Raw genomic sequence first — 56,066 nt, forward strand, 5'->3', positions numbered from 1 at the left:
AATATTGTAAAACAAAAACTAGAAAAGAGAGGCAAGGTTAAACTTTCTGATCTTTATGTTTACAAGGGATTTTATGCAAGATGGATCAGGTCTACTTAGCAGAACATATACCACATCTCAGCCATAGTCCCTTGCACAAAGTTGCGCAAACAATTTGACAAAGGGCTGTCATTAGAAGTGTTTCCCTGCCCAATTAGCTATACCATATAGCTAAGAAACTTACCAATAATGGCTTGTGATCCATCTCTTATTATACAGCCTATACGAAGAGTAAAGCAGCAAATAATTAGCAGGTATGTTCACAAGCCAAGTGAAGTATCATATGCAGTATGAACAAAATTAACTGCTCAGCCACAACATCACAGAAAAGGGACATTGTTTGATATGATTTATTTCTGGTTGAAGGGGACAGAAGAAACGAAAAACTAATACAAATAAATACTATATGCTTTATATAGTTATACCTAAAGAATATCAGCTACCATTTGAGTCCTCTACTTTGCAAGCATTTTATCTTTAACATTGTTAAGATTTATTTATATCATGATTTTACAGAGTGAAAGTATGGCTCAGAGATTAAAAACTGTGTACAAGTTAAAAGAGCTGTTACTTGGCAGAAGTGGTAACCAAACCTGAGGCCAAAGCTTATACATTTCCCATGTTAACTATCTATCTCCAAATGCACTCTGTGGTTGGTAAGCTCTCTGAATTGTCTGAGATATACAGCTGAACCTTGAAGAACGCTGGGATTAGGGGTACCCACCCTCCACGTAGTTGAAATTCTCATATCCACTGTTCCATACTGGCAGATTCAGCCAGCCCTGGATAGCGTACGACTACAGTATGGGTTTACTGAAAAAAATTCATGTATAAGTGGGTGTGCACAGTTAAACCTCATATTGCTCAAGGGTAACTGTATAGTTTTAAGTGAAAAAGTTATGTGGGAACTTGTAAATATGATTTGGGCCATTCCAAACATTTCCATGAAAAACTAAAATTAATCTGTTTTTCTTCGGGTTTGGAATCCGAGTCACCTCTGCATCCCAAGGCTATTTCCACAGCAGCTGACACACACTCACTGTATGTTTGCTGAAGGAGTGATATGAACCTGTGAGTCACAGTAATTAAAATGCAAAATCAGGTGTCAGAAAAGAAGTAATGCTAGTTAAGTGCAGCGTCTATGCTCATTTAAATTAGGCAGCAACCTAGACAGGTAAGTAATGCATATTGTCAGATGGACTGAGCCTTCTTTACAGGATGGGAAAAAAAAGAGACATTTAATTACTCCCCAATAACTTCTTGCTAGAAAAAGCTTTAGTTGAAAAAAATATTTGCAATCATTTCATATTCTATTTATGAAAAATTCTCTGTCCCATACAGCTATACAATAAACAAAGTTAATGTCTGGTATCTAACAGTGGACAATTTTTTGCTCTATCAATTATGTAAACCATCATTAGAAATTTATTATAGATGGACACTAAACTATTAAACAGTCAAAATGACCTGGATTCATTAACTATTCATAAGAAAAAGGGGGAAATGTCACTGGGTTCATTAATATCCTGAAAAGGATTTTTTACTGCTTCCCAAAACTTATTTTTCTCTCTGCAGTATCCTTTGCTTTGGTCCCAATGAAGACACCGAGTCTGTAACTGGATACCAAGTAAGGGAAATTATCCCTAGAAAGTCAAGGCAACTGTGAGAGCTAATTTTTTTTGTGCATACAAATAAACAAAAATAAAACATATGCATATTAGAAGCATCACATATTTAATGTCAAAGAATTTGAATTCAAGTACAAAAATTAAACAACACATGATTTCAACATTAAAAAACTTAACACTTATTGCTCAAACTATACAGTGAATATCAAAAACAAATGAAGCGTAACTATAAAAACCTCAAATACATTAACAGCAAAATTACAATTTATTCTATAACAAATAATTAACAAAAATATTTATAGTTATTTTCAAGGACCACAATGGTAGATTGCTTTTTCTTCAGTATTGCATAAAATTTGCATCTTAATCTTTTTGCCCTTCATTCCTTTCTACATAATAGTTAGATGCTTCTGGTTATATGATTGTTCTAAACTCTAATACAGATAGTGATCCTTGGTAATCAAATCTAGTGTAACCACTGTCTGCAAGTGCTTTAATATTTGTGAAATGCTATTTAGCAAAGTTATCATGCAAAAATTCAACATAAACTTCTGGGTTCTATTACCCACTCAGGAATCAGAAGTATTCAAAATCCCAGAATTTTAAGAATAGCCATTTGTTACACCTTTATCAAGAAAAATCACTGAGTAACTTTTTAAACATAGCATTTGTACAAGTTTTACAACTGTAGGTTTTTCTGAATTGTGACTGATGTTTACTATGTTGAAATAAATATGTAATTATCATTTTAAAACCAAATGTGCAAACCCGATTCTAAAATGAAACAGTATTTTAATTTGCATGCTTTACAAAGAAACTTTCATACTCCTGTTTACAATATTTTTCTTCAGAAGAATGAGGCCTGATTGGAGATATATAGTCGCTGTCCAACATGGCTGCCATTAGCAAGTGACACTGGTGGTGACAAGGGATAGCTCGGATAAGAACAAGGCCTTGAAGTATAAGGAAGCACGCTGGGAGTCCCAGAAGAGAGGGTAGCACTAACGGGGGAAAGACTATTTACTGAGCTGCGACGGAAATTGTAGTCTGTAAATAAATACATGAACAATTATGCTGCACATCTTTATGCTTACAAATTTAATTCAAATAGACAAAGCATTAAAACTATAATCACAGTTCAACATAATGTTCTAACATTCAAAATCCTGATAATACTGTATTGCTGGCAGAGGCTGTTTCAGCATTCACTGTGTTGCAAATCGTGGTATTCTCATCGGTCAGCATGACATTTCTCTCACTGACACAGTGCTTCAGAGATCTTATTAAAATGCATTCTTAGGTATCTATTTCTTAGATATCTATTAATTGTTTTGTGTCTTTTTATGATCACTGAGAAAGAGAGCCTCTGATTTCCATCCACAACGAAGCTCTTTTCAGATTTGGTACTGACACTAAGGGGTCATCCATGAAGAAAAGATAAAAAACAGTGAATTCATATTTGCTTCTTTTTTGAAACTGCATTAGGTATAAAACCAGCAGAAAAATTCACCCCTGGATTGAAAAAAACTGTCTAATATTTCATTATTTAAATACTAACATAAACATTTATACAATTCAACAAACCAATTTAACATTAGAATCCTATTGGTACCTTAAAACAGTAAAGTAAGTCAGTTTTATAAAATAAACTTCAAGAAACCATTATCAATTTATAGTATAGGAAACCCAAAATTAAACCAAATTTTTAAAAACAATATTTTAAATATTACTGTTCCACAATAAACATTCATCTTCTGTACCAATAATTTCTTGCTTCATTAATTATGTTTATGGATGTGTGTGAGTATTAAAGGCCAAATTTGTAAATCCTGCACTTTCCAAAAACTCACTATGTTCTTTAGTGTAGAGTAAGCCAAGGGTGTGAAAATGACTATAAAATGATTATTTATATAACTTATGGTGTTTCTAGGAGTGGAAGAAATTAAGTCATCTAATGTACAGGTAAAATTTTTTCTGTATTTCCCTGGTACTATAAATGAGGCCTAAAACGTGAGCGTTAACTTAGTGTTGTCATGGACTTAATATTAAGCCAACAGGAATGAGATCAACTGCAGGAGAATAAGCTCAAGCAACATCAGAAAGGACCTAGTTAAGAAAAAAATGGAAAAATTAAAAATCAGTTAAATATAGGTTTAATTTCTAGCATTGTAAAACCAATTAAAATAATTTTTAACCTTTTTATTTGTATTAATGGTACGATAAGATTAATTAAAAGCAGCTTTTTTCCAAGAAGACATAAATACATTTAAGGCATCCAGTTCAAAATATTTTCAGTATTTTGAAATGGGTAAGGAATTACTTTGATACCATTTGCCTTTCTAATATCCAAAGTAGGATAAATCAAGGATTCTCTCCTTCTAAAGATTATCGCACAAATACAGTCGATTCTTTATCAGCCATATATACATGATACAACCAGCTCTTCAGATTTTAACAGTGTGCTCATAGACAACATTATTTAGAAGAGCAGATCTTTAAATAGTTACTTCTGGAGGTGGGGAAACGTAGCTTTCAGAGAAGTCACTTTTACTTTAGGTTTCTATCCCCTCAAGAGGTAACGCAGCTTATTCATGAAACATGGATAAGAGAGACCTTTGAGGAAGATTTCACAAAGAAGATAGACAACTGACTACCGGCAGAGTGCTTATTAGGTCTGAAAATTTGTATTTCTGATATTCTCCTCCTGTAAACCTTCAGTTTAAAAATACACTAAAGGAAACCTAATCAACTCCCCCTCCCCCCCAAAAAAAAGTAAATTAAAAGAAAAAAATTAAAAAGAGCCTTAAAAAAGACAAAAATATTTAAGAAATAAAAATAAAAATACATTAATGGACTGCTGTATTCTCACATTTTTAAGGAGAGTAAACAAAAATATAAAATTAAAAGTTCTCTTTGATGACTTTATCCATAGAGGATAATAAATTAAGAGAAAAAAATCCCCCCCCCACAATACTACAAAGATTAGGAAACAAACGGCTTCTGATGTTTTTAAGCATTTCAACATAATTTTTTCAACAATCTAAGAATCTAAATATTTCAGAAAAATATCTGGGTGATTTGAAAATAGGAATACATATCAAACTTAGTAACTAGTGAGATAAACCTTGATGAATCATGTTTTCCTCTAACATACAATAGATGTATCACTGACAATAAAACTCAGAAAGCATCACTGATTTCTGTGAAACAACAAATCAATAAATGAATTAAAATTCTTAGCATATACTTACTAGCCCACCCCTGGTTTTTCTTCCCAATGAACATCCTTAGCTCTTCAAACCCACCGTTTCAGCCTTAGACTGGGCTCTGTACTCCCCTTTCCCCTTCTTAAGGGAACAATACAGAGCCAGTTTCAGAATTTAATTTTTACACTGGGAATTATTCAACTGCCTAACACTTCTTAAATTGAGGAACAATTTACATACCATAAAATGCATACATCCTACGTGCTCATTTCAATGAGTTTTGATAACTATATAAACCTATGTAACCAACACCCAAAACAAGATAAAAAACATATCCATCAATCTAGACGTTCCCATTATTCTTTTCCAGTCAAGAGCCCTTCTGTTGGAGGCAACCACTTTCTGATTTCTATCATGATAAGCATAGTTTATAGACCATTCTTAGACTTCATATAAAATGTACTTCTTAAAAGTATTTTTATGTCTATCTTCTTCCTCTCAACATAATTTCCAAGATTCATTCATGTTGTGTTTATCAGTCGTTTGTTCCTTTTTATTGTTGAATAGTATTCCACTGTATGAATACACCATAATTCCTTTATCTATTTACCTGTTGATAAAGATCTGGGATGTTTCTAAATTTTAAATATTATGAATAAAGCTGTTGTACACATTCTTATACAAGTCTTTTTGTGGGTTATCTATTTTCATTTGTTTGAGGTAAACAGTAGAGTAGAATTGCTGGGTCATAGGGTAGGGATATATACTACCAAACAGTGCTCTAATGTGACCATTTTTACACTCACATCAATAAAATATATGAGAGTTCCAGTTGCTCCACACCCTCACCAACATTTGATATTGTCAGTGTTTTTAATCACTGCTATTCCAGTGATATGAAACAGTATCTCATTTTGGTTTTAATTTGGATTTCCCTTATGATCGATAATGTGTTGAGTGATCATTTGAACATCTTTAGTGAAGTATCTGTTCAAGCCCTTTGACCATTCTTATTGGTTTTGTCTTTTTATTGTTGATATCAATAAAGCTTTTGGCTAATCAAATTTTCCAAATCAAAATATTAAACGAAGAAGAGTTGAGTCCTCAGAAGTCCCTAATTCAAACCATCTTTTTCACTGAAGAATGATATAGACAAAAAAATGGCTGACTAAGTGTTCCATACCACCATGGTTAAATTAGGCCTCTCAATTCCTAGGAAAGTATTACTGCCACTTGATCAAGCATTTTACTTTGGCAATCTTCTCAAAACTGAGTTGAGAGAAACTATCTCAAAAGGCTGCTGTAAGCAGGGGGATGGAAATAAAGTAGATGGTGCTTTAGGCTACCTGGCTTTTGTTTGCACCTACCCACCCCCACACTTCTCATTTCAACCACCCAGCTCTGCATTCCTTTGCTTTTATATGCTAAACTTTTATGTAGTACTTCATTTGATGAAAAGACTCTTTTGCAAAAAAGGTATTACTTGCTCCATTATAATGCTTTAATATAATTATTAGCAACAGCATTTTGATCAAATCCTCTAAAATTTCACATTTATATTTTGAATGAAAACAAATATTTTCATAGACTAACACTGATCTATGTAAAGACTAGTAAACAGGCTTAACCTTCAGTGCCAACTCCAATCAGGTAGTAAAGGCTAAAAGGACTCCGGATTCCAAAGAATCCTGAAGCTGTGTCTGGAAGGGGCAGGAAAGTGAGTGGTAACTGTGGCACCACATCTGACAGGAGAACAGCGCAGAGGCCTGCAGCACATTCACAGCCGCTCGCCAGTCCCGCTTCTAGCGATTATAATGCAGGCTACTCCCTTCCTCTGTCCGACACAAGAGACAAATACCACCACAATGTTCCTTAAGGAAATCTAAGCAATGGATGCATGCTGATTTATCTCTTTATTTGTCTTATTTTTTGTTTCTAATTCTCTTACACATATTGACCAAATATCACAGATTCTCTAGCTGCTTTTCTGTTTCACATAAAGAAGGAGAAAACCCTTAATAGAGACTTCAAAGTGAATTCAATGAAAGCGTCTTCTCATATTAATTTTGGCTCTTTTTCTTTTAGCTTGTTTCTGACCACATACTCCTTGAATAAATTTTCTATAAAAGAGTAAATTCCTCATAATTGGATTTTTTCCCCTTGTTAGCTCCACCCTCTAGAGTTCCACCTTTACATCCACCCCTTCTTTTTTGATGCACCTTTTTAAAATGTACAATTCAGTGATTTTTAGTATATTCACAAAGATGTGCAACCAACACCACTATCCAGAACATTTTCATCACCCTCAGCACAAACTCTGTATCTACCAGCAGTCACTCCCCATTCCCTCTCCTCCAGCCCCAGCAGCCACTAATTTCTGTTTCTGCAGATTTGCCTATTTTGGATTTTTCATATAAATGGAATCATACAATTTACGTGGTCTTTTTAAACTGGCTTCTCAGCATAACGTTTTCAAGGTTCATCCATATAGCATATATCAGAACTTCATTCTTTTTATACCCATTGTATGAAGAGGCTACATTTTGTTTATCCATTCATCTGTTAGGAATGATGCTGCTAAGGAATAATGTGCACCAGATTTTGTGTGGACATGTGACTTTAATTCTCTTGAGTACGTACCTACGAATGGAATTGCTGGGTCATATGGTAAACTCTAGGTTTCACTTCTTGAGGTACTGCCAACTGTTTCCAAGGCAGCTACATACCATTTAAGCACTCCCAACACCAATGTATGAGGGCGAAGCATCTGATATTGATTGATGAAATACCTTTCCTATACCTTTAATACATATTTTAAACATTTCTTTAAATTTCTGTAAGATCTTTATGAACATTTTTGAAAAAAATTCATTTCACACTTTATTATTTCCATTTCTAACATTCAAACAGCCATACTGTAATAACTCAGTAACTTACTGAACCACTGAATTTCATCTGGAAAACAAACATTTTTTAACGGCATTTATTATATACACCCAGAACATAAAATATGGCTGGATTTAACACAGAGAAAAAAATCATCTATATTAGAATATAAATAATATTCATCATTTATTATTTTGTACTTTCTGTCCTAGTATAGAAAATCAAAAGCTAACTATAAAGGAGAGGAAAGAATTTTCAGAACTGCTAATTATTAAGCATCTTATAACCTAGGAAATATTTTTAAATCAGTAACTAAAAATTTTTAAGTGATGCTTTAGTCAGAATACACTAGTGTTATCAAATTCACTGGCATTTTTACTCATTTACTCATTTACTGGGAAAGGGTACTATGATAATTAAATTTTGAAAAATTATTTTTATTTTCTACTTACTTTTCCTATCAGGTGACTGACAGGAAAGGGCAAACAGTAGAATTGAAGTAACCAATTTTTTTTTTTTTAAGACTAGGCCCACAGAATAGCGTAGGTCAGTATTTCTGTTTTAAGATGATTTATAGGAGGCTTTGAGTATACTAGTCTTAGTAACAGATAACTGGATAAGAAAGAAAGTTTCTGTCTATAATTGCTTCCTTATAAAGTTCTAGTTAGTTCTCTATTTTTACTAGAGCAATTATATTTTTTTAGATTCAATTTTGGAGAAAATCATCTGGTTTTGTTTTTAAGTAAATTATTTTTAATTTAAAATGTATTTTCCAATATAATTTTAAAAGAGCAATAAATCCTTACTGTGAAACTTTGGTACTTTATAACAACTATCACAAACATACACTGTCAGATATCTGTGCTTTTATTTTTAAGAAATCACAGCTGTTTGATTCTAAAGTATTTAAAGATTATAATTTAAATTTTCAAAAACAAGGGTTTGAAACTCTAGCAAATGCAAACTAACGTCACTATAGTGACAGCAATCAGTTCAGTGGTTGCCTGGGAAAGAGGGTAGGAGAAGGAATGGGTTATAGTAGAGGTGACGGAAATGTTTATTTTCTTGAACATGGGTGTCATTTCACAGATGTATAAAGCAGAACTGACCAAAGGGTACACTTCAAATATGTGCATTTGACTGTATTTCAATTATACCTCAAAAAAATTATAAAGAAATCCCAAGTGTTTCTTTGGGTTACCTTAAGTGTTTTCCAAACTATATATCACACAATTCAAGTACCTCAAAACAAATCCCTCAGCCAAAAAAATCTTGGGAAAATTTTAGGAAAGATGGGTTTGGGCTTAACAGCTAGGCAGACTACTATTACAATTGTTCAATATGCTAACATGATTTTCCAAGGGGAGTATACAGTACATGGGTCTTCCCACACTTGACCACAGAAACAATTATTTCACTGAAGAACTCTGCAAATCATTTTCGGAAGAACTTTTAATAGGGATAATATATAATGGGAAAACATGAAAAACAAATCAGAAAAATTCTTAAAATGTTAAGCACAGCAATTACAAACTCAAATGCCTTCAGAGACCAAGATGTAACAACCAAAAAAAGAACTCAGAAAGGACCGAACGTAAAACAACAGGTGTCTAACTATTTGTACCGAAACGAAGCCTACTTGCTTTCCTTTCAAAAAACTCGAGACCAAACAAGCCATATCTAGAGCTTCCAGTCTGCTACCTCTGTACTAAGAGATTCATATGTCAGATTCCTTTTAATGCTAGTTTCTATACCGTTTGGAAAGAGAGTAATAAAAGACTAGCCTATGAAAGGGAAAATTATGATCTGAGCTGTAGTAAACTAGGCTTCAGTACAGATCAAAAACCGTAGCTCAACAGAAAAACTATCTGAGCAAAAGTGATGAGAACATAAAAGCCTCAGGAAAGATAGCAGCTCTCTTCAAAGTTTCATTTCCATCAGTAAATTAGTCCTCATAATTCAAAATTTGAACTATAAAAACTTGTAGGAAAGGTAGTTTGGACCATAGCATCACATATTTGAATTTTTATGCTAAGATTTAAGATCTAAACAGTTTTAAGTTTCAAGCATAATAAATGTATTTCTTTGTATCTGAAGTGTAAGTTATATTAATAACAGCTAATCTTTACTGAGCACTTACTAAGTGTCAAAAATAACTTTACAAGATGGGTACTATTTAATCCTTACAATAGCCTTACAAGATAAGTGCTATTATTTTTCTTTTTAACAAGGATTAAATTGGGGCACAGAAAGATGAATTAACTTCCTCAGGAACATGTGGATTGCTACCCAAGGAACTACATTTTTTGCCTCTACACATAAAAAGGAATTTGGATAGTAATAATCTTCATTAAAAATATAAACTACCTTTTAACTTCCTCCTAAAACTATCCTTCCTTCTCAGTACCATGCTGGAAAAACTAAACAGTGAATCCTAATAAACAGAACTTTTATTCTAAATTGTATCAATAATAATTTTGGTTCAGTAAGTTTGAAAAAAATTAGGGTTCAATTTTCAAGTAAGTTTGAGAAATTCTGGGTAATCTACTTATAATACACTCATTCCAACTACATCTACCGTAAAATACTGTTTGCCATCTTCGTGGCTCACAATGTACATGTTAAAAGTTTTGAGAAGAACTGAAATATGAAAACCAGTTTAACTTTTTAAAACTGCTTAATGAGTCTATAATTAAAAAGCCATAATAATCAAAAATGTTCACAAGGTTTCACTGGACAATTTAAAATGTTTCTTCTTAAAACCATAAGAAGAATACTTTATAACTGGCTTTTGAAAACTAAACATATCACTTAATATTCCTGAGACTTTTTCTTACCTGCTTATTTTCTCCAAATTCTTCTACATAGGTCCAGGCTGAAGAGACTGTGTTCCCTGTCTGTAAGTAGTGAAGACAGAAAAGAATTTGAGTCTGCAGACTAATGTTATCCCTGTCTTGGAAGTGTATGGAATCCTTGATGACTTTAGTTACAAAGTTTTTGATCAGTAAATATGAAAATAAACTTAGAGGAAAAGAAACAAGTGATAAATAGTTATTTCCAAAGTTCTGCAAAGATGAACAAAGAGAACTGTATTTTTGTTGTTGGAATGAAAATCATGAGTTAATACATTAACAGAAATACATATACCTTTCTATACAAAATAAGTCCTCATGAGTTGTTTTTCTAAGAAGTACTATTCTACTAATAACATAAGAAAAGGATTTTAAAAACAAATGAGATTGCCCAGTTTTTGATAAGCAGTCAAAATATGTAAGTGAATTTGAAAAAAAACCAATACCCTTGCTTTGTCTTAAAAATAAATTAATGGCCAAAATAATACTAAACTTAAAAAAACATTTTGCTTATTAAGAGCTAAACTTTGTCTACTCAAAGCCTAACTTAACCATATATAGGACAACACAACTTTGGACATCCATCCTTTTCACTGGCTCTCTCTTCACGTGCCTTACAGCTTTCTGGTAGGTATGTACACCTAAATTCATGCTAAGAAACTGCATGCAAGTATGAACAAATGAAAAATGTTTTATAAGTCCCATAAAACTGTAGACTTTTGAACAGCCACCTTAAAGATTATAACTCAGCAGAAAAAAATAGTCACATTACTTTCTGATTTTCACATCATGAAATAGGTAACACTAATCAACCCTCCCCATGAGAACCAGAGTATGCAGACAGTTATTAAAGCAGAGCTGCCTATCTGAAAGGGCTGGGAATGGCCAAGACAGACAACTGCGGGGCTATGATCTTAGACAAGAAGGAAACCCACAGAGATGTGCATATCTTTGGAATTGTGTTTACCTTAGAAGGATTGGCCAGTTCCAAAGAGGGATCTGAGAGGCAAGGGAAGACGGCAAGAGAGAGACGCATTTCTGAGGACCGGTGGACAAAGACTGGAGCTGAGGAGCTACTGATGAGACATGTCTGGAACCCCGAACAAAACTAATCCAGAAGTGGACCAACTTTAATGATGGCTACAGCAAAATTCAAACCTTCTCACTCCCTGCCTGAATTAAGGCCATCTGGGACTGCCAATCCTTTGATTCCCCTTCTGAAGCAAAAATAAAACGTCTCTGAATAAACACGCTGCTGCACGTTAGCTTTTAAATTATCTCCACGTTTTTCATATCCAGTGTCTGATATTCAGTCAAAACTAACCAGTCATACAAAGTGATAAAACAATATGCCCTAAAACCACCAGAAACAAAAATCAACAGTAACACATCTATAGGAAATGTAATGTTTTCACAACTGGGTATTAAACTAATTATGATAATATGCTCAAGGAAGTGAAAAATACGACTAAAATTTTGGAGGAAAAGTGGAAATCATAAAAAAGAGTCAAATGAAATTTTAGGACTGAGAAATGAATCCAAATGAATGTCTTTATCATGTGAGACACAGATGAAAAAAATTCAAGAACCGAAAGACAGGCCTGAAGAAAATATGCAGATCAAATATACAAAAGAATGGAGAAGTACAGAAAGAACGTAATAGATACGTAGGACACAGTAAAAAGATCTTAACATATGTGTGATTGGAGAACCATATAGAAAGGAAAGAGAAAACAGGATAAAAGCAATATATGAAAACAGAATAGTTTAGAACTTTCTAAAACAAGTGATATACATTGATCCACAGATTTTAGAAGTGATGAAAGTCCCAATTAAGTTAAACTAAGAAACTACACATAAATCTATCTAGTAACACTTCTGAAAATCACAAATAAAAAGAAAACATTAAAAGTAGCCAGAGAGGGCAGAGTTTACAACAGAATTGGAGTGATAAGCAAATTACAGCTGACTTCTCAACAGGAACAACAAAGACAGAGGACATAAATGGAACTAATAATCTCAAAGAATTAAAGGAAAATAACTACTAATCGAGTAAATACCCTTTCAAAAGGCAAATGAATTAAAGACAGACTCAGGCAAACAAAACTGAGGTAATCTGCCATAAGCATATTCATACCAAAGAAAGCACAAATGAATGTTCTTTGACAGAATAAAGAAATAATCATAGTGGAAGTTGAGTGATACAGGAGAAAATAAAGAGCAGAGGAAATAATATGTAAATGATAATTGAATACAAATATATATTAACTAAATACTACTATAATTAGGTATGTAGGGAGTTAAAACATAGGTTTAAGACATATGGAAATATCAAGACACTATACAAATTGGAAGAGAAAATTTTAAAAATTAAAGTGTACTAAAGTCCTTGTATTGTCTGGAATGGAATAAAAGCACTAATTAATATTAGACTTTAGTAAGTTAAGAATACACTTTGGAGTCTCCAGGTAATCACTAAAAGTATAATAAAGATTCTAGGACTAATACAGCTAAACGAAAAAAAAAAAAAAAGGCAAAGAAAGAATCCATCAAAAGAAGGCAAGAAAGGAGAAATGGGAAACAGAACAGGGACAAGGAATAGAACGCAAATGGCAAGATAAGATACTTAATTCTAAGCACATCAGTAAGTACATTCAATGCAAGCTGACCATTCAAAACACAGACTTTCAGCAAAAACAAGCAATGGCAAAAACAACAAAACCTAACTATATATTGTGCTCATCTTAAGGCTAAGATACAGGAAAAGGAAAAGTTAAAAAATGAAAAAAAAATATATATGCAACTCTAACCAGAAGAAAGCTTAAAAGTCTATGCTAATATCAGAAATAGTATTCTTTAAGGCAGGAATGCATCACAGAAATAAAATGACATAGTATAATGATAAAAGATACACTTCACCAGAAAATTTGACAATTCTAGATGTCTATGCACCTAATACATAACCTCCAAATATATCAAGCAAAATCTGACAGACTCAAAAGGAGGAAAAGATAAATCTGTAGTCATAATGTATGATTTTCATTACCCTCTCCTAGTAACAGAATAAGCAGACCAAAAATCATGAAAGCTAAAGAAATTTAAAGATGATTACTGACCTGCCCTAATATATGAATTGAACTGTGTGCCCCAAAAAGATATGCTGAAGTCCTAATACCTCAAAATGTGACTTTATTTGGAAACAGGGTAATTGCAAAAGTAATTAGCTAAGAAGAGGTCAGACTGGAGTAGGGTGGACCCTTATCTTGATACAACTGACATCCTTACAGGAACAGGGAAACAGAGAGCGGAGAGTAACATGTGAAGACACAGAGGCAGACAGGGAGAAGAAGACCATATCCACCAGAGGCAGAGCTGGGAGTAATGCATCTGCAAGCCAGCAAGCTAAAGGACTGCTGGCAAACAAGAAAAGCTAACGGAAGCAAGGAAATTCCCCCCTACCAGCTTCAGAGGGGGCGTGGCCCCACAACACCTTAATGTCTGACTGCCTGCCTCCAGAACTGTGGGAGAATAACAGATGTAACACCAGATGTAAAAATCCTAAAGAAAATATCAAAATTCAAATTTAGCACTACATAAAAAGGATAATGTACCATGACCAAACCGGGTTTATTTCACATGCAAGACTGATGTCACATTCAAACATCACACAATGCAATTCACCACATTAAAATAGTAAGACAAAAATGATATAATTATCTAAATAGATACAGAAAAGCATCTAATAAAATTTATCACCCATTAAAAAAAAAACTCTTAGCAAACTAGGAATAGAAGGGACTATCCTTAATGTGATAAAGGACTTCTATAATAAAAAACCACAGCAAACATCATACCTTAATGGAGAAATGCTGAATGTTTACAAGGATATGTTCTATCACCATTTGTATTCAATGCCGGACTAGTGGTCCTAGCCAGTAAAATAGGCAAGAAAAAAAAGAAAAGTGTAGGAATAGAAAGGAAGAAAAAGCTATTTGCACTTGACGTGACTGTGTATGTAGAGAATTTAAAACAAAGCGGAGTCAAACCATTAGATCAAATAAACAGTTTTATTTCATATGTAAAATTAAATTATATTCATATAAACAGGAACTACTAGAAATCGAAATTAAAAGGCATCTTTTATAGTGGCATTGAAAAACATTAAATAGCTAGAAATCTAACAAAAGATGTAGGAAATATTTACACAGTAAACTACTGAATGTTTAAAGAAATTAAAGAAAGCCTAAATAAATGGAGAAATCTATAATTTTCATGCATCAGAAGGCCCAATACTATAAAAATGTCATTTCTTCACAAATTGATCCACAGATTCAATTCAATTCCAATCAAATTTGTAGTAGGATTTTTGGTATAAATTTACAATGTGATTGTAAAATTCATAGAGAAACAGGAGGGCTGAGAAGAGTCATGATAATTGCGAAGAAGAAAAAAAGATAAGGAAGATATTCTCTACCAAACACAGCTATGTTTGTGTGCACGTGTGTATACACGCATATATACCTACAATTTTCACACCTCACTAAATTTGAAAGATTAAAAAAATTTCTAAAAGATAATTAGGAGAATATTTCATCACTTCAAGGTAAGCAAAGATTTCTTAAGCAGGGCACAAACAGTACTACCTTTAAAAGATGGATAAATTGAATCATACTAAAATTAAGAGCTTCTGTTCTTTTCCAAGTGAATCGTGAAGAGATCAGAAAGGTAAGCCACCAAGTGGAAGAAGGTATTTGTAAAATATATATCCAACAAAGGGCTACAATCTTAAGTAATAAGAAAAAAAAACAGGCAACTCCATGCAATAAAGGGACAAGAGATTTAAAACAACAGAGACTTCATCAAGAGGATATCTTAATTTCCTATAATCCTATTAAAAGATGCTCAATATCATTACTAAACAGTGATATAGTTATATCTCAATGAGACAGCAATATATACTAACCAGAATATTCAAAATTTAAAAGACTGGTAATACCCACATGTTGGCAGGGAAGTGGAACAACTGAAACCCATGTACTGCTAGGAAAGTGTAAATTGGTATAATCATTCTGGCATGATCCACTAAAGTTTGAAAAACATGACCCATCACTTCTACATCTATGTACTCAACAAAAATGCATGCAAATGAACACCCCAAAAAAACACCATGTACAAGAATCTTCGCAGTATCGTTATTCGAACAGCCCAAACTGAAAGCACCTCGAACTTCTGACAATAGAAATAGCAAATAAATTAAACATCTCATTGGAATACTTATACCAATGAGAGTGAATGAACAGAACGGCTACATGCAGCAACATGGGCCAGTCTCATAAACATAATGTCAAAATAAGCCAGACAAAAGTATACAAAATGCTGTACAAATTTCAAAAACGGAAGTCAGAAGGCTAGCTTCCTTTGGGGATAGAGGGTAATATCTGAGTAGGGTACAAAGGAGCCTTTTAGGGTATTGATATTTTATGTCTTCACCTGGTAGTTACATGGATGTGATCACTCTGTGGTAATTTACAAAGCTTTCACAAATGAATTGTGCCCTTTACTGTCTGCATGTAATGTAGTAAGTTCACAAAAAAAAAAAAAAAAAGGAATCTGAACAGCTATCGTACTGATACACATAAATGAGCAGTTTATCATTTATAATTATAAAAAATAAACCCACTTAAAATAATAAAGTTACTGCCAAGATAGAATAACATAAAAAGAAAAATGATTCTGGGTAACTGAAAAAAAACTATAGTGGTGATTTTCAGTAGAAACGCTAATTGGAATTACTATTAAATATGCAGCAAGTCTTCCCTCCTAAATGCCTTCACATACTACCATCTGGACCTGGAGTTTTAGAATTAGTTTTTTGTTAATTTTTAATTAGAATGAAATCAAATTCAACAGGAAAAAAATTCTGGAATTTAAATGACTGATCTACAACAACTACATTTCTGTTAATATATGGAAGAGATGGTGATGATCCTCAAAACAAAAGTAAAACCTATCAGCAGAATCTCAATTTAATGACAAACACAAGGTTACTAACCAGCGCTTTTAATCCAATTTAATTTACCATTTATTAGTTTCATTCCTTTAAAAAAGCACTGATTGTTAAAATATATTCCAATAAATTATTTCAAATGGGATTATTCAGTAATAAAGGCACCAAAGGAGACCAGGGAAAAGAAAAGGTATATTGGAAATTCAAGAATAAAGTCAAGAATAGGATACAGTAAACTTCAAAGATCCGAGACAGGATCTTGTTTTCTGAAAACTGAAATCATTCGATGCTCTAGTTTAGCCTTCTGCTATGTAGGAATAAGAGTCAGAAGATAAACTAGGTATAACTCCCACTAATTAGGAGCCTGGTTTTCAATATTGTAGACCTGTGACTTGTTCTATGAAGGTGTAAAGAAGTTTTAAAAGTCATTTAAAACTAAATGTTATAAGTATATTCTGTATCTTTGAAGAATTTACTGGTTTTAATTTGAAGATTTCCGTATAGATTTTAAAGTAAGTGGTATGGAAGATGAAAAACTGTTTTTCAGATTCTCAATGCGTCATACTGCTATTTCTTCTTTTGAAAACAGAAAATAACTAAATGCACAGGATTCCAGCATATTCCAAATAAGACAGCTGAATTTTCAGCATCCTGAATTTCAAGGTTTTTCCTGCCTTTAGGAAACAAAACTGAAAGGAAGAACAGCATCTTCTCAGTCTACACCTGTGCAGAAGAATGAAGAAATGTAATGCTGATATAAACTAAATTTAGAAATAACATACAATAAGCTATCGCCAATTATTCTCCATTTGTGAAGTCTTAACAAAGGTTATATATGGCACTAAATGTAACTGTGGCTTATGTAATGAACTTAAGAAGCTATCATAATGGCCAATAAAATAATATTGTACATAATATGATTCATTATATTCTATACTACGTATTGTTGATAGAGATAAAAACATGAAAGTTTTCTCAGACAGTTTAAAAGCAACTACTACAACCATAATTTCCTATTCTTCCACTACCCAAATTTCATCCTTATATATAAACACACACACACAATACGTATCTACATACTCAATATAACATAACCCATATGACTCAGTCTTTCTTTCAGTCAGACTTTCGAGACTTTCACATTTTAAAACTCATTTTATTAGCATTTAAAAAGTGATCTACTGATCATTTCTACATCCATGAAACATAAATACGTATCATCCTGTTAACCACTATTCATCATTTACTTGTTCTGTGTCTGTACCTACCAACGCCGTATCTCAGGTATTTCTTTTTCAGTCCTTTCTTCTTTCTGTTCAAAGTACAGCCAAACTTTCTTTCCTTAGAATTTTCCCTTTTAACCTTCCAGCATGCAGATCACTTTCAATTATTGGAAAAGCACTACATGCTCAGTATTAAAGGAGCAGACAGTACTGATCTGTATAATGCAGGACATAATAATTAAAAATATATCTATATGTACAAAGTTCCTTGGCTTTATAATCCTGATGGATCAAAACTTTATAACAGCAAATAAACAGTAATATAAAAATTACTAAACTGTTGGGTAATATAAAAAACAAGTCATTCTCAGTTACAATGTCCAAGAAAAGCTTAACGTAAGAGGTTAAGCAGATAAAAGTAGAATAATATTCCAGGCAGAGTAAGCAGCACTAGGAAAAGCTTGGGAATACCAACAAGCATGGCAAGTTCAGATAATCAAAGCAAGAGGTACTGTCTATGGTTAGGTCAAATGGGGCCAAGCAACAGGGCATTGGGAACAGTAGAATGTGGAGTTCGGAAGACTTGACTACATCACAACAGCAAGCCAGTGTAGGTTCCTGAGCAAGTAAGTAACAATGCAAAAGCATAGTTAGACATAATCGGAGTGATAAATTCTATAACTGAATTATGTACTGAGATGTCTGGAGTATAGTCAGAAAGCAAAATGAGAGTACCAAGCAACAAGTGACCATGAAACAGACATAAACAAACTGCCAGTTTGAAATTCTGCCTAGCATATGATGGAGGGAAAAAAAAACAAAAACCCACATATCTGACACCTTGGCACATATGCCACCAGCTGGTAATGCTTACCCAAGAGTCAACTTAAAAATCGCAAAGCTTCCTTGTAAACAAGGTATGTTTGCAAGATCTCTGTAACTCAGAACTTCACTTAGGATTCAGTCAGATGTCCTGGATCCACACTACACTGGAGGGGTCTGGTAAGTGGGCTTGCAGGACTAAGGAACATAAAACTGTCTCTGAAAAGGAGGTAAAGTATGAAACAAAAGCCTATCTCACTATATATTAAGTTTTAGAAGAATAACTTGCAAATAATATCCCACAAATTCACAGTCTGTTACCAAATGTTTAACATTAGAAAAGGTCAGTTTTTTACTGGAATCATGTGATATTACAGCAGTTAAGAACACAGCCTCTTAGCTAACTGGAGAATTCTAGGCAAATTATTCAAGCTACTCAATTTATTTAAAAAAATAAAGTGTATCTAAAAAGAAAAAGAAAAAAGAGGACACTAATGAACTCATCTACAAAACAGAAAGAGACCCGCAGACATAGTAAACAATCTTAAGGTTACTGGGGGAGAGGGAGTGGGAAGGGATAAATTTGGGAGTTTGAGATTTACAAATGTTAACCACTATATATAAAAATAGATTAAAAAAACAAATTTTTTCTGTATAGCACAGGGAACTGTATTTAGTATCTTGTAATAACTTTAACGAAAAAGAATATAAAAATGAATATATGTATGTATATATATGACTGGGACATTATTCTGTACACCAGAAATTGACACACTGTAACTGACTATACTTCAGTTAAAAAAAAAGTGTAGATGTTAAAATAATGCCTACCTCAAAGAATTGACAGAGTAATGTAGTACCATGTAAAGGCATTTAGCATAGTACCTAACATATAGTAAGTGCTCAAAGAATATTAACTATTATTATTACTAATAATACTCATTATTTTAAGTGATTGGAAACTCTGGTGTCTTGGGTTTGTTTTCTGAACAAGTATTATTCTTCAATATGTACATGGCATATTTCAATATACAAAATTAAGCCATTTAATAAAATTACCCTATGAGGTAAGTACTGTTAATATTTCCATTTTACAGATGAGGAAATTGAAGTACAGACAGGTTAAACAACTCTTCCAATAAGTAACGAAGCTGGGATATGAATTCACGAAATCTAGCTCAGAATGCTATGTTCTTTCATTCTATGTTGCCTATATGCTATACTAAATTTAAAGTACTGAATTTCCTTTTACTGAAATTCTCTCTAAAATGCCATGTACTTTTTCCTGACCCTTTCATCTCAGATCAGGTCAGGTCATCCAATTATACTTTCTCCTAACACCCCATACTTTAGAGTGTTTATCAGAATTGTAACTGAACAATTTCCCCCCTCAGTGGAATGAACATTCTATGAAGGCAGCAACTGTGTCTCACTCACTACAGTGATCCTCAGGACTCTAGACAAAGCACAGTGTTCAGTAAGTATTTGTTTCATGAACACACACACATTAATAAGGATTAACAATCAGCCAGCTGCCAGCCAATAAACTGAAAATGAAAACAGAAAAGCCTAAAATAGGAGTGAATAATAAACAACTATTCGTATGAGAAGAATAAGGATTCTAAAAATAAGCTTTCTTAAATCAAAGCTTGCAAAAGGACAAATTTTTCAGAAGGCATCAAAATAGTAAGGCTAATATACTCCAAGTGGTGTTAAGGAAGATAATTCTGATCCACAATAATCTAGTAAAGAATCTTGCCATCTTCCATACATTTACTTAACAATATAAACAGATTTAACAGGCACAAACTACTAGGTATAAAATAACTAAGTTAAAAGAATGTAATGTACAGCACAAGGAATACATCAATATTTTATAACAATTTAGTATGGAGAATAAGCTATAAAAATATCAAATTACTATGTTGTGTACTTGAAACTAGTAAAATACTGTAAGGCAATTATACCTGAATAAAAATTTTAAAAAACAGGTTTAAAATACATGCTAAAAAATTAAAGGTTTTTTTTTTCCTTTCATAACTGAGGGATACAAAGCTTTCAGGAGTTTAAACGCTCACATGTTTCTGGGTTATACCAAACCATAATCTCCCTGTCTGAAACTTTCCTCTATTAGACTTAATTCCAACCCCTGGAGCTTCATATTGAAGTCTCCCTTCCATACGCCAGCTCTTCAAACATTCGAAGACAGCAATCATATTCCCCTTGTAAATATTATATTAATATTTACAGACTAAACAGACCCAAATACTTCAGCTGTTCATTGTCCTTGTCACACAGTTTCCAAGTTCTCCCCAGTTGTCCAGGTTTAATTAAATACTGGTTCCCAAAACCAAACATTCCAGATATAGTCTGAGCAAAATAAAATTATTTGGTCTGGATACTACATAACTTTCTAATTTTTGTCTTGAATTACAGTTAACCCTTAAACAAAACAGAGGTCGGAGCGCTGAGCCTCTACACAGTAGAAAACCCACACATAACTTACAGTTGGCCCTCCACATCCACAGATGCACCCAACCTGGGATCCTGTGGTACTGCAGCATTTACTAAGAAAAACACCTGTGTACAAGTAGACCTGCACAATTCAAACCTGTGTTGTTCCAGGGTCAACTGTGTGGTAATTTGACAATCTCTGGAATAGAATGACTCTTATTCTGGTTTTGACAAAATAATTAGGTTTTTACTCCTGGCTGGTCGGCTTTCATTCTTTGCCATCTTATTTATTTAATTATAAAACCATGATATACAAAGAGAAGAATGTATAACATAATTTTAAAAATAAAAACATACACTCACCACCCAGGTTTAGAATAGAAAATTATCAATACCTTAGAAGTCTCTCTTGCATCCTTTCAATTTCTCCTTCTAGCCCTTAAAGTAATCATGATCCTAATTTTAAAGTGTTGATCATTCTCTTGCTTTTCTTTATAGTTTTACCATATATTCATTCATCCCTAAACAATATATTTAGTTTTGCTTGGCTTTATTTTCCTACTCATAATTTCCCATTGCTTCAATTCCTTCCATTTAAAATTTGAATTCTTTTGTATTTTAATTATTTTTAAATAGGCCACCTCGTATCTTTCATGGGATGAAGGATGAAAGTGGATAACCCATCCATCACCAGTAAAACGATACAGACACGATAAAGGGAAGGTTAATGTTCTACTTAGGTCAGCCTGCTCCATCAATATGAGACAATGCCATCTCTCCCCATTAAGAAACTGAGCTGAGGGGAAGTCGAACATCTTTCTACCTTTCTCCTAAGTTGGGTTTTATAATAGGGCTTTAGAATGTATGTAAGTTCCCTGAATTAATGAAGTACATATTTAAAGAACATTCAAGGATAAATACATATGACGACTGTGTTTGGATTAGTTTCAATTTATTCATACCTCCTATCTAAATATAAATATTTGTGAGTTGATTATAGAAAATTTTCTTGTCATGTGAAAACTTTCAAAATAGAACATCAGATTGAAAGAACTGAAAATAAAAATCATTATTGCCTAAAACTTCACATAAAATCTTAAAGCAATGAAATAATTCCCTTATTTACCAATTTAAATTAAAGCACGCCTGACATCAATCTCCTCACCAAGGCCTTAGAGGTGTCGTGAAGAAAGCCTCTTAATCCCCCTCCCCAAGTCAGGTTCACTAAGTTGGCAGCTCCCTGCCCACAGCATAAACCACAATAAATAAAAGTAAATAAATAAAGGTGCAGAGATTTTTCGAAGTCCGAATAAGTGAGGTTTAAAAAAACACTGATGCAAAAATGAGAAAAAGGTGATTGCAAAAAGAGAAGAGATCACAGAGAGCCCAAATGCATTTCAACACAAGAACTTAAAAACCTTACGTCAGCAAATCACAGGAAAAAAAATTAAGAAATAAAGGAAAACAAACACAGCTATCTCATCATATTTATCAATCCCCCTCAGAAGCTTAGGGAGTGCTTTCATAGGGCAAGTAATCCTATTTTTGCTCAGTATCTCCCCTTTCCCTCTAGTTCTTGTGAGAGAAGAAGTAACTTCCCAGCGCTCTGGTATCATTACATCCATGCTCGACATATCTAAACTTCACATCTAGGAATCCCTCAAGGGATTCTTGACCACTCAAGGAAACTTGATTTGTGATTTCTCAAGGAAACATATGGCGACACCTAATTCACACAAATGAGACATTTAAATTAATAAACATTTCTCTGCTTGAATTATTTGGTTCTTGGTAAATACTATAACTTTATAGTGCAGAATAACAATCTTAAACCTGCTTTCCAAAGACTCATAATGGCTCACTTAGAACCTTACAAATTCTGTGCCCCAAATTACAACACAGCTATTCCCCACTTTTCCAAAGTTTACTTTATGCCACTTCACTTTTCTAAAGGACCTATATTACTACCTGTTTCTAAGTAAAAGAAATCCGAATAGGATTTTCCCTTCTACAAAAAAAGGCAAAAAGCAAAAACAGTGTTCAGCATTTGTTTTGCAGTAATTTCATTACAGAGGCACTATGCAGCTCAAACATCCAGACTGGCGCCACCAAGCTCCTTCCCCAAGAAATACACTCATGGCTTAGCATCAAATCATCACAGCTTTGAACTGTGTCTCTGAGCATCTGTGCTCTACCTTGCTCTATTGTATCTGTTAGCAAGATGTGTCCTAAGGTAATTGCTTCTTTGCTTTATGCCATTTTGGCTTACTAAAGGTTTCACAGGAACGCTCCACTTTGGATAGTGGAGGAAACTTGCACTTTCATAAATTTATAACTACATATTTGGTCACCTTTGGACCTAAAATCAACATAGTAGTGGAAGAAAAAAAACCATACACACATATGTCAGATATGCTGCTAATCTGTTTACCCTCTACCTGGCCAGTAAACAAGCAGACTGGAACACGTATGCTGAAATAAAGGTAACAAGAAAAAAATTAATTTTATGAGCTCATAGTCTTAACAACCCATCTACAAAACAGCATTAAAAAAAAAAAAGAAGAGTAAAAAATCAAGTATCTCTAATAACAGCATCCTTAGAAAATATAACAAAGGAAATCAAAATCTGCAAAAAAAAAAGGGAAGTTAAGTGAACATAGCTAGCTATTATATAAAAGAAGCTGGAGTTGTACATCCTAGTTTACAATTTTTATTTATTCAATTTTGTTTATTCTTGATTAATTTGTGTATAAGAATCAAGCTATACTGTTTAAACACAAAAGAAATGAGGGGTTTCAGACCAAATTATCAGACACTACAATTACAACAGACTGATGTTCTCAATGATTGCATTCCTATATGCTTTTTAACCTAAAGTTATAAACACAATTACAGTAGAAATCATTATCAGTGTAGTATATAAGATTATATTTACTAAAATCAATGCAGGAAGGTATACAGTTAGCCAAATAAATAATTTTCTTAAAATATGAATTATTATATATATAAAAATCCACAGAGAGGCCATTTTTATAACTCAAATATCACTTGCTATAAGTAATGGTCCACATGTCACTAATATATCTTTAACCAAATATTACAAATTTAAGAAGCAAGAAAATCCAAGTTGTTGTCAACATTTTGGTGATTTAGAGCTTCTAATCTATTGGGGAAATTAGAGTTCTTTATTTTGTTTTCTTTTGTTTCGAATCTCCAGAGGGAAGTGTACTCTTCTTAGAGGTAACGCACTACCAGGTCTTCGATAGGGGATGTATTACTCTAGGATAGAGGCTGAATTGCTCTAGATAGATGCCAGATTTGAAATTAACTAATAAGAGTAGATAATATATTTAATCTTAACCAAAAGATCTGGAAGCAACTGACACTGAACAATCTTAAAGTGGTTAAAAGCACAGATGATCACTTGAATGAATCCATCACAGTAAAACCATTTTTCTAAAACATCTGTCTCCATTCACTAGTCCATTCATTATATAGCATAAGCAACTACTGTCTACTAAATATTAAATAGGGAGCAGAAATAAAGGCATGACAGGCTTAAGACTAAGTACAAGTTCTTATACAGATTTCCCTGACTCTAAACCCCCCAAAGTAAGTAAGCCTTAGAGGAGAGGAAAATCAATATAACATTGAAATTCCTTTTAAAGCCACATTAAAATATGTATTTAGGTGACACCATGTGGCAAAATTATGAATTGCTGCTGATATCTAAGAATGCAACACATATGCAAATTTACTGTGGTCTTTGATACAAGAGGAAAGAATGTATAAACATGATTTTTTAAAATATTAAATAAAAATGACATTAAATTTATAAATTAAAAAGCAATAGCTACTATTAAAACCAGTATACTAGAACAAGTATTTTAGGAATGTATTAACCAAAGATACCAAGAAATTATAGAATAAAGGGTCAAGCATGACTAAATAAATGTATAAAGTAAATGAAATCAGATGATAACTAATTAGTTAATAACTTGTCTATCGAACAAATACTGGTCACATGGTATGTTTTAATACACATTATTTTCCTAGATTCTCTGTTACAAAAAGAAAACTAATTTCCAAACTGTTAAGTAATTAGCTTGTTTTTTTAATAAAATCTTGGTTTTGATTATAATCAATGACAAATTCAGGGAAGGAAATAAAAAAGCAATTATCTGTCATGATGAAAATGAAATAGGTAACTGACCCTCTCATTTTTCTTATCCAGTTGTTCTGCTGTGAAGCAGATATAAGGCTTTGAATTGTATAAAGGAAGGAAGGTTAAATTGAGAAAAGAATTAATTCCTGCAAAAGCAGCTCTTGATTTTAAACTATTTGAATTCAAATATCTATCTTGGTACATGTGAAAAAAAAAACTATTATTTTGGTGCTTCATAGATTTTTTTTATTTTAATCAAAACCGTAAATTTGGGGGATAACAGTGCCCCTGGAGCTCACCCAGCAAAACCCTGATATTTTAGAGATGAATGCATTGAGGTCCACAGAGACTAAATGATCCATTTGCTATTCTGAGGTTATAGTTTGTGGGCAGCTGAGACTACAGGTTCTTTTACTTTTACTTGATTACTCATTACTCTATTAAGCTGCTTCTCTCACTGTAGTAATAATAATATTACCCACAATATTATCCACAATAATTACAGTCCATTAATACAAATATTAGTAAGATTAAGAATTATGAGTAATACCAGATGATGATCTTTCAGAAAAGTAACGGAAATACATTTTCATGAACAACTGTGCCCTCTCAGAGGTTCAAAGACACAGAGTTGAGTTAATGGAATTTTCATCCTACTGGATGGTCATATGAAAACAAATTAATGTATAAATGGTTCATGCTTGTCCTACTCAACTAGATGAATTAAAGCAAATTCAGCAAATTATTTTTGTTTTTTAAAATGTTTGAAAAAATATGAAAGTTAGAAAATTAGAAAGAAAAGCATAACTTTCTAAAAATATTTTTCTTCTAATTATGTATAATTTAAAACTTTAATTATAATGTAATCATTATATTGTATTTAGTTTAAGTGTCTCAAAACTATTCCTTAAATTAGAAAAAAATTAGAGAAAGTTTCTGTTTCAAAGCAATTTATTGGCAATTTTTTAAAAGCAACATTTTATTTTTGCATTTCTGCCCATCAATCTGGAAATAATGCTAGCTCATAAGAAAAAAGCACCAATTATTTTTCAGATTTAAACTTCTCAGAACAGTATACCTTCATTCTGCTATGCCTGATTCATAACTTTCAACCAAGTTACAAGGGGTAACAGAAAACAAAACTTAGTTCCCTAATATTTAAATATTAAAGGGATAGCAAATATAATGGCTATCATGCTTAGAATACAAGTATACTTAGTATTTTAGCACAAAATGACCAGAAAAACATTAAAGATTCTGATGAGGTATGTCATTACAAAGTCAAATATAAGAAGCAACACACAAATTAGCTACAAAATGAATATTGAAATAAAGAAAGTACAGACGATATTAAAAAGATGAATATTCGCACATAAAATGGTTCACAAAAATCAGAATGGGTTCACCTAGAAAAAAAGTACTTGCTCAGAGGCCAAGCAAGCACAGTCAGCAAGTTGTATTAAAAACATACATATATTTGCAAAGTTTTAAAAAAGCAGGACTGATGAAATTTCAATTAACTAAAGTCCACATCTTTTACATTTCTAATCCTGAAAATCTGACTGAAATCACCAAAGCGAACACTATCCAGAACTGTCTGCCATTAGGCCACCATCATGCTGTTCTTCTAATAGGTATTTGCTCATGTTGTGCCCCTCTCTGCCCATAATCTCGCCTCAAGGTTCACAACTCAGATGAAGTGGGAGGGTGCACTTCTGTACTCTCAAAAGAAGCTATGCACAGAGTTTGTGGGTCTGCCTTCTTCAGTAGACTGAGACTCCTTAAGAGCCAAAACAATGTTTTATTTATCTTTAGCTTCGGATTGCTTAGGAAAGGACAATGAACATAATGAGAGGCATTCAAATAAGATTTGTTCTTTAATTAAATTTCATCAGTTATGGCTAAACAACAGCAAAAAAGTCAGATGAAATCAATTCAGTGGCACAAGCTGGTTTGTGACAGAGAATCTTTCCCCCTGTTTAAAAAGTTTTAGGTGGTCATTAAACTAAAAACTACCACTTGCATCAGTATTAAAAAACACAGAAATGAGAAAAGAAATGCCTTGCCTATAATTGTTTGTTAATAAATTATTTAACAAGGTGAATTATCAACACGCACTGAGGCTACCTCCCTCCTCCCAGTAAGTATTCTCCTGGACTTTCCTTTATCTCCTTGATTTGCTCACTCCACTCTTAGACAGAGAAGAATCTCCCAGTGGAAAGAGTGGCAATACTGGAAGGCCCCGATTCAAAACAGAGGCAAAGTTTTAGGGAAGGTAGGATTATTCACACCGACAGTCTGATCCATTATTAAACAGATACAAAATTATGAAATAGAAAAGGCTTATATTAAAAAATGTGATATTGAATGACCCAAGATGTTTCCATACATCAAATATTTAGTATAGTACGTCTCCTAGCCCCTACGTCTACATTCTACCCATCAAACCCAGAGATCCCACTGATTACAGGTTCCTAATATAGCAAGGCGATACACAATTTCTTATCCTGTTGGCTAGGTGATGAGTTTCCAGTGAGGTTAGGGAGGTTGTTTTCTGATATTATGAAGGTCTATATTTAAAGTTAAAAAAAAAAATGAGGGTTCAATTTTTGGCATTAACCCCAGCAATCAGCTTTTCTTAAAATATTTTGCTTAAAGCAGAGCTCACTATAAATGGACCAAAAAAAAAAAACCCTAAATATTTTAAATTTGATTTCAAGGTGCTGTACACTACTACACACCAAGTACACTTAGGATTCTGGTAAGAGCCCTAAATGGTGACCAGAGGTACTCTGATTTTTAGTACTTATATAATATAGATGCCCGCTAGCCCTTGAAAAAAATTCTATTTTCCTCAACACCAATGATACTCATTTAACTAAATAAAGTCTAATTTTTTCCCTCAAACTTGAAAAATGGGCATAGTAATGCCAAAACAATGTGAATAGTAAAGACACATTCTTAAAGAGCTCTGAAATAAAAAGGTAAATGACTATTTCTATTACATGTAATAGTCAAAGATCATCAAGGTAAGACTTAATAGTAATGCTCGAAATAGCATCAAAACTGAGAGGGTAACAGAAGAGTGTCAAAGCAAATTTAAAAAAAAAAAACTCACTATACCCAAAGAAAACATCTTAGAGTAGTAGTTAAATTCACTATCTAGAAAACCAGATGCAAACTCTTCAAGAAAATAGAGCCAAAAGACGATTTAATACTTTATGAATACCATATGAGGACCTCAAGGAACCAGTAACAACCTCTCAAGATCTCAGAAAAATCCAATGCTTGAAACATGCAGGATATCAATGACACAGCACCTCTTCCCCTCTAAGAACACACCACTACCACCAACTCATCTCAACCCGGAGCCACCCAAAGAAACCCTGCAACCTTTATCTAAAAGGAACTGTACCTAAAAAGGCATCAGCTCTTTGAAGCCCAGAGGATCCAAAATTAACAGAAGGAGAAAGTAAGCCAAAACACTGCCGCAGGTTTTGGTCTACTCTTAACCTGCCGTGTGGCAATATGTAACCTCCTGGCTGTCTACAGTTCCTGCTCCTATTTTCATGATTTCTGAACATTGTATTTTTGTTTTCTTATCACAGAGTCCCAGACCCCTGATCTCTGATTTTCTCACTGCCCTAAATTTTTTCTCTTCCTCCTCAGTTGCCTCCTAACTCAAACTTCACTCATATTTCTAGTCAATCACAATAAGGATTTTTGTGTTACCGTCTGCAGACAAGGTCTTAGGCCTTGTGTTTACCACCCCTAGTCATTGAAATTTTTGGCTTATATTTAGATCTTAGCTCTTGTCTCTGATGGTGAATTAAAACTGAAAAAATATATAAAACACAAATTGTTCAATTTTTTATTATTAGCAGTTCTGATGTAATGTTGATAAAATCTGAAATAGATGACTAAAGCAAACTGCCTGTGCCCCCTTAGAATTTCCTTTATTGAAGCTAACTGTATCCCTAATGAATATAATGAAGTTAGGAATAAAGGAACGGCTTTTCTTTCAGAACTATAGGTGAGCAGGAGTTAACTATGGTCCTAAAAACATCTTAATAATGGAATTAGAAGTAGATGAGTAAACCATGTCTAAACAGAAAATGTGACATAAAATAAACTAAAAAGACTGTTTTAAGAATCTTGAAAATTTAAGTTAGATTTGTAAGGGAATGAGTAGACAGAAATAAAATGTTTCAGCATCACCAAGTTAGATCACACACAAGTATCTTGCTCAGCAACTGAATACATAATATTCTACTCCAAAAGAGTAATTTGATCCCTTCTTCTCTAAGAACCCTAATGTGTATCATTTGCTATCCACCTAATTTTATCTTTAACTTAGACTGCCTTTATTAAAAGAAAATGGAAGGCTTCTATTTTGTTTATTAATGGAAATCATACCTAAGAATTTACTAACTTAGATGATTGTAAAATTCCCAAATATTTCCAAACTAATAACTGAGGACACTGCTGAAAAGCTTCTTGCAGAAAGCCCTACCTTCAGCCCTAAAATTCTGATGCCAGGTCCAAATCAGAATCTCCTTAAGATATGGATAATACCAAGGGAGTGGCCATGATGGGGAAGAAGTCTATACAATGTATAAAAACTACTCTCCCTTTAGCAATGTTTTTCCTTTTTGATTACCTTTTCTTAACAACTGAGGATATCAATTTTAAGTAGATATAAGTGTCAGTAGTAAGATCCTGAAACTATACAACAAATCAATTTTAAGCTACAAGTTTGACAATTATAATCAGGAAACAATTATAATCCTTCTTAGGAGAATTTTCCTTTCTATTGTTATTTTCAAGAGGGCATTATTCTTCTAATATTATTTTGGGCACAAAGTAATAACCAATTGAAATCTACAGCTGCATTAAAAAAGTGAGATAAACTGGTGTGGGGCAGGAGTGGGAAGGGGTAAGGGGAGAGGCCAACATAACAGTAAAACAATAGGCAGCAGGAAAATGTCAAAGAGACATTCTCTTCCTTCACAATGCCAAATACTTAGTTAGCATGTGGCCCAAAGCTTTCTTAATTAGCCCTCAAAATGCTTTAGAGAAACCTTTTTTAAAGCATGACATTAACAAGAATGCTCATAAACATCTCTTAATGATGCTTTTTGTCTTTCATGAGCAGTAATGACAAATTTCCAGATTGGTGAGCATAAGGCTATGTCTACACATGACCCATCTGAAATGCCTCTGATTTCACCAAATCCCTATCCCTGCCTTCAAAAATATATTATTGTGTAGACTTCACCAAATATGCAGGAACACTTTATAAACTGGTTTAAGAAAAAAAAATCCCGTAACTTATATAGAAATTATTATTGCAAATGAGGATCAGGCATTATGAAAACAATAAATTGATGAAACAGGATTGTGAATTCTAAAGTCAACCAAATCCAAATGTTTCCCCCTACACCAAGTAAATAATGTTTAAAAAGCTAGATACAGGAAGATTACACAGAAGAACAGTCTCAACAAAATTTTCCACAAATTCCTAAAATTGAGGTAAAATTCATGTTAAATACTCACCACTAATGTTGAGTTCAAAAGAAATAAATGTATAAATAATCTACAGTACTTCCTAATTTCATATTCTACAATATTATTTAAAGTATTTTTAAACTTACCCAAATGAAGTAATGTAAACTGGGCCGCCAGTTCCTTTGCATCTTCTAACGTAGTGCAGAGTTTGTCTGGCATGAAGTAGCTCTGGGATCCATTTGCAATAGCAGGAATGACAATTTTATACACCAAGAGTACTTTCCCATCTTGACTTGTTGTTGAATATAAATAATATTCTGGTGGTGCCCAATTATTTTTGTTGCAGTAATAATCCAAATGCATTACTGCAGAATTGAAATGATTAGATTTTAAAGAATACATACTAATTGGAGTAAGCTTTGTTCCAGGATAAAATGGGTAAGCGCATCTTTCAATTTCAGTGGGGCTTGGGCTATGCTGGCCATTGAGACGAGCTGGAAGAGTTAGTGGCTTGCCTAGAGTTTTTGGGTAGCTCTCTTCTTTGTTAGCAAACACAATCAGGTTTTCAGAATTGGGGCTAATCTGACCATTAAGATGCTGTCTCCAAGTGTTTTCTTTATTTACTGGTTTTGCCAGTGTTACCTCAATACTTGCTCCATCAATGCATTTTCCATTCATAACAGACATAGCAGACACAGCATCATCTCGGTTGAAAAAGTGAACAAAAGCATAATCTCTAAGTTTCTTTACTCGTTCAACTGCACCAGGTTTGAATTTATTGAATTCGGCTTTAATTGTTTCCTCTGTAGTTGAGATCATTAAATTTCGTACATAGAGAACCTTAACTCTCTGCATGGTTTCCTCATCAACCTCCTTCTCTGGGTCAGCCCAGTCCACCTGAATAGTATGGCCCCAGAGCTGGAAGGTGCCTGTAAAGAAGAAGAAATTAATCTGAAGACAATTAAAACAAAGTCAAAATTAACTAAAACTGTTTCTCCAAAAAGGCATAGGCTCAAATACATATCAACTATATTTGTGGTTAAGCATTCACTCTCCTACTTACACAAAAATTTTTACTAAGGTGAACCCAGCCAGAATTTTAAGAGTCAAGAGGAAGACCTTTATTAGAAAAATCAGGTACTGTCCTTTGGACTGTTACCAAACAACAATTAACAGCTCAGTAAAAGTGTATACATTCAGTAAAGTAAACGAGTAAAGTATTATAAATAATGACTCATTTTATAGAAACTACTTCATGTCTTTTAGAATCATTTGATTTATTTTACTTCCTTAATCTTTATTCCTCTTTAAGGGTACTACATATTTTCATAATACTGATCTATGAGGTACTGGGTACTGTCATTTTTCCACATGTATAGTAAGGTGAACATGGAAACATAACCTTTAAAGGATATGTTTACCTGGAATTAGCTTTCTCCTAGCCATAGCAGCAGCTCTGTGAGATTCATATTCAACAAATGCAAAACCCCGATTTTTGGTCTTATCAGTTGCACTTGGATAAACGATGACATCTACAACTCCTTCTGTAACTTTCTTCATTTCATCCAAAATTTCTTCCTTCTTCTTTTCCTTTGGAATAGCTCCAATGAATAATCTGCAGTTATCCAAGCTTACACACACACCAATAAACTTCCCTGGTCGAATCTCATAATTATTAAGAATTCTGATGGCTAACTGGGCTTCTTCTTTCGTAGTATACATCACAAAAGCATAACCTCGATTTTCACCACTAAATTCCATCATAAGTCGAAATTCATATATCTTCCCAGCTCTTTCAAATACAGGAACTAACTCATCTTCATACATATCACGAGGTATTTTTCCTACAAAAACTTCACAGCCTCTAGGTGGAGGCGGACCTTCCCAACCTGAAGACAAAAAACAGACAAATTCTAATAAGATATTTATGTTCACTATTCAATCATCCATTCCCCTAATTTAATGTGAGCCTTCTATGTGCCACGCAATATTATAAGTGTCGAGGATACAACAGTGAACAAAATAGAATCCCTTTCCCTCATGAAGCTTATCTTCAACAGAGAAAGGAGACAATGAATAATGGGCACTATGAAGAAACATAAGGCCACAGAAGGGTTGATATTTTTGGTAATCAGGTAAATCTTCTCTAAGCACGTGAGGTTTAAGCAGAAGCCTGAATGAAGTAAGGGAAATGAGCCTTGAGAATATATCGGAAATAAAAAGAAAAAGCAAGTGTTTTGTGTATTAGAACAACACAGACATGTTGGTGTCTACGGGAAATGCACACTTGAGGGAGGAGTGAAATGACAGGCAATGTGGCCATGGATGTAGCCAGAGGTCAAGACTGTGTATTAAGTCTTATAGAAAGTTAATTGGAAGATTTTGAGCGAAGAAATTGCACTGGCTTTTGGTAGAAAGGCAAAACATTATAACCTGTTTGCATCTAGTAAAAACACCACTCCTCTACTCACTGCTCTTTCAAATTCTTCCCCAAATGACCTCCCCTTTAATAGCCAGAGTGCCCTTTCCCCACTGGCCCCATCCTGACTTCTTTCTCAACTGCTTCTTAAACTAAGAGCAGAGCTGGAAATATGTAAAGGAAAGACATGGCTATACCTCCTTTCCCTCATAACAGTAAAAATGATTGCTACGGTCTGAAAGTGGTTACAAGGAAAGAGCTATTTTTGGGGATACTTGTGGAAATATATATACCTAATGTAAATGGCCACATTAAAGATTCAATTTTTTTGAACATAAACAAATCCACACCTGGAGGAGGACCACCAAATTTCCTCTGCCCATTTTCTTGAACCATGTTGTAACCAGTCTTTTCCATCAAAGCAAGTAATGCCGCTTCATTCTGAGTACCAGTTCGGACTTTACTGCATCCATTTGTTCCATCTATGTTTTCTTCATTCATGGTTGCAGTTCCTAAAGCAAAGTTTAAAAGCTGTGTTCATGACATGGAGCACCAGAATCCATGAAGCAGTTCTGTGAGTTGCAGAAAACCAAGCATAGCTGTGGCTGCGGCATTTGGTGATCACTGCAGCCCTGCCCCCAAAGTTCTCTACAGTGGAAGCTGGAAACCTCTTTTAATATCTCTGATGAATTAAGCAGTACCTTTAGAAGGCCTAAGCTACAAGAATGGTGGGGGGGAGGCAAAAGGGAAAAGGGAAAAGGAACAATAAAAATAAAAGTGGGAAAACAGAAGTTAGTGTAAGGGAGAGAAGAAAAACAGCAAGCAGCAGGAGTAACAAAGTGTTCAGAAACGACAAACTGCCATCGCCAAAATCAGGTGAACTTGAAAGTCCCTCCTAGCTTTAAAATACCTGAACTTTTCTGAGTGACGATGAATACAGCTACAAACACATCTGTAGCATACACACCGCACCATCTTTTAGTCTTAAAGGTCCTCCCAAGCTATCCTACTGCATCCAGTGATGTAATTCTGAAGAAAACAAGGCAGGAGAAAGTGGCTCACGCCCCCATAGAGTTTCCACCTGCCATCTGCCTCATTTCCTTAAATTCAGCAGTCCAGTGTTCTTTAATAAGCTATGAGTCATTTACTAAGCTGAATCATCACTCAAACTGCCTACTAAGTTTGCCTAACAAGCACTGAGAATGAGATTTTCAATAGGCATCTCAAATTCAACATATCCAAAACTGAATGTCATTTTATCTTTCAAATCCGTTCCTTCCTGTTTTATCTTATCTCCGTTAGCTCATCCAATCAATAAATGGCACCACAGCATACATACTCCCTCTCCTTCAAACTGTCACATCCAGAAACTTGGGACTTAACCCTGAGTCCCTCCTTTGACTCACAGCTAACCAGTCACAAAGACCTGCTTATTTGCCCTTCTAAATATTTCTTGAAATCAATTTTTTCCTGTCTATCCCCACAGCCTGTTCTCAGATAATTATTTCTTACTTGAATTAGTACAATCACTCCTCATTACTCAGCATCCACAGGGGACTGGTCCCAGGACTCCCGTGCATGCGCAAGTCTCATATAAAATAGCACAGTATTAGCATATAACCTATGCACATCTCCCCATGTACTTTAAATCATCTGCAGATCACATATAATACCTAATACAATGTAAATGCTGTGTAAATAGCAGTAAATACAATGCAAATGCTACATAGTTTCCAGCATGTGGCAAATTCAAGTTTTGGGAACTTCCTGAAAATTTTTTTTCCCAAATGTTTTCAATCCAAGATTGGTTGAATCTGCAGATACAGAATGGCGGATCAGAGGATCAACTATACTAGGATACTAACCACTGTTCAGGTTTTAGCCTTGTGCCCGTCAAACAAAATCTCCACAATATTGTCAAGGGGATATAAAATATGTATCTGACTATATTAAGCTTCTCCTACAAATAAAAACTAATGGGAAAAGTGAGTAAATTTATTTTTTTATCTTAGAATCAAGAAGGCCCTTCTAAAAAAATTTTTTAAAGCCTCAAAGAAAAATATTACTCATTTTTACTATATATGTATTAGCTATTTTGGAAGGCAAAAAATACCACAAAACTAAGACAAAATTATAAGCAAGGAAAATAGATCTGCAACACACATAGTAAAAGGCTAATTTCCTTAAAATAAAAAGAACAGCATGGTGTCATAATTAAGAGCGAACTCAGGTACCCAAACAACTGCTTAAATGTGAACCCTGGTTCCTCCCCCTTACTAGCTGGGACTGTGGGCAAGTTTGGCCTCAGTTTATCTCTAAAAAGTGGGTACAGTTTCCACCTCACAGGGTTATTATCAGGATTAAGTATAAAAGGCTCAAAGTAGTATTTTTCATATAAGCACTATAAATGTATTTACCATCTAGTTAACATAGTAAAAATATATAATTAATACTAACATAATAAAATAATACTGTTGTATAACCAATTGATTAATAGAACAATAAGAAAGACAAACTGTTGACCAGGGACTGCAAACTCAAATTCATTTATTCAATGAATGTTTAATAAGCACCAACTGTGTGCCAGGCATTATTCCTTATGTTTGAGATACATCAGTAAGCAAAAGACCAAAATTCCTCCCTTGCATAGCTTACTCCAGTGGAGGAAATAAACGATAATAAAAGTAATACGTAAATAATATGTTAAAATATGTAGGAGGAAAAAGAGCCGAGATGGAGCACATGGGTGGGGAAGAGGTTTGCAGAAAACAGGGTACAATTTTAAACAGATAACCAGCATAGGGCTCACTGAGAAGGTAACATATGAGCAAAGAACTAAGGAACCTAGCCATCGCAGTTACCTGGGAAGAGCACTGCACACGAATGGGAAGATGAGGATGGAGGCCCAAAGACAGAAGGGTGCACGGCACAGGTAAGGTACAGAAGGGAACCAGTACGGCGAAGCTGGGAGGAGGACAGGAGATGAAGTCAGCGAGGTAACAAGCTGCCACTCTGCACAGACCTGCTAAGTTAGGTGACCAAGGGCTTACACTTTTATTCTGAGTAAAATGAGGCTGTAGATTTTGACTACAAGAGTAATACAATCTTTCATTTTAAAAGGATCATCTGGGTACTGCATTGCAATGTCAGTAGAAGAGCAAAGGCAGAGACAGGGAGACCAATTAAAAGATTACGACTAAAATTCAGGTGAGAAATGAAGGTGGCGTGGACCAGAAAGCCTGAGGTGGAGCAGAAAAGCAGCAGTCTCTGAAATAAGAATATTTTGAAGGTATACCCAAGAGAATTTTCTGACAGATTGGATAGGAGATAAACAGAGAAGTCAAGGATAACCCGAAAGTTTTGCCCTGAGCAATGAGAAGCAGGGAGGTGAGGAAGGCTGAGATAGGACAGATTTTTTAGAGCTAAGAGCAGAGTTCAATTTTGGACGCGCTAAGTTTGAAAATCCACTAAATGACCAACTCAAATGCCTACAAGGTCATGGCAAGAAATGTTAAGTGTGTGAAAAGAAAAGGTCCAGTACAAGACTCTGAGAAGTGCTATGCACTGTGTGTACGTAGAAAGCCATTGGAAAAGGGCAGTGGTGGCTCAGTTCTAGCACACTGTCACCATAAGGAAACCCAGTCTGCCCAGTTATGCTAAACTTTCCAATTTTTCAAGAGAAGCCAGAAGTCTGCAGATTTTTATGTGAAATCTCTCAATTTTTAAAACTTGAGAGTCAAGGAGCCATATTTACATATCAAAGCTACATAAATGTTATTTCCATTTACACGTGCAAGTACTCACAGGCATAAAAACGGCATGATTAATGTAACCTGGTGGAAAATTATGTTCAAACTTAATCCAGGGTATATTTCATCCAAATCCCAATTCCAAAACTTAGTGAGTCAAAGTCTCAATTTAGTTTGGTTCTCTACACATTCAGTGAATGTTTTTTAAGTCCGAGTCACTTAACTGGATTTTGAATCATGCTGATGACCCTAAGGGGTAGAGAACTACCACCATGGGTGGGGGGTGTCAGGGGCAGAGTACACCTCAGTGTAACTTTCTACTAAGCAGAGGGAACTGCACAAAGTTGGCAAGGGCTGAACAGAAGGTAGCTTCCCGCCAAACCAAAGTATTCAAACACAGGTTGGACGTGCTGTAGCAATTCAAGAAAAGGGTGCACTGCTGGACCATGTGGCTTTTAACATCCCTTCCAAAATGTAGTACAGAGTTCAAGCATAGATCCTGCCTTGAAAGGACTTACAATCCAGGGAAGAGTTAACATCACCAAGTTAGGAGCCTTCTATGTTTTAAGCCTGCAATTTAGAGAGCATTATTGCTACGTGAGGTTCATGGTTCCCTGAAAACAGAATACTGCAGGGTTAAAAACTGGAAATTAATTCAATTATAAAAACAGTAACCAAAACTATACAGACCAAACAAAATGCCTGCAGATTTTCTGTGGTTTAAACTCTGGGTTGCGTAAGAACAGAGATGCCACCTGCCTTGAACACTTTCCCTATTATCCACCATAGTGCTTGGTGCACAGCATGAACTCAGTAATTATTTGTTGGATGAAGAATGTAACAGAAAATTCAGAAAAAACCTTAACATGATTTCATGCACTTTTAGCAGGTGTGCATTAAGTCAGGATGACTTTTTGAGAAAATTTGGTAACGTTTATCAAATTCTAAAATGTACAAACCTTAGTAATTCAATTACTAAGAAACTAACCTGCAGATAAAGTTGCACAAGTATATAAAGATAAATGCACAAGCATGTTCACTGCAACATCATATGCAAAATTAAAAATTTAGAAAATGTCTAGTCTGCCAACAGAGGACTGATTCAAAAATTATGGTATAACTACACAATGGAATATTATAAGGAACATCACAGATTTGTTTGTGCAGATATGGAAAAATATTCAAGAAATATCACGACAGACAGTAAGCTGGAGAACAATACATTTACTATTTATCAATTGTTTGTTTGGTTTAAAGATATATATGTATACATTCACAGATGCTTGTGAATACAAAAATGAAGGCATACAAAAATTTTGGAAAAATGTACAAGGAACTTTTTAAGTAGTTACCATTGGTAAGTAGGAATAAAGAGTCAAGGGACCTTGACTTGTCACTTTTCTGTGAATATCGAGAGCATGTGCTACTGCTACGTGTATTAAGAGCAAAATGCTCTTTCAGGGACTCCCCACTATTCCTTAAAGATAAAACCTGAACTCTTGGGGGGGGGGGGAAGGTATAAAGGTCCTTTCATAATCTGGCCCAGCCTACCTCTCCAACTTCATTTCTTACTATATGTCAACAACAGTACTTACCTAGTTGCAATTTCAAACATGTGCCATGTTCTCATATACCAGCCTTTGCACAGGCTGCTCCCACAGTCCTTCCTCACATTCTTTGCCTGTCCCACTCCTGTTATCCCCCCCCCCCCCCCAAGCCCTCCCTGAGCCTCCCTTCTCGATGCTAAGCTAGGTACTGCACTCCTTTGTTTGTACAGCTATCACAGAGCCCACCTCAGGGTGCTGGGCTGTCACTCCCTCTGCCTCCTCCTCCCCAACCCCTGACAGACATTAACAAGGGTCTAGTCTTTCATTTCTAAATCTCTACACTCCCTGACATATGATTAATGTGCAATGAATCAGACAGGGAGGGAGGAACATTATGATTTAACCGAAATAATGGACTTGGGTGAGAGAAGACCTGAGTGCTAGTTCTCAGTCAAGAGACCTCTGACAAGTCACTTCACTCTCACCTTTACTTTCCTAATCAGTGAAATTCCATTTTATGTTTATTTCCGCATTCATTTATTTAGCACATTATATGCCCTGAATGACGACAGGCACTTTATATACATTATCTTATTTAGTACTTACCTGTCAGATAAGTATTCTTTTCCATTTAAAAATAATAAACTGAGACTAAGAGAGATAGTTATAGTGCTTGTAAATTGGTTGAATAGATATTCAAATTAGAGACCTGTATGCTTAAATATTGAACTCCTAAACCCCTACTTTACATTATCCTCATGTTAGATATTTAATAATCTGAATCTCCAAAAAGTGATATAATTTACCTTAGATGATATAACTTAGAAACTACAACACCAATACCTAAGTCCAGATTTTGTTCACAATAGTTTTTTTTAAAAAAGGTTAAAAGAACTAATCAATTATTCACGCCTTCTTTGAAAAACTACAGTATGATTTAAAAAAACACTGTACAAACTTAGAGGGAAAGAAATCATCAACAAAAATTTTTTGGAAAACCCCTAATAAAATTATTTCAAACTTATTAGAAACCTTAAAAATCACCTAAATCAACCACCCCTGCTGTTTACGTCTTCTTTATAACACTGCTGCAAAGCAGTCACACATTTTATTCTCGAATTCTTACAACAAACTCACTATCCACAAGAGCAACATTACTTTGGTTAACTCTTTAAGAAAGTTCTTCCTTTTAGTGGATTATAATCTCTTTCCTTGTAACTTTCACCTATAGGTCCTGATTTTATCTTTCTGGTCAAACTGAACATGTCTCTTTCATGTAACTGCATTTGAAAAACGATTCTCCTCTTCTCCAGGCTAAACATTACCAGTTTCTTTAATCCAGTATTTCCTAAAATGATGTCTCTAAAATGATTATTCCAGGAGCTATTAACAGATAGGCCTCAAAGATGTGTTCTATGCCTAAATACATCCGAGAATCACTATACCTCCCTCTAAAGAATACCACAATGCTCACCAACATACGTAAGGCCATGAAAAGTTTTAGTTAAACCTTTTAGAGCTTTGTCTAACTCATTGTTTCCCAAACATTTCAGTATGATACCCTAATTTTCCTTGGTGCCTCTATTAACTTTCTATAGAACCATTTGGAAAATGGTGTGTTAACTGCTTCTTATATGGTACTGTTTCATGTTCTCTCACTATCCTCTTTTTCCTTTAAAAGTATGATGGCCAAAATGGGAAAGCCCATTAGTACCGAGAAAGACATCAGTGTTCTGCACAGCTGCATGATATTGACAGTGCAAATTAAGCATACTGTCAAAAAAAAAAAAAACAACCCCACAAATCAGTATGATTTTAGAATCATACTGAATTTCACCTTTTTACGTTCAATCCACCACTTCCTCCTCTCCCCCCTGATCTCTTAGCCACTTGCGCCCTTTCAGTGAGAGGACCTAACTTAGCCCCTTCTTCCAAGATACAATTTTAACATTTGCAAGCTTATTTAAGAGCTACCTTTCCAAATATAATCAGAAAACAACTTAAAACTGCCCGGGTCTGACCAGTGAATAGTAACAGTATTCAACATTGAGTCAAAATCCTGTCATCCTTAACAATGAAATACAATATCCACGCATTAACATAATTTGGGTCCTGATAATTCATTTTAAAAATATATTCACATTAGTAGAATAGATATATGTGACATTCTAAAGAAACTTTAAAATAATAATAATAAAGCTATATTGTAATGGCCCATCTCTAAGAAAGGTGAAAAGCACTCCAGCTTTTCCTTAATTCCTCCTTCCATGTACATTTCATCAGGGCAGGTATTGTCTCATTTCTCTTTATATAGATTTTGGATTCTTCTAATTAACTGGCCTCATTTATTTATTAAATGGCAGAACTAGGAAATAGGAAAGAAGTCGTATCAAAGGAAAAGTCTTAAGTCTGTATATTCAGCTAACTGTGTACCTTACACTACTTCAGGGACATATTTCATTTATGTGACAACAAATCCAATAAATAAATCAATGTATTATTAACAGATTCTAATAAAAGAGATGTTACTCTTTAACAATCAGAATCATTAATGAGATAAAGATTAGTTAACCAGCCTCTTGTCTTTAAATAAAAGCAATTTTTCTACTATCATTCCTTTAAAATTAAACACATTCTAAATGACAAACTACCCTTTTCCATTTAAGATTATTTTTATTCTAGGTTTTGCCATTATACCATCACTGAAGACTTTACATTAAGAAACTATTAGAACTGCAACTGGACCTTAAACCACTTTCAACTTTATACACAGGAAAATCAAGATTAAATAAGGTAAAGAAATTTGCTTAAGGTCACAAAACTAGTAACTGAAAAGACGTGGGCCTCACACTGTCACAGATTTATAAACTCTGGCTCTCTTCCATCATTTAGTCTAGAGGGACCTTAGTGGCCTGTACATCCCACAGGACATCATCCTGGCCCATTACACTGAAGACACCATGTTGATACAATGTGGAGAATAGGAAAGTGTGAGAATTCCATTCTTAAAACATCCTGTAGGAAAAAGGATGAGGGAAAAAGACTCTAGAACTAAATATGCTACCTTACACATGCAGTTTACTGCCTGTGAAAGCTACAGATAAATATGGCTTCTGATTCCATTTTATCCAAAAAAGTTCTGGACTTTTTGTTGTTGTTGTTAAAACTGTAACGCATAGCCTGCTCTAAATGGCTGATTTCTGAGACCCAACCCACCCCTGCAATTACTTTATGACAAACTTTGGGTTAATCCGTGTCTCTAAAGTTATATTTTTAAGGACATTATTTAGAGTCTCATGTTGAAATAACAGGCCAGTCCCCACAATAAAGACTCTTTTAACTAGAGAAATAATAGAAACATATGCTATATTTAGTACATTTCAAGAAATCTCAATCAAAAATAAAAACTTGTAATTACAGAAGTATAAGATACACTGGAGAGTCACCAATCCCATCCTATCTTTAAAAAGGAATATGTTCTTATCTTAAAGCCTCCAAAACAAAAGTCACATATACAACTATCTAATTCAAAATTAAGAAAGTTTAAAAATATCTAACATTAAGACTATATTTAATTTACCCAAGATACATCTCTAAAAGAGCCAGAATTCAAGAGCCTCAACCAGAGAAATACAAATCCAATCTAAAACAGACATACAGTATATTTACCTCAAAATTTCCAGAATCAATTTGAGAGTTACCAAAATTCCAAAGCAGAGCCGTCCTACACATTACGGCAAAGCTGACATACCAACTGAAGCTTCCAGGCCCAATTAGTTCTCTGCAACTTTCAGCTGTGGATTCACAGTCCTAAGTGTTTTACAAACTTTCTTCCTTACCCTGCTGACCCAGGGAACCTCAGTAAGAGAAGAAGGGTCCAATGGAAGAGAATGGCATACATGTTTTTATGCAAGCAAAAAAAAAAAAGGGGAAGGGTAGATTAAAAATTGTTGCAGCATATATAATCTCTAGCTTTCACTGATATATCTTTTTTTCCAAACTTTAGACTTTTAAAGGTTCCTTTCCATCTCAGTTTCAAAACTAAAAGAAAAAAGAAAAAAAAAAACCCACTAAGATATAAAACAGACGGCTAATATAGCATAGTCAATCACAGGATAGACATTCCAGCAGCAATCCGGGGGGTTTTCTTGGGGGGGGGGGCAAGAGGGTGTGAGCTAAAAGGTTTATTTATTTAATACTTTTTTAAATGGAGGCACTGGGGGTTGAATCCAGGGCCTTGTGCATGCTAAGCATGTGCTATACCCTCCCCACTCCAGCAGCAATCTGAATCAAGCCTTTACCTTGAAATGCAAACTCTATCTTCATTAATGTGAAGCATTAACAAAAATATAAATTTTCAAATTCTGACTGCCTTTCAAAACAGAAAATATATTAATGAAAAAGTGATAAGCACAATTTTAGCAAAATATAAATGAGAATCATTTATCTAAAGAAATTTGTGTCAGCTGTGTTCAAACTACTTAAATTGAAACTTCATCTTCTGAATTACTGTAAAACTTTATGATGTGAAAAGGAACACTTTATAAATTTTACTATGATTTTTAAAAACTGAATGTAATGGTGAAAAAAACATGAATTCTTAAGATATAAAAATACATTTATAGAAAGCACATTTAGATCTTTAAGGCATCCTTAAATTACATGGCATTACATTCCCGACTTGTTCAGTTGTCAGTGAGCATGGTACACTGAGACTATGCTTGCCAGGTCAATGGAGGTTTTTTAGCAACAACTCATTTCAGTTAACAGACTGCACTACAGCAACGTGGCTGGAAAATGAGAAGGATTAATCAAAAGTATATGGATGTGTAATTCTAACATTATTTCAAAATAAAAGGGTATAGATGGATCAACTGAATTCCATTTTCAATTACTTTTGTTAAAGAATGAGACAACATTTTTATTCCTAGAAGTTAAAGATATAGTTTTAAAAAGCTTTAGTACTTGGTGTTTCACAACCTCTAATAATGCTGTGGAAGGCAAATTTAAATTTAGAAAAGATTTAAAAATTGAACTACTTTAAAAATAATTGTAATAATAAATTTTTAAGATATCACTTAGAATATAACATTGTAGTGTGCTCTTTGAACTTAGGATAAAGCTATCCACAACAGAACCAAAACTCTAATACAACACTACAAAATTACACACTACTACTGTTTATGAAAGGTCTTCTATAATCTGTCATCTGAAATCTGTCACAATTTGAACACAGAAATCATATTTTCCTCCCTCATTTTCTTGCTTCACCATCAGGTAGTAAAATAAAATGCGAAACAACACCCAGCATTAATACGCAAATCTGTCCAGATTTTACACCAATTACATGATTTGTAGTCACAAACCCTCCTTAAACCAGCATGTCTAGTTTCCTGATAACAAAAGTGACACCATTAAAAATATGAGACCTAATTTTGGTCCATTAAATTGGGCATATTCTTGTTAGTAAAAATTCTTACCTCCTAATATATCCAGTAATGCTTGTATTTCAGTAAAATATATCTTTTATACAGCAAGTGTTGGTACGTATTATAATCTTTGGCAATAATGTTCAAGTCCAATACTCCACTCTCTTAAATGAAAATTAGCGATTAAGCAGAAACTAAGGCATTGCTAATATTTAATAATCTTTATATCTATAATAGCAAATAATTGCAAATAAAGTAATTTTAAAACAGAATGTTTTAAACGTGTACCCTGGAAAGGAGTCCACCATTAATGAGCCCATGATGAGCTTTAATTCTGAAAGGCTCTAAGTGGAAGTCTGTCCAACTCCTCAACTACACATTGTAGTGATTCTTGAAAATATCTTCCTATTATTTAAATAACCAAAATTCTATCAGCACGCAAATATTATTTATATGTTAGTCTACTTATACACGCAGGATACCTTGCTTCCTGATTCTATAGCCATCCTCAAACACAAAGCGGGACAGACTTGTAAAAGAAGCCAAGTCTTAAAAAGCACCTGCTGATGATCCCTCTGTGATACTGGTCCGTATTAAAATCGCCATATACGATAAAGACTACAGAATATCCAGAATGTAAAGAAAGCGAGATTAAAGAAACATCAATCTTAGCTAAACTAAATTCACATATGAGCTGGTGCCCAAATAAATCAAGCAGCTTCACAAGGATCTCAGAATTAATACCGATGCCAGGATGAAATCCCAGGTCTCCTGACTCCAGGTTCAGTAGTCCGTCCACTGCCCCAAAGGAAATATTTTTTAAATTAGTAATTAAAACCGTCTGGTGCTAGGAAACAAAAACAGCAGTATTGCGTGTGCTCCCGTCCATGGCTGCGCGCCGCGTGTCGCGGGGGAGACGGTCAGTTATCGTCCCCTCCACCCGCAGGCCGCCACGTCAACACCGGACACGCAAGGGAGCACCAGGAGAGGAACAGAAGAGAGAGTCAAGGGCACGGAGGAAAGTTCGAGGCTCATCCCCGTTAGGACGCGATGAAACGACGACGTGAATGTCAAACCTCACCCAGCAGTCGGGGCGTCGTCCCAGAGCCTCCAGACGGGACGCGAGTCTCGACAAGGGCCGCAGGGCCGGGAGGGCAGGCGGGCGGCCTAGACCTGCGGCGGTCGACGGAGCAAGAGTGTTAGGAGAAGAACATGGAGCGCAGCAGGTGGGAAGCGGCCGGAAGGCGGCGGGGGAGGGCGGAAATAAGGCGGAGAGAGGGCAGGGCGCCGCGGGGCGGAAGCAGCCGCCTAGGGGCCCCGACGGGACGCGGAGCTGGGGCCAGACGGCCGGCCGGGCCCCGCGGCGCCAGCGGCGACGGCAGGGGCTGTCAGGTCAAAAGATGCTCCCGGGGCGGGAAGCCCAGCTGCCAAAGGCACCTGTGCTCCCGCTGCTCGACGGGGCTAGGAGAGAGGACGCGCGCCGGCGGCGGACACAGTCTCCAGCCGGGCGTGGGTCCCCACTGCGTAATTGCCGTGGCAGCGGGTCGGACAGGGCTTCTTGCGGCCAGGAGGCAGGGTCTCCAGCCGTTACCAGCGGTTTGGCAGCGACCCCGCGGCCCCCATCCCCTCCTCACCCCTTCGGGTCTTCCAAGGTTGGTCCAAAATCCCTGGGACCAACGACCATAAACCGCCGCCACCGTTTCGGGGACCAGTCGGTCAACAGCGGGGGGTCGCCGCAGGGGGGAGGGGGCTCGCGGGGAGGAGCTCGCGCGGTCCTCGCGCCTAGGCTGGGCTCCCAGCGGGCGCCGCGCGCGGGGGACCTAGGCAGCCCCACGCGGAGTGGCCCCCCGGCCAATCAGTGACCCGCCCCGGGGATGAGGGCGGGGGAGTGGGCGGGGCCAAGGTTTAAATCTGGGGATGGCTCTTGGGAGGGGAGAAAAAAGTGCTTGGAGTGACAGACTCTTTAGCCAATTGGGGCGAGAAGAGCGAGTTTTAGGGGGCGGGTGGACAGAGACTGATCCCAGTAGAGGGACCTGCGAGTTTTGTGAAGGCGTTCAAACACGAGAACTGTGATTTGAACTTCCGTACTTCTCTTACTTGGGGGGAATATGGATACACTGTAAAAGTCCTTTTTCTCAGAGTTTTCAAGTTTTAAACTGCTAGCTTGACCCAAGACAGTCATATACTATGGACCTTTTTAAATACGGACTTGGGCTAGGGGTGAGTAGGTATAAGGCTAAAAGGCAGATTTGCAAATAGGACTAGATGTATACAGATTAAATGGTTTTTATGCCTAATAAAATGGGTGGAATCAGGAGACCTAGTAATAGGCTGGACTCTAACACGAATCAGTGTGGAGAGTGATTTGGTGGTCTGCTTGACCACCAGGTTTATGCTTGTGTAAAACCAGCTTTCATGGATATGGCTGGGTGCCATTCTACCCACATAACCCTGAATGTTGCCTCCTTTTAAAATCGAGCTTGGGATTAAATGGCAGACAAGGGAAGAAAAAGACGACTTTCAGGAACCAACTCTGCAGACCTACAGAATTTTAGAACTGGAAAGAACCTAGATCAAGTAGCTTCTCCTTTAGCAAAGAAGGAACTTGATACCCAGAATAATCCAGAGTTACACAGTAACACAGGCCCCCTAATTCCCAACCTTAAGGAGCTTTCTTCTACACTAACGTGTGATTTCAGTTTGTTGTCTCTGTTAGTTCTAGGCACTAATGAATGTCTTAAGTTTTCTTTGCTAACAGGTGTGTGTGTCTATCTCTCCCTCTCTCTCTCTCTCCCTCTCTCTCTCTCTCTCTCTCTCTCTCTCCCTCTCTCTCTCTCTCTCTCTCTCTCTCTCTCTCTCTACTTAATCATACTCCAGCAGTGAGGAATTAGCAAGAAGTTTGGAGTCATACAAATCTGGGCTCAAATCCTTATTTACCATTTCGATTGTGACATCTTAGACATCTTCTCTGAGCCCCAGTTTAAAATGGGGATTGTGAGGTTTTAATGATGATCTTAACAAATAATGAGCACTTACTATGTGCAGAAACAACCTTAAGGGATTTTCGCACAATTCATTCAATTCTCACAGTAACTTTGGCAAGCATGCTAGCCCCACTTTACAGATAGGGAAACTGAGACACATAACGCTTACATAGTTTATTTAAGGTCATACAGTAAGTAAGTGGCCCAAGTTTGGCTCTGAAACCTGCAGTCATAACCACAATGTTATACTGTCCCAAAGTGTGTCCAGAAAGAAGTGGCATATTACCCAGTGCACACTGAAAGCTCAGCATATACTCTTTCCTAAACATTCCGCCTTCAGTCAATCAATACTAATCTCATTTATCTAGGCTGCATGCATTCAAAGTAAAGCAACAAGCTAGACTGATAGAATATACCTCCTTAGCTTTTTTTTTAGCATGTAATTTCTCCAATTTAAGAACTACAAGGGTGATAATCATTCTATCATATTTATTATTATTTCTGGCTTCTCTTTTATTTCTCCAAAAAACGATTCCCCACATTCTTAACTTTCATGTTTGTGCCGTCTCAATTTGGAGTAATTAATCCTAAATACACATGCTTAAGGTTAAACTAGCTGAAAGTGTGTTAGATGTATTGGTCTGGAAACCTCAATCATTTTTTTTAGAAGTTGCTGCAGAATCCTTAAAATGTCACTAGGGGGAGATGTTATCTTGCAAGGTACAAAAGATGTTCCTGGAAGTAGACTGAAGGGTTGTTTTACGTTTCCAATTTTCTTGTTTCCTTTCTCTTTCCCTCCACATATAAAGGAAACCAACCAAACAAAAGCTTCTCAATAGACATTAGAATCAGGCCATAGAACCCTGTTTTAGATAAGACAGTGTTATTTAATAACCCCTCTGATACGTACATTTTATGTCCTTTTGGTCAGATTCCTTCCAAATCTTTTATTACCCACAGCCTATAAATTACTACATGTAAAATTAAAGGAATGACCTTTAACATTTCTCAAGGCTTCTAGAGAAGAGGATCTTTAAAAACACTTAGAACAACTTGAATTATTTTTCAGGAACAGATCCCAAATTAGGTTTGTTGTAAGTTTATTTGCAAGTTTATGGGAAAGGTGATCCAAACGAATCGGAAGAAAGAAGATATATAGAGGTGTTTTTGACTGAAAGGAAGACAAAAGTTGAAAGATACTTGATGAGGGAGAAAACAGAAGGTGAGCTCTGTAAATGCCAGAAAGGTGAATAACTGTGGGAAATTAATAAACTGTGGGATTATAAAGTAGAAGAGTGCTTTTTTTTCAATTTCAGTGATAGGTTACACCAGCACATCTTTACATCCAGTAAGTGTACCTCCCATGATTAAATCTATCTTTCTAAGGCAGCCAATCAGAAATAGAGATCTCTATACATAGATAAAGGGTCTATACAGGGAGTAAACCCATAACTAAGGCCTCACTTTACATGGCCTCAAGGCACGGAAACAACCTAATTGTTGATGGATGAATGGATAAAGAAACTGGGAGGGCTGCCTGAGAAACATCCATCTGTGGGAATGACAGCAGGGAAGGTTTTTATGTGCCTCTTTGCTTTTGTAAAAACGAAAACTCAGAAAGACTGAAAGAATGCATTTTATATCTGGATTTTTACAAATAAAGATGGCTATTATAATGGGAAAAAAATGCAGTGTGGGTGTGTGTGGGTGCACACACACCCACACTCCCACACACAATGGAATATTACTCAGCTATAAAAAAGAATGAAATCTCAGCATTTGTGACAAGATGGTTGAAACTTGAGGGTATTATGCTAAGTGAATAAGTCACACAGAGAAAGGTGAGTATCATATGACCTTACTCATGTGTGGAAAGGAAGGAAGAAAGAAAGAAAGGAAAGAAAGAAAAAGAAAAAGAAAGGAAGAAAGGGAAGGAAGGAAGGAAAAGAAAGGAAAGGAAAGAAAAGAAAAAAAAAAAGAAAAAGAAGCTTACAGATACAGAAAACAGATTAGTGTTTCCCAGAGGCAGGGGGTGAGGGGTGGGCAAAAGGATGAAGGGGGTCAAAAGGTACAAACTTGCAGTTATAAAATAAATAAGTCATGGGGATGTGATACGTAATGTATAGCACAATGACTATAGTTAATAATACTGTGTTGTATATTTGAAAGTTGGTGAGAGCAGATCTTAAAAAGTACTCATCACAAGGAAAAAAATTATAACTATAAATGGAGGTGGATGTTAACTAGACTTACTGTGGTGATCATTTTGCATTATATACAAATATTAAATCATTACATTGTACACCTGAAACTAACATAATGTTATGTCGATTATAACTCAACTTTAAAAATGAAAATAATTTTGAAAAAGAAAAGGAGGGGAGGGTGTAGCTCAGTGGTAGAGTGCATGCTTAGCATGCAAGAGGTCCTGGGTTCAATCCCCAGTACCTCCATTAAAATAAAGCAAACAAACAAATAAACCTAATTAACCTCCCCCACCAAAAAAAAAAAAAGAAGAAGAAGAAAAAGGAATCAATATGCTAGTCACCAAATTAATTTGATGTAGCCTTCCTAGTATAGAACTGCACTAAACATCAGAATAGGCAATGCTAGTAACTCATCTTTCAGTAACATCCTCCATCAATAATGATACAGCTGTGCTGATTATCTGACCCTTGATTTCCCCTTTTCAGTTTAAAAAATCCAGTCATCCAATTATTTTTTAATCAACTACAATATTATAGATAGTGTTAAGCAATGCAGATTGACATATGTCCTTTCCAATCACATTTTGGTAGCTGGGGCTGGTCACGTGGTGCTACCAACAAAGGGGTCTAGGAGGTATAATGCTACAGACACCCAAAATGTGGACACCTGTGTTTTTGCTAAGCCGCATCAGTGATTGCCACAGACACTGCATGCAAAGTGTCCAGCATAGCATCCACTTCGTATTCGTCCCTTTCATACGGGCTACTCCCCGTATGCCTTGTTTATAAAACAGGGCTATCTATATTTCAAAAGCATCCTTGAATTCCCAAACTGTGTTCAGTACAATACTTGAACCAGAAAATGCTCCATGAAAAAGGTTATGTGATCAAATTAATTTGAGAAACACCACCTACTCCATCGCTTTTCAGAAATTCTCAGTGCACTTATTAAAAGTTCAGAGATATTCTGTGGGAAAGATAACTGTTTAATTATTTTTAACCTAAGGTTTAGCAAACTTATTTAATCACCCAACAGGTTCATATAATACCTATTAATAACCCGAGGAACACCCATTGAACACTTGTTGGAAAATGCTGCTCCTGGCATTAAGATAGACTCACTGAATTTCCAGCTGGCAATGAAAAAGTTCTTAGCATTTAAAAACAAAATGTCTTACCCTGGAATTTATTACAGAGTTTCCTAATATATAGAATTATTTTAAAATAGTTCTCTGTCAGTATATAAGTAAAAGGATGTTAATTAATTTATTCACCAAATATTTATTGAGAGTTTAAGTCTACCACCAGTACTACTAAAACCAACACTACTATCCCATTTGTTGAATGGTTCCTCTGAGCCAAGTTGAGAATTAGACCCTAGAGATACTATATTGAACAAGGTAGACAAGATCTTTGCCTTGATGGTGGTCATGGTCTAGATAGGAATTATCAGTCAGCACTGTTCTAAGACTTTGTGTGTGAATTAATTCATTTAATTCTCATAACAGTCCTTAAAGTTGGCATGAGTATTGACTTCATTTTTCAGATGTGGAAGAGAGAAGTTACACAGCTAGAAAAATATTTAAAACTCCAGGATTGATTAAATAAATTGTGGACGACTTTGTAGTCATTAAAAATTCTGTTACACAGGAATATTCACATCATGGGAAACACTGTGGTTTTTGATGGCAAATAGAGAGTTCCAGTTTTACTAAAAGAAAAATGTTTCTATGTAACATTAACAGACAGATTACAGGTGATATTTTGTCTTGCCACAGTGGGCTTGTAAAATTATTTTGTGAAAAGAAAAAAAAGAGAGTATTTTTTAAGAGAAAAAAAATTTAGTAACTTATTTTTCTTTCGGTGCTTGGGCCACAGCCAAGAGAGTAACCAGGCTTCAGAAGAGGCTCGCCTGCGGCGTCTGGCAAAAAGGTCTGGTTGGACCCCAAGATGACTAGCGAAATAGCCAATGCCAGCTCCCGTGGCAGATGCAGAGCCCGTCAAAGATGGCCTGATCACCCGCAAGCCTGTGACTGTCCTTTTCGGGGCTCCAAAGGGCGGGCACATGGGCATAAGGCACTCGAATATCCAAGAAGGTAACATGGTTGAGGGATGAGAACTCTTTGACCGATGTTCAGAGGACACCAGGGCTCTAAGACAAGTGACCCCACCTGTATCACAGCCTGTACCTGCAAGGGGAAGGGGAGGGGGTCCAAGAGCAGGGAGATTCTCAAGAACACATTGCATGCTTAAGACGGACAACACCCACAGGGAGCCCCTGGCTGACCAGGCTGAGACCCCAGGGCAGAGCCCAGGAAAACTGAGAGTGCCCTGGGGAGCCACCCAGGGGCCAAGGCGGGGCTCCTGGAAGCTGTCCAAGGAGGGAGAGACCATGAAATAAAGTTTCCCCTCCATAGTCTGTACACAGTGGCCTCGACAATTGTGTAGATCAACCACTCACTAAAGAAAGCCTTCACCTGCCATAAAAAAAGACAGATAATAGCAATAAGCCGAAGAATTATGTGTTGTGGTTAGTTTCAACAAGGAGTATGTTAGTTGGTTATGCACCATTTATCTTGTCTGAATGCATCCCTTTGGTATATGTAAATGTAAAGTTAAAAAAAAATCTAGATACCGCTTACCATGGATGGGTCAGCCTCCTACCTATGGGGTGAACGCTGTCACCTAAGTTTAACATGAGGTCGGCCAGAGTAGTGTTGCACTTAGTAAAGATTTAATACTAGATTTATCTTTATAGTAGACACTTGCCTCACTAATTCAGATCAAAAGGGGGAAAGAAGCTTTTAGCTTTTTTTGAGTTTGTTTGTATTTTTTTAATTGAAGTATAGTCAGTTTACAATGTTGTCAATTTCTGGTGGACAGCATGTTTCAGTCATTCATATGCATATGTATATTCATTTTCATATTCTTTTAGGTTACTACAAGATATTGAAAGCTTTTATCTTAATTTAAGAAAAATTCAAATGTTTTATATGTCCAAGTTGATAATAAATATTTAAACAGAAACTTGAGTGATAAGATAACTGACTGAACGAATTCTTTTGAGAACAGATTTAGTGAATACATAAGAGTGATTTACCTGAACATATTAGCAAGCAAATGATGTGAGTAAATGGCTGCTTTGGAAATATTTGGGATCCGTCAGATAATTGTCTCAAGTAGTTTAAATATTCTCTCTTGTAATCTTGGGTACATTATTAATTTTCTTAAATTGTTGGAATTAAGCCTCATCAAGTATGAGATCATGTGCACTGGAAGAATCCATCTTTTCTGGAGATAAAAGTAGTACTTATCTCAGAGAGTTTTTGAGAAGATTAAGTGAGACAGATGAAAAGAGCTGAGTCCCGTCCTTAGTCCTAGTCAGCTTCTGATCTTGGGCAGAGATGGCTGTTTGCTTATTACCGTCACCATCAACACCACCAAGAGCACCGTCATCACCATCACAGTGATCAGTTCCAGCAAGTTAGTGCCTCCTTCAAAATGAATGCACGCAGCTACACTGTTGTCTGTGCCTGATGTCTCCCATCTGTGGCTGGAACCTAGGCTCCAGAGACACAACTTAGTCACTAGGAAGACTGAAGGTGGCATTCAAGGTGGAAAGGACAGGCCTAAAGTTTCTAGACATGGTAGGGGTGGGAGCCCTTTTTCCCACCTATAAATTTTTTAAAAATAGGGTTTCCCTTCTGTTTCCTGCACACATCCTCACTTCAGAAGGATACTGAGAGAGGCAAGGGGGAAACAGTGAAAACAGTTAATTAGGTCCATTGTGCACAGAGTACGTTTAGAGAAGGAACGAGGCTCCCCTCCGGGTAGGAGGCTGCACAGGTTCCTCAGGGCACCACCAGTGGCCCTGCTTCCCCTTCCTCTCCTTTTCACCTCACTTCCAGCTGGCATCTCTTACCTGCCTCCGCTAGTGACGTCCTTGCCCAAACATCACTCATCAGGTCATCAGGTCATCAGCCTAATGAGATGGATATCTCGATAAGAAAATTTATGTCTCAAGAATGCTAGGAAATGAGGTGTGGGTGTTAATAAAAGACTTCAGTTGGCTAAGTATTGCCGTATTATTATACACGGATTATTATTTCCAAATATTTAGAATAAATACTGAGCACCTCCCGCACAGACGCTCACCTTACAAACTGGTCACAACTGAATCGTCCCCTCAGGTGAGGGGGCTCTTGAAGCCTGTAAAGCCAGAGTCATCAATATGATTGGTAATTGATATCAGAATGATTGGTAACTACAACTGATCACTTACTTCCGCTTTCCCAGGTTCTAATTTTAGAAAAAGAGGTATTTATTTATAGCAGGAGCTCTGGTTTGTATTCCTGGCCCCTGCGTTAAGGCCACACTTCCATTTTCCCTCCCTCCTTTCAATGGCAGCTTCCAAACGAACTTTCCTGTTACCTGGCTTCTACGTAAAAAGCTCCACACTGCCAGTAGCCCTTTCTCTTCATGAAGTCCTTGACGGAAAGGAGCCAGCACAACAAGTTGCTGTCAGCCAGGCAAGTCTGGCCACTACTGGGGTTTCCAAAAGGTCGGCAGCTGGGCCATATCATTCGAGTGGACAGAGGGACTAACCCACCGGGTCCTGGAGCTGGCTACTCTGCAGCGTGGACACCTCTTGCGGCTGCCCCGACCCCACTGTCCCCGCTCCACAAAGGCACCGCAGCGGGAAGACCATGCACCTGCTTGGTTTCTGAGCGCCAAATCGTGGTGCACAAGCTGGAGGATCCAAGAGCCCCTTTAAAATCATGAACTGAAAGAACTGATGTGTAGATACCAGAAGGAACTGTAAGCCTCCTAGAAATACGGCTCAAGAGCGTGGAAGAGGCATACTAATATGGCCCCTTGGTTAACATTGATTAAGCTTATCTAATACGCCAAGTCCACTGCGGGGGCTCAACACACTTTTCCTCTAACCTTCATGATAATCTTGAAAGTCAGTCATATTTTCCCCCATTGATACTTCAGAAGATGAAGAATGAGAATTTGCCAGACTCCAGCTGGTCCAGAGCAAGACTCAAAGCCAGATGTTTTCATTTTCTCACAAAGGCTCCCCAGTGAAGACTGAATAGAATCGCAGAGCAAGAGTGAAATTATGATGAGAAACAGCAAATCAAGGTGATAACGTTTACAAAACAACAGAAAAATCAGAGGATTAAACAAGAGTCACATTTCCAATAGATAGAAATCAGTTTCATTCCTATTAAATTGAGGAATAAAGTTATTTGGACAATCTGTGCATCATGTTGACTTGTGAGGCCACCTCCGGGTGCCTCTGTGGCTTTCCCCACATCTTGGAAAGCCATTATACCCGTAGAGCCAGTCAGAAACACCTCAAACTGGTGCATACCAAAACTGTTTTTGTTTTTGTTTTGTAGGTCAGTTATCTGGGCAACAGAAGAAATTTAGAGAGACAGAGAAAGGAAAGAGTATTTGCACCTCAAACCCAGAGCCAAGTCCTAAGAATGAGGATTTTCAACCATGAGGTGCGATGGTCTGTAGAGACAAGCAAAGGAATAAACAGGAACTTTACAATGGAGAGGGATAAGTGCCATGTTTGTGCATGTGGTTTACAAACCACAGCCTGAGCCATGTCACCCATCACTGCGACCAGCCAGGGCACTACGAGAGGCAGTGCAGAACTACCCTCGGCGGCCCCCTGGTGGAGAGGAGGCTCAGGGGCCTCGTCTTCCACATCCCTAGCGAATAAAGACGCAGCGCCTTCCTTGCACCATGTGCTCAAAGCATACTTGTCGAAAGGAGGAAGATAAAAAGAAAAAATTAAATTAAATTTTTAAAAAATGGCTGCATAGATGTCTGAATGTAAATCCGCTGAGAAGCAAGAGTCCATTCATACTTTGGCTGCCTGTCGACGGGAAAAAAATCCTGGGGGACAGTGAAATTGTACACATTCTTTAGAATTTATTGAGCACTGTCCTAGACACTTAGAAACACTATATTTATTTTTTTTTTAATTTAACACCTTTATTATGGTATGATTCCTGTACAGTAAACTACACATATTTAGAACCACTTTAAAAGAGCTTATAGTTTTCTGTTTTTGTTTTTCTTAGTGAAGTATAGTTAGTTACAATGTGTCTATTTCTGACTCACAGCATAATGTCTCAGTCATGCACATACACATCTATATTCGTTTTCATATTCTTTTCATTACAGGTTATTACAAGATATTGAATAGAGTTCTCTGTGCTATACAGAAGAAAAGAACTTGTAGTTTAATTGGGGAGCGAGACAGTCCTGCTGGCAACAAGGCCCGCACAGTGATCTGGCCTGCAGTGTGAGGTGTTTCGGGGTTCACTCAGCCTTCGAGCTTGGCCCCAGCACCCACCCCCATTTTAGAATCACAGATAAAGGGAGCTGCTGGGCCCACATCCACATGGTCACCCACACTCAGGAGAGGGCACTCCGTTGTGAGCTTCATTTTGTTTCCTCACGCTGTTGCAAACATTCAGTCACGCAATTAACAGGCACCCAGCAGGTCCACGTGAAGCCGGGAGGCCTGTCTTTGTGAGAGGAGGCCAACCCCCTGGCCTTGGACAGGGTCATCCTGAACCCCTTGGCCCACCTGCTCCCACCCAGCTGTCCCATTTCCTGGACTAATGTCCACTGTAGGGCCTCACCCTTCTCACCCCACAGTCAGCTCTGTCTTGGCTTCTCAATGGCTGCTTCAGCAGGGGTTCCAGGGCTTGGTTCACAAGTGGTAGAGACTAGAGGAAAAATGTTTAGAACTAGACATAGGAGAATAATTCATCCTGTCTGTTCTCAAAAAATGACCAAGACAGATTTCTGCTGAATCAGCAATACTGCAGGTGTCACACATGTAAATAATATCCTTCTATCTGTAACTCCAGCCCATCATCACTTGGGATTCCACCACCCACAATAGGCCC

At 36.0% G+C, this 56,066-nt stretch overlaps 1 protein-coding gene across 2 annotated transcripts; it reads right to left on the reverse strand.

The window, feature by feature from the left end:
• Positions 1-3,408: 3,408 nt before the first annotated feature.
• RBM46 (RNA binding motif protein 46) lies at positions 3,409-45,598 on the reverse strand. Of its 2 annotated transcripts, none has more exons than XM_064488082.1 (6): positions 45,569-45,598; positions 33,560-33,721; positions 32,212-32,679; positions 30,937-31,719; positions 10,597-10,656; positions 3,409-3,773 (listed from the first exon to the last, which is right to left on the reverse strand). In XM_064488082.1, exons 2-5 carry the CDS (start codon positions 33,708-33,710, stop codon positions 10,601-10,603), a joined length of 1,458 nt encoding a protein of 485 aa, XP_064344152.1. In that variant the 5' UTR covers positions 33,711-33,721; positions 45,569-45,598; the 3' UTR covers positions 3,409-3,773; positions 10,597-10,600. The 2 variants fall into 2 exon arrangements, with proteins under 2 accessions (XP_064344152.1, XP_064344123.1); XM_064488053.1 differs by lacking the exon at positions 45,569-45,598 and adding an exon at positions 45,016-45,223.
• Positions 45,599-56,066: the final 10,468 nt, after the last annotated feature.

This window comes from Camelus dromedarius, chromosome 1 (genome assembly GCF_036321535.1).
Source record: "Camelus dromedarius isolate mCamDro1 chromosome 1, mCamDro1.pat, whole genome shotgun sequence".
NCBI classification, from domain to species: Eukaryota; Metazoa; Chordata; class Mammalia; order Artiodactyla; family Camelidae; genus Camelus; species Camelus dromedarius.

Excerpts from the sequence above, each read along its gene's own strand:
- RBM46 (XM_064488082.1), bottom strand. The coding sequence starts at position 33,710 with ATGAATGAAGAAAACATAGATGGAACAAATGGATGCAGTAAAGTCCGA. Across the intron at positions 32,680-33,559 it reads ATTTGGTGGTCCTCCTCCAG|GTTGGGAAGGTCCGCCTCCA; the intron begins GTGTGGATTTGT and ends TTTTGTCTTCAG. Across the intron at positions 10,657-30,936 it reads GTTTACATTACTTCATTTGG|ACAGGGAACACAGTCTCTTC; the intron begins GTAAGTTTAAAA and ends CACTACTTACAG.